The 62,026-nt window shown below is 32.8% G+C and overlaps 4 protein-coding genes and 1 non-coding gene across 6 annotated transcripts; 2 read left to right on the top strand and 3 right to left on the bottom strand.

Annotated features, from left to right (window-relative positions):
- Positions 1 to 1,267: 1,267 nt before the first annotated feature.
- LOC133291394 (chaperone protein dnaJ 11, chloroplastic-like) lies at positions 1,268 to 2,184 on the bottom strand. Its single transcript, XM_061489657.1, has one exon. It carries the CDS (start codon positions 2,112 to 2,114, stop codon positions 1,626 to 1,628), a length of 489 nt encoding a protein of 162 aa, XP_061345641.1. The 5' UTR covers positions 2,115 to 2,184; the 3' UTR covers positions 1,268 to 1,625.
- Positions 2,185 to 22,989: 20,805 nt separating this feature from the next.
- On the bottom strand, positions 22,990 to 23,117 carry LOC133291424 (U11 spliceosomal RNA). The gene has a single exon (XR_009748794.1). It is a non-coding gene; the product is annotated as a U11 spliceosomal RNA (small nuclear RNA).
- Positions 23,118 to 24,876: 1,759 nt separating this feature from the next.
- Positions 24,877 to 27,022, top strand: LOC133291395 (lysine histidine transporter-like 6). The gene is made up of 8 exons (XM_061489658.1): positions 24,877 to 24,906; positions 25,000 to 25,145; positions 25,240 to 25,623; positions 25,801 to 26,194; positions 26,281 to 26,386; positions 26,531 to 26,622; positions 26,734 to 26,802; positions 26,924 to 27,022. The coding sequence occupies exons 1-8, from the start codon at positions 24,877 to 24,879 to the stop codon at positions 27,020 to 27,022; spliced, it is 1,320 nt and encodes a 439-aa protein (XP_061345642.1).
- Positions 27,023 to 31,630: 4,608 nt separating this feature from the next.
- LOC133291358 (calcium-dependent protein kinase 28-like) lies at positions 31,631 to 36,975 on the bottom strand. Of its 2 annotated transcripts, XM_061489614.1 has the most exons (13): positions 36,642 to 36,975; positions 36,324 to 36,593; positions 35,367 to 35,497; positions 35,114 to 35,155; positions 34,806 to 34,917; positions 34,638 to 34,716; positions 34,345 to 34,514; positions 34,083 to 34,209; positions 33,146 to 33,261; positions 32,948 to 33,055; positions 32,756 to 32,818; positions 32,308 to 32,481; positions 31,631 to 32,199 (listed from the first exon to the last, which is right to left on the bottom strand). In XM_061489614.1, the coding sequence occupies exons 1-13, from the start codon at positions 36,756 to 36,758 to the stop codon at positions 32,041 to 32,043; spliced, it is 1,668 nt and encodes a 555-aa protein (XP_061345598.1). In that variant the 5' UTR covers positions 36,759 to 36,975; the 3' UTR covers positions 31,631 to 32,040. The 2 variants fall into 2 exon arrangements, with proteins under 2 accessions (XP_061345598.1, XP_061345597.1); XM_061489613.1 differs by having other exon boundaries at positions 36,324 to 36,974.
- Positions 36,976 to 59,175: 22,200 nt separating this feature from the next.
- On the top strand, positions 59,176 to 60,397 carry LOC133291364 (uncharacterized). The gene is made up of 3 exons (XM_061489620.1): positions 59,176 to 59,257; positions 59,349 to 59,683; positions 59,798 to 60,397. The coding sequence occupies exons 1-3, from the start codon at positions 59,176 to 59,178 to the stop codon at positions 60,395 to 60,397; spliced, it is 1,017 nt and encodes a 338-aa protein (XP_061345604.1).
- Positions 60,398 to 62,026: the final 1,629 nt, after the last annotated feature.

A 62,026-nucleotide genomic window follows, 5' to 3' on the forward strand; every position in this document is an offset into this window, starting at 1 on the left:
TTAATTTAATTATGATCTAATAACTAAAAAAACAATTATAAAAACTACATGAGAAAATGTAACCTCCTAAAAAAGTTATAATCAATGGAAATTCGAAGGTAGAACCGCACATTACCCTTTGTCTTCTAGAAAACTGAGTTTCTAGAATTTCGTTATGAAGCCTCAAGAACACGCCAAGTGTAGTTGACTCTTGATTTCATTAGAACCAAAGTTTCCAAATTTCGGGAATGCATCCAGCTAATTTATTTCTAAAGCAAGCCAATCAACGTTGTTTGCGCATTCGCTTAACTCGCCCCAAAACCGGTCAACATCAATCATCTCCGTCAGTCACCACTCACCACAAACAAAAGAATACTCTTGCATTTGATAGATGATTTTTTTATTTTTCTTTTTAAGAAATCACGACTTTTGAATAATGTTACCAAAAGGTTAATTCAAAATTTCTCATTTTATGTTTGGTTAATTATATTTTAAGAATATGGATTAATTTTATAAAATTAATATTTGATGAATTTTTGAAAAAAAATGTCGGATATGTCACAAAAGAATCAAAATGCAACATTATAAACTTACTGAGAGGTTATACTTACTATTTTTTTTTTTACTACTTCTTACTATCAAATCTTAACTGTTAATTTTCGTCAATTTAACGATTATAATTTATTAGAAATTAATAATTAATTAATAAGTGTGACCCAATAAATTATAATTATTAGATTGACAGAAATCAACAGTTAAGATTTAGTAGTAAAAAAAAAAAAAAGTAGTAAGCCATAATCTTCTCCATAAAACTAACCTGTGATTTTACAAAAATATTTATTTTTTATAAAGGTGAAGTTACAGTTATTACCTCTTTTTCTCACTATCTCTTACTATTAAATTTTAACCGTTGATTTCCGTCAATCTAACTATTATAATTTTTTGGGTCATACTAATTAATTAATTATTAATTTTAATAAATTATAACTGTTAGATTAACAAAAATCAACGATTAAGATTTGAAAGTAAGAGGTAGTAAAAAAAATAATAATTATAACCTTCCACTTCTACAAATTTTCTGAGAGGTGAAAATCTAAAATTACCACCCACCTCTAATATTTTTTCATAAAAAATTTATACACAATTTTACAAAAAATAAATAATTAAAATATTCAATGTGAGTTTTATAGGAATATAATTATGCTCTTGCTTTCGTTTGTTACTTGTATATTTTTTTTTTTATAGATAGAAAAATAAAATAAAAAGGACGCAAATGTACAAATGGTCAATTTTTCTTCTTCTTTTTGTTGGTCCATGAAATTTGATGGAATCATGGAAGAAAGGTTACATTATAAGGAAACAATACCACGCAAATGGCAGTCTTCTACTGTATTGTAGTGGAAAGCTCAGCAGAATCCTAATTTGTAATTAGTAATGAAGAACCATCAAGAATTCAAGATCAAGCTGTTTCTATATCTACGTACGTGTATATGTACATATACGTAGTATAATACAAACTCCGATAACTAACTAATTAGTAATTGATTAATTATAGGCAAGGCAAGAACGCTTCAATAACTGCGCCTTCTCTCGTTTCTAGACACTCTAATTAAGCCAAGGGGCTTCCACGCTGACGAGTCGACTCACTACCAGCACTGGTCCGTTTCCCAGTTCCGACTCGTATAGCCGGAAAACATCGATGCCGTCGACAACGGCCGTTGTCGCCGGAAGAGGCTGCGGTCGTAATTGGCGCGCTTGTCTGGATCCGACAGGGTAGAGTACGCGGCGTGGATCTTCATGAAATCGTCAGCTGATGTGTTCTTCCGGTCGATCGCCGCCACGTCCGGGTGGCAGAGCCTGGCTAGACGCCGATACGCCGCCTTGATCTCCTGGTTGGAGGCGCCGGCGGGGATGCCTAGAATATCGTAGAGCGAAGAGCACGAGGAGTTCAGATACGAAGGCCTCGGTTGCTCCGTCCAGGTAGAACGAGCATCGGCGGTTGCGGTGGCAGTGGCAGTGGCAGTGGCGAAGGCGACTATTGGCCGGGATCTCACTCGGCACGGCGGTGAAGCCACGGCGTTGCCGGTGAGGCTAGTGGCTGAGAGAGACGCAGGAAAGGAAACTGAGGAGAGCATGTTTGTTGATACGTTACAAAACGTTGTCGTTGTATGAAGTTGAGATTTTGGAATAGAATGTGAGGAATGAATAGAAACTAGGATTCTTATATAACTTGGGGAGAGAGACGGAGTTGGGTGTGGACCCCACCCTGAACATAAACCGTGGTTTCCATGTGTTTTTCAAATAAAACCACGTATAAATCTTATCCAATCCAATGGGGCGTTTCCGTGTGCTGACACAGGACGAGTTTGGCTTTGGCTTATCCCATTTCCTATTCTGCTGCAGTTTCCCTCCGGCATTGATCTCACTTCTCAGTTAAAACATCGCTGTCATATTTAGGTCCTTGGCAATAGTTTTTATCCGTATTTTAGTTTTCCTACAGATTTGGTTTTAACTACGGTAATTAAAAAGTTAATAATGCAATGGTTGTGTTATGGAGGTTGTAATTTTTTTTATTGTTATTCGCATTCCTACATTTTATTTTAGTTTTTGATAGTTCGGGGCTCAAATCCATATATTGATGTTAGGATTGCAAGAGACATTTGGATAAAATTGCACATGGTGGATGAGAGTTTGGTTTCCGCTTGCCTTGTCTCATTAACGGTTAACTATCGTTGTTCAGTGTACTTTAACTTAAATTAAGGAAGGGCATGTTACATAATTGGAATCTCACATTGAGTTGATGTCCATCCAGAGACTCCCGACGTATACAGCTTGATTATTCATATTACTTTTTGTTGAATGAACTCTTCATTTTTTATTAAAGTTGTTTTGCACGAACATTAGTATGGATCTATATTCTGGTTATCCCCTTGTTACCTTTATCCTTATTGTATATATGGGGCTAGCTTCTGAAGAGTTACCTTTATTATGGGAGTGGTGGGTACTATCATGGCATCGTGGTAGGCCCCTTTATAACTCCATTACTTGTAATACTGGCTGACTCAATCAACTGCTAACTCCACTACGTGTAATACTCACTGACATGCCCAACCACCTATCCGGGTAAAATATATCCGGGTTCCGTGTTCTATACTCTTACGAGCAAGTACGGCTCAGTGTATGAACCCGGAACAAAAGTAAATATTATTTTTGGTTCCTAACAAAAAATACGGTCCTCACTTCTCTTAAAAAAATTAGTCTCGAGGTCTCTAACAAATTCAAAGTTGACCCATTTAGTTGAAATCGTGGTCCTTCATAAATTCAAAAAAGACCCACATTAGTTCCTCAAAAGGACTAAAATGGTTCCACTTTGAATTTCATAGGGACCAACCAACTAATTTTTTTTTTGTAAAGAACTAAAGTGGAGACCGTATTTTTTGTTAGGGACCAAAAATGGTATTTATTCTTTTTATTATTATTTTTGTTCTTTGATGGATTCTGATGTATGCAGCCTGATTAGATGGAGGCAGGAACAATTTACTTATTCTTTTACATCAGTATTAAAATTTAAAATTTGACATCAAATCTTAATTATTAATTTTCGTCAATAAACAGTTATCATTTATTGAAAATCAAACTTATTAATTAATATTAATTTTCAATAAATGATAACCTTTGATTGACAGAAATAAACAGATATGATTTAATATCAATTTGATATCAATGTCAAAAGATCATACCTCATATATATATAAACGGATATGATTTAATACCAATTTGTACCAATGTCAAAGGATCCTATTCCATATATATATATATATATATATATAAATATAAAATATGAGAAAAGTATTTCTTCATTCACCGAAGATAAAATTATCTCCAGTGAGCTCAAAACGATGTCATTTTGGGTTATAATATTAAAAAATTATAATGACAAAGACTAATAAACCCTGCAATATATTATAATTACAAAAATATCTTGATTTCTGTCCCAAAACGATATCATTTTAAACTCACTGGAGATAACTTTACTTCCGATGACTGAAAAAATAATTTACCTATGTATTATTCAGCGCTCCCTTCTTTTTTTTGATTATTTGAGCTTTTTATAGGTACTACTCGATTTGGCAGCATCTCCCATAAAAACAACTCCATGTCGTTCAATTTGGTTGCAAATTTTACATCTAAAGACTAAAGATACAATAATTTTAAATTTATTAATAAACCTGTTAGCACCTATTTTTCTCCTATATTTTGTGGTTTGTAACCAAAAGAATCAAGCAAGGAAGAAAGGAAAGAGAAGTATTTTTTGAAAAATTTGTAGCATAAATTGAAAATGAGTAGGTCTTGCTCCAGCTGTGATATCTCCTTCATCCACCGTCCGATCAAGCCGAAATTTTTTTAGTAAGATCTTGACTCGTTGTTCATCACATTCAACGGTGGATTTGTTGATTGAAAGCCTGTACCATTTCCAGAAAATTCAAAACCGAAACAAGTCTCCTGGGCGATTTTTACTGCAGGCAGCTTTTTTGTGAGGATCTTTTCTCTCAAATGAACCATCTGATTGTCCTTAGATTTGGTCAGCGTGTTCCTCTCATATGATACTTCAATCTAACCGGATTGATTTTCGAACTGAGCCTCCTAGCATCAGATATAAATTTCTAAAGATGGTTTCTTAGTTTTGTTAGAACAGATGTAATTTCGGGCAGCCATATTACAAGTATCATTTTTCTCAAATGAATCGTCTGATCTTCCTCAAATTTGGTCAGCATGTTCCTCCCATATGATACTTCAATCTGACTGGACTAATTTCTGAGCTAAGCCCTATGGTGTGAGATATGATTGTCGCAAAATGGTTGTCCACAATAAAAAAAACCCAATATTCCTAAGAAGTCATGCATTACCTATTTCTCATTCCTTCTTCCTCCCTTCCCTCTATATAAAGAGCCTCTTCCTTTTCCTTCAATGGACACACTCTTGTAGAGAACCAAATAAAAAACACAAAATACAAGACCCTTGAGCTTGGTTTAAAACTAAGCTAGTGTCATAGTTAAAAAAAATTAGTTACTAATTTTCTCTATTTTTTTCCTTTTAGGGAAAGTTGGGGTGATTCTCCACAATTTGACTCCATACACCAATTTTTGTGTTTTATTTACCTTCTCCTTTAGTTAATAATTTTCTTTGTATGTTTTTATGTTCTTTATTTGTTAGGAATTTTCTTATAATTAATTGTCTATTTTCTTATGTTTTTTGTGTTTTATTATAAGTTTTCTTATATAGCTTAGAAATTATATTAGGGGTTAATTTAGGTGTGATGCTTTGTTAACTTTTTGGGTCATTTAGCTGTGAGAGCTTGATAATCCAAACTTATTTAAATTAAATATATTAATTTAAATTTGTTTTTAATATGTAACAATTTTTTTTATTAATTATTAATTTGTTTTACCTCTAGGGTTATTTATCTTTTTTTCTTTTAATTTTTTTTCTTTAAATTTAAAAAGAAATTAGCTAAGTTGCGACAACTTGTTAATCCTACAATTATCATTTTGGATTATTTTAGCTACGACAATTTGATGATTTGAAAACTCCTAAATGAATTATTTCAAAAATTAAAATCAAATAACACAAACATTTTTTACAGAACGACGTAGTTTTGAGTTTCCTACTGTAAGGAGGGATACGTCGGAGCGAGACCCATCTCTTCGTTAATCAATTTAATTTATTTCTTTAGGGTGAAATAAAATATTAAAATCTTATCAATAATTTGCACAATTAATATAAGGTAACTATTTTTTTTTAAAACAGACGGTGTATGGTGCTAACACTTTCCCTACTCGTAATCAACTCCTGAATCCGATTATGTTTGTAAAGACCAGTTTTATCAAACAAAAGGATTTTTCTAATGTTTTCGCAAATAAACCTCGGTGGCGACTCCATTGATTTTAAACTTTCAAGTTTATGCCGTCACGTCGCGATTCGATGGCGACAAAACCTAAGGTCCTCTCACTCATTGATCGGTCTTTTGGGGGCAAGATTTTGTAATAATTGATACTTTTATTGAGAGATGAGATCACGAAAATAACTATTTATAGGTTAGATTAATGTGTCATACCTAAAAAAAAAGTGTTATACTGAATAATGATAAATAAGTGAAAATGTCAAAAAAAAAAAAAAAAATTAGCTACTATCAAATCAATATCGATAGAGTAAAGTTGCCATGGAAGTCGGCGTTAGATGACAATGTACCAATCTCACATCTAAAAATACGATAACTTCAAATCTATTAATAAATCTAAGGGTCCTCTCGCCCACTGACCTGTCTTTTTGAGTATGGCTCTTCTTTGGAGTGTGGCATGTAACAAATTCCCTAGCGTTTGAATGTTAAGGTAACTCAAGTCTTGTTTTTGTTTTTTGTCTATGACGATTTTGAACGCATTGGGATTTTATGTCTCTGTTTTTCTCTTGGGTTTGATGACCATGGATTACATATAAATGTATCTATCTTTTGTCAAATGTATACTGTTCAAATTTAATTGAGATATATTCTGAAGATTTTGGATTCCAAAATATTTTTTGTTTTGTCAAATTTTAATGGAAAACCGGCCCAATAGTGTATAAAACTATTTGGCGTGTTGTGTGTTCTATATGACATCCCCCACACACACGCACACAAAAACTTGTGATAAATTTTATGGCAAGTAGAAGTCCTGTCAAATCAAGCGCATTCAGTGTCTCAGCTGAAGGCAAATAGTAATAGGGTTTAATAAGAGTTATGTTGTAGGAAAAGTGATTGTGTTATGTTATAGAGATTCGTTTTGCGTGCCAGAGTTTTTTTTTTTTTTTTTGGTTTCAAAAATTGTGGGTCCCACAAAATGTTGTGTGTGTAGGAAAGTTGTTGTGGTCATGTTAAATTATAGATACAAAACCCATAGTAATAATATACAATTGGACAGCTAGTTTTGTTGTACAATTGGAAGAAGCTGATGCTGAACATTATCATCTTCATGTATACGTCTGACTCACTATTCCTTCTAGAGAGGATACCTAAAATATCTTATAATACCACCAAAGCTACAACTTGCAAGTTGCGCCAAATGCATAGCCCCAGTGCACTGCTCTGGTGTTCAAATTGACATGGAAGCAATTCATATTATTTAATTATAATATGGTCGATATCGATACAATCAAATGTGGTTCATTCTATCAATATCTGACATAATTGCTTTGCTTATAAATTAAAGAATGAATAGTTTGGACTATGGAGTGTTAATTACTTGGATGGTGCTTACGTTTTTGATTCACTATTCAGTAAGAAAAAGACATTTGGATGAAAGAAAGTATCCTACAAGTCTCTTCGGTTCTTTTACAGGAGAATAAAAATGCGATGAAAATGTTCAACTTCAATGCCAAACTTTCCAAATACTTACGTAGTGTTTGGTTGGGGAGAAATTTTTTGAATACTAGGGAAATGTAATTGATAGGAAAATGGTTGGAAAGTGAGTTTGGTAGGAAAATGTAAAAAAAGCTGTTTGGTTCGGCAAAAGTTTACCGGGGAAATTGGGTTAAATTTTCTGAGTATATGTTTGGTTGAAGATAGAATTTTGATGGGAAAATTGTTTGAAATTACAAAACTATCCTTATTTAAAAAACCTGTTGTTTTATTACAAAATACGAACCACAATAAAATGGAGGAGGGGTATATTTGTCACCCTATTATCCACCTTTTTCAGATATCAGATTTCCTCACACAATTCCACCCGTTGAAAGGTAATCTCCAACAGTGCTAAAATCTGATTTTTACACTTCCTCTTGCATTGCAGGGCAAGTGGGATTGATGGCAAACTTTAACAAAAATCCCTAGCCAAACGTTGATAACTCACATTCCCACCATCACTTAGCCAGGAAAATTTTTCCCCCCAACCAAACACTACCTTATTGCGAAATTCTCTAAACAGTTTTCTATCCACATCTAGCTTGATCAATTTCGAATTAAAGAGTGATAAAAAAATTGCATTATATATGATGTAAATAAAAATATTAAATTTAACTTAATGACTTTAAAAATATACATGACAAGTACATATACAATATATTTATATAAGTATGTGTCTTATTATTACTATTTAATTAAGTGTAATATTCATAATAAAAATAATAGTAAATTGAATGAATCATCTGTTACAAAAAAAAAATAAAAAAATTGAATGAATCATCATCATTATTATTAAATTGTCGTGTTTAATTTTTTACTGTTTATAGCTAGGGTGCCTGGAAGTACTTAAAGGAGTGATACAAAGGGTTGGTTTTGATGAGTTTACTTTTCATTTTAAAAGCTATTTTTTTAATAAAAAGTATTTTTTATCGTAAATTTATTTGGATATCTGTTTTAAAAAAGCACAAGTTACAAAAAAAAACAAATTTTTTTTTTTTTTGAAAATTAAAAATTTTAACTTTTAGAAAAATAGAAGTCAAAAGATAAATATTTTTTTCAAAACTAAATATTTTTTAAAAATTTAAATAATTTTAATTTTTACAAAACATATTATTAAAATAAATAAGACATAAAACCTATTTTTTTAACGGCAATGATATTCTTACTACTCATTTTTTCTACTACCACTTCACTACTATTCTAATCACTATTGGATTAGAGGAAAAGTTGAATGAAGAGAGAAAAAAAAAAAAAACTTTTGAATCCAATAGTGATTAAAGTGATAGTAAGAATATCCTACCTCTTTTTTTAAAAGCTAAACAAACGGACTCAAAAAGCTGAACTAACTAAGTAGATCAGCACTGGACAACCAATCGAACCTCTCAAGAGCCACCGTACATAATTTTCTCTTCCCTTTGCGTTGGCCAATTAGACTTTTCTGTTAACCCAAAGGGCGACTTAAATTTCAAGTAAAATCTTTGTTCTTACTTCTTACTCGCAAGTTGCGTTCTTCTTGAAAGTTTACGTTAGTTGCATCAAAGTCAATGGGAAAATATGCAAGAAATGCGTACTGGTTAATTTTAAATCTTAAAATTTATATTCCAAATTTTAATCTCCCCTACATTTGACGTAGACGAAGAACATGCATCAAGCTCACATAAAGCATTCAACCAGCTGTTGAAAAAGAGATGTGCATGATCTTGGAATGCACCTGCCAATGCTTTCCAAAATTTTATCGAAAATATGGCTCTGCGTTGATGGCTTCTTATACGAGACGATGTTATATATATATAAAGGTTATATTTATAATTTTTTTTTGTTTACAACTATATCTTAATCATTGATTTTCGTTATTCGACAGTTATTGTTTTTTCAAATCAAATTAATTAATTATTAATTCATAATAAATGATAACTATTAATTGACAAAAATCAACGGTTAAGATATACAAATACTCTTACAAAGTCAGGAAATGATCAATCTCATTAAATATTTATGGTGAGATTAAATATTACCTAGTAAATAGGAAATTTAAAAATCAAATCTAAATCAGGCTATCGTGGACCAAGGATTCGACAAAGCATATCAATTTTTTTTAAAAGAATGATGATTTGGTAAATTTTAAACCAAACAATGGAAGTATGTTAATTAGCTAAATCCAAATAAAATTGTGTATGATGTACAAATTCTATCCTATCCTGTCATTTCCAACAAAGTTTTACCAAAAAGGAAAAAATTATGTGACTATTCCTTGAAAAATAAAAAAGTAGAATAAGGACGTATTGTTGAACTGTTGAAGCTTCCATAATGTGGAAGTTCGCAATTTGATACGGTCTAACCCTTCCATCTTATCCTGTTATTTCCAATGCCACTATATTTTTTAGGATTTGGACATCAATAGTAAAATAAGAGGTTATCTTGCCAGCACAAATCGACATCAGCATACACAGTAAAATTTTTACTGTTTCAGTTGAGCCATATGTTCATCCATAGTTATACATTTCAATTTTTTTAATATTTTATCCAAGTCTCCGTCCATAAGACTCGGGGACAAACGTTATTTTCAAAATTGTCATTTCGGAATGGTTCTTATCTTCTAGATGTGGTTATTAGCTTCAGAGCGGCATGTGGTGGAATATTTTCCGTCTTTGAACTAAACACTCAATCTACGCAAATGCATATTGCCAGTAACCATCACTCCACCGGCGACCAATGAAATATTGGAAAGATATATAGACGTGTAATACATAAGAATCAATATTTTATGCACACAAAGAAAGAAAAAAAACCAATATTTTAACACACTGACGTTAGAAGGAAAAAGATAAATTAATTTACTGCATGAACATTTTTTATGTGTTTGTGTGTGAGAGAGATATAATTAAACTGTATATTTTTAGTTTTCAAATTAAAATTTTATTATTTAAATTTAAAAATTCTAGGAAATTTATTTGTTTAATCTTTAATTCGTAAAAAACCAGAATTTAATTTATTTATTTTTCTATCTTTAAAAAGTTAAGAGCATAAATAAGTCGAACATGCTCGTATTATATGTAATCGACATTTGTAATCAACTTTTAAAAACAAAATAATTGTATAAACTACTGATAATATAAATTATTTCTGGATGATGATAAGATTTCATGTTTAACATTATTAATCACTTTAACTCTCCTATTGTATTGCTTAACTAATGGATAATTTATCAACCATTAGCATATATTAATTAAGTGCTTTTATAAGATCAATAATGCTTTTCAGGATAAATTCCACTGAATTTGTCTTATATCAAACTCTTATTTTACTATTGATGTCACAATCCCAGTGGCAAAGAGGAAAACCTCGCCGATAACCCGATTTTCTGGAATGCTCCATTTTTAGCTTGGAAGGTCATTTAATTAAGGAGTTTCTACTGGAGAGAGTTTTACACTTTTTTGCGTACCAAACGAACCGTCACCACCCAAACATGGCCTACTACTCACTGGAACTCAAGTTTCTGTGGGAGAGGTGACCAAATCATTGTGTTTGAGATTTACTGACATCAATAAACTACAGATTTGATGCCATGAGATGAGAAATTTATCTATTTCATGTTTTTTTAACATGATCATCAGTGGTGGAGGTTGGGACTAGGAGGGGCTATCGCTCCCTTCGATTTCACATAATCTTTATCTTAGATTATATTTAGACTTAGAATAAAGATAGTGTAGTATGACTTTGCATTGGTTCACTCTTATTATTCCTCATGTATGAAAGAAAATTTGGAGATTATCTTAAATCTGGCCATGCATACAACCATTATCGTATTGTCTTGTCTAAATTAGTGCGAATTTTGCTTTTCTCATGCCCTCACACAATTTTTTTTTTACTCCACCATTGATAATCAATTAATCATGTCATATGAAAAATCTCAATATTTATTAATAGATCAACAATCATAATTTTTATGATAAAGTTTGTAAAATAAAAAAGAAAAGATAATATTTTTTTTACTCATTATAAATGATTGAGATTTTTGACATAACGCGGTTATCCTTAAAAAAGAAATATGAAAGGATTAATTTCTGACATTGCTAAATGTTGGGAAATAAAAGATTTCTTTTACAACCTCAAGGGTTAGCACACTTGGTAAGCCGAGTGTGCTTCAATGATCGGGTCTTGGGTTCAATCCCTGGCAAAGTTCTTTGGGTCAGAGGCAAAAACCTTTGCCCTTAATGCCTTGATGGAGGATTAGTCTCATCTCCTCTCAGGTGACTCTAATGCACCCACTGCACCATTGAGGAGTTAGCTCTAATGGCCATACTCCGAGGGTTACAATAATTTTTTCGGCAGCTCTTGGCTAATGTGACTATGTGAAGGTAAATGTAACAATTGAGATACAAATTGTGACCCCAATCTCGTAGATATTTCAATTTCAGCTAATGATAATGTTATAGCTTCAATACAATTAATTCTGAGCAAATTAGTATTTGTAATTTATGAGGGTCGTTCTAGCTATATATGAAGGGATTACAAAATGTTATGCAACAGGAATGAATTTCATTTTCCCGCAGAGACAACATTCGTGGGTCTCATTGCTTTTAAAAAAAATAAAAGATAAAACATTTGAGACACGATGTTCGATCTCTTTATAACTGATCAATGATTTTCCTGTGATATAACAATTACAAATCCCATATATGAAAGTCTTTTTATTTTAGCCCATTCCATTTTCATTTGGTAGTTCAACCGTGGAATTTCTTTGTTTATGTATTTTCGAAATATGAGTGTGTGAGATTGTAATATGAGAGAGTTCACTCGCTATAAGCACTCTCTTGTCCTTCTTGATACGTATGCTACGCTAATTTCAAAAACCGTTTATTGTTGAGTTCCATATGAACTTCACCCAGGATACAAGTGGCATTAATGGGCTATTTTTCTGATGATGAATTTGTGAATGGAAGGATTTGAACTGTTCGAGTTAATAGTTAGAGGGCCTGCTTGCACAACTATATACATTCGAACTTGGCCTTGTAAGTTGGGCCCATGTTCAAATGCATTTTTGCTAAAAAATTTAAGAGTTTTATAAGAGTTATTTTGTAGGAAACATGATTGTGTTATGTTATAGAGATTCGTTTTGGGTACCAGAGTTTTTTCTCGTTTTGGTTTCAAATATTGCGAGTCCCACAAAATGTTGTGTGTGTAAGAAAGTTGTTGTGGTCATGTTAAATGATAGATGCAAAACCCAAATTTAAACATGAAAACGTACTTGGACAAGATAAAAAACGTGCTTTTGATCTTCTGGTTCAAGATATCAAATAAGGGATTAATATTTAGGTAAAATTATTTCCTATACATATATAAAATTATGTTAAGCCCATTTGAAGAGCAGAAAGAAAAATAAAGCATGACCTCACATACTTTTATGTATGTGTAGAAAATAAAATTATATCTAATAACGTGAAAAATATTAATAAGATCAAATAATTTCTTTAAAACAAAATCAAATCCTCTTTGACTGTTGTAAAAAAATTGACATGTAACTATGTAAGGCTTTGTTTCAAGTACTACTGATATTTTTTTTTTTTTTTAACTATTTGATCTAACAATATCACTTCGCTTATATTTTTAGCCTACAATTTCTCGTCACACTGCGTCATATACGATTCTGTTAAGACAACATTTGTTGATTCTCATGATACAAATTTTTTCATTTCTACTTCGCATCTTGGACATAATCCTTTTTTTCACCTCTTTTTAGGGGTCGTTTGTATTGCCTTTTCAAGAAAGTCTTTTTTATCACTTCCTTATTTTAAAAGTATTTTCTATAAAGTTACAGTTATTTAGATTTTTTAAAAAATATTTGATTTTTGACAAATATATTTGGCTTTTGACTTCTGCTTTTTTTAAAAGCTAAAATCTTTAGCTTTCGAAAAAAATAGATTTTTGACTTTTTTTATGACTTCTGCTTTTTTTAAAAGCAGACATCCAAACAGACTTTTTTCGAGAAGTGTTTTTTTTTTCTTAAAAAAAATAACTTTTGAAGAAAAAAAAGTCCATCCAAACGGACTCTTAGTATTGCTTTTAGGTTTCTGAGCGGTTTGACGTAAACTGCAGAATTTTGACAATGAATCTTGTAAATTAGCATTGTTGGTTTTAACTACTTAGTCTTGTCAACTGTGTTACTGGTCACCGATTTCTTAAGTTGCGTAATTAGCATCCACAATTGTAATACATGATGGAACAGAATTGTCAGGGTTTAACCGGTTAACATTTTGATGCTGTTATCACATGAAAAAATCGTAATCCAAAATTTTAACTGTTCTAAAAGTTTTAGGCAGAAATTGTGATGAAATGGGAGGATCGGCCATATGTCTTGATAACCCTACAACATGGTAAGAATCAATTTAATTCAAAATTTTAAAGTGTTGGACGATAATTTTTTTAATAGTTTATATTATTCTCTAATACACCTTTTCACTACTTATAGTTACTGAAGCTCTAATACCATATTAAAATGACAACATTTTTAATGGTTTATAAATATTAAGCATTCCTGTATGCCTCAATTTATTTGAATCACTTTCTATTGGGTCTGCTTTCCTTTGTTGATAAGGTACATTTCCCTATGTGCGATGGCAAGTGTCAAAGAACTCATCCAGTCTGATTCTGAGGTATGCTTTAGAGCACGGAGCTCAAATTGGTATTTAGACAATGGATGCTCAAAGCATATGTGTGGAGACTCATCCAAGTTTACAAGCTTCGTCGAGAAGAAACATGGATATGTCTCATATGGAGATAATAACAAAGGAATGCTTCTCAGCTATGGCAACATTAAGACTGCATCAACTATTCAAATTGAAAATGTGTTACTGGTTAAAGGTCTAAAGCACAATCTATTAAGCATTAGCCAACTATGCGACAACAACTATAAGGTATCTTTTAACTCTGAAAAATGCATAATTGAATCTTTAGATGATGTGAATGCTAAGTTGATCGGTAATAGAATTAATAAAATCTATATGCTTGGTCTAGATAATGCATCTTCATCTAATTCAAAGTGTTTACTAGTTAGAGATAGTGATGCAAGGCTTTGGCATAAAAGAGTAGGTCATTTAAGCATGGAGCAATTGAATAAGCTTGTATCCAAGAACCTAGTAGTTGAGCTGCCAAATCTGAAATTTGACAAAAATAAGCTTTGTGATGCATGTCAAAAGGGTAAGCAGGTTAAAAGCTCTTTTAAGAGTAAAAATATTGTCTCTACTTCAAAACCCCTGCAACTTTTGCACATGGATCTCTTTGATCCAACTAGGACTAGAAGTTTTGGTGGAAACTACTATGTTCTTATGATTGTAGATGACTACTCTAGGTACACATGGACTTTGTTTTTAACTCGTAAAAATGATGCATTTAAGTCATTTAAAAATATGGCCAAATTAGTTCAAAATGAAAAAGACTATAAAATTGTTGCCTTGAGAAATGATCATGGTGGAGAGTTTGAAAACTTTCATTCTGAAAAATTCTGTGATAAATATGGTATACAACATAATTTTTCTGCTCCAAGAGCCCCTCAATAAAAAGGGGTTGTGGAAAGGAAAAATAGAACCTTAGAGGAGATTGCCCGCACTTTATTGAGTGAAAGCAATATCTTTGAGCGTTTCTGGGCAGATGCAGTAAGTACAACCTGCTATGTTTGTAATTGTGCTCTCATTAGACCAATTTTGAAGAAAACACCATATGAGCTTTATAAAGGCAGAAAACCTAATATATCTTATTTTCATGTATTTGGATGCAAGTGCTTTGTTCTAAACAATGGGAAAGATAACTTAGGTAAATTTGATGAAAAATATGATGAAGGTGCCTTCTTAGGTTATTCCTTATCTAGCAAAGCATTTAGAATTTATAATAAGAGAATTAGAACTATATAAGAGTCCATTCTTGTTGTCTTTGATGAGTCAATAGATGTTACTAACCCTTTGCCGAGAAAGAATGTGTTTAATGATGAAAATGCAAAAAGTAAAGAGAAAGAACAACCCAGATGCAATGAACAGCAAGGAAATGACCTCCCCTCAACCATAAAAAGCACAAAACCTCAAGTCAGAAGAGATCACCCCATTGAGAATGTGATAGGTGATATTACACAGGGAGTAACTACAAGAAGTTACTTTAAGAATTTGTGTATTCATTCAGTTTTTGTGTCTTAAGTTGAGCCTAAGAACATTGAGGAGGCAATAATTGATGAGCATTGGGTAATGGCTATGCATGAAGAGCTAAGCCAATTTGAAAGGAACAATGTGTGGGAATTAGTTCCCAAACCAACAACCATCAAACTATTGGCACCAAATGGGTCTTTCGTAATAAACTTGATGAGAATGACATTATAGTCAGAAATAAGGCAAGGCTGGTTGCCAAAGGGTACAATCAAGAGGAAGGCATCGATTATGATGAGACCTTCGCTCATGTCGCACGCCTTGAAGCAATTAGGCTTTTGCTAGCATACGCATGCATACATAATTTCAAATTATTTCAAATGGATATGAAAAATTCTTTTCTAGATGGTTTCATACAATAAGAGGTTTATGTAGGTCAGCCCCCTGGTTTTGAAAACCATAGATATCCTAACCATGTTTATAAGCTTAAAAGGCTCTATATGTATAGGCCCCTAGAGCATGGCATGATAGACTTAGTAAATATCTTGTCAAATGATTTTAAAAGGGGTAAAGTTGACACTACATGTTCACAAAAACCAAGCATGATCATACTTTGTTAGTACAAATATATGTGGATGATATTATTTTTGGATCGACTAACATAAGTCTTTGTGAAGAATTTTCTAGTATTATGCAGAATGAGTTCGAGATGTCAACAATGGGAGAGTTGAATTCCTTCCTAGGGCTACAAATTAAACAAAAAGAAAATGGAAATTTTATTAGCCAAGTGAAGTACTGCAAATCACTCCTTAAAAGGTTTGGGATGGAAAAGGCAAAACCCATAAACACTCCAATGAGCTCAAGTATGTCCTTGCACAAAGATGAGAATGGTAAAGCTGTTGAGGTAACATAATATCGTGGTATGATAGGGTCTTTATTATATCTCACGGTTTCTAGGCCTGATATAATGTTTAGTGTTTGTTTGTGTGCTCGGTATCAATCAAATCCTAAGGAATCTCACTTGGCTGCTGTCAAAAGGATTCTAGGGGACGTTTAGTTGAATTTTTTTAGTTGGTTCCCCATCTATCTTGAAGTGGTATTCTATGATTGCTTTGTTTGGTATAAAGATTAAAAAAAAAATTAACTATGCTTCTCTTTTCCCCATCCTTCACAAGTATGTGCAAAATCAAAAGCAAATCATGGTAGAACTTTACCATTTAGGATGTGGTATTTCTAGAAAACTAGCTAAAATGCAAAAAGGTGAATGAAGAGTATTACCATATTGCCCTCTTATAAGTACACATGTCTACATCTCTAAAGTATCAAAGGTTATTTTTGGTATTTCAACACATTTACCCATCATTATTTCACCTTCAACTAAACAAAGACTCACAAAATTTAACTCAATTTCCTTGGTAAAATTTTGACCAACCAAACAATTTTTTTTTAACTTTTCTACGAAACTCACTTTCCAACCATTTCCCTAGTAATTACATTTTCCTAGTATTCAAAAAATTTCTCCTCAACCAAACACCCCCCTAAGGTATTTGGTAGGTACTTGTAATATGGGATTGTGGTATCCCAAAGGATTACCACCAAGTTTGATTAGCTACTCCGATTCTAACTTTGTAGTATGCAAGTTAGATAGGAAAAGCACAAGTGGGACTTGCCACTTGTTTGGGAACTCTCTAGTTTCCTGGTTTAGCAAGAAACAGGTGACTGTTGCACTCTCAACTGCTAAGGCAGAGTATGTGGCTGCTACCTCATGTGTTGCACAAATCCTTTGGATGAAGCAACAGTTGATATATTATGGGTTAAATTTAGAGAAAGTTCCAATCTTGTGTGATTACACAAGTGCTATAAATCTAACCAAAAATCCTATAATGCACTCAAGGACTAAACACATAGACATTAGGCACCATTTTATTTGTGATCATGTTAATAATGGTGATGTTAACATTGAATTTATTGAAACTACAAAGCAATTAGCTGACATCTTCATTAAATCTTTGCCTAGATATAATTTTGTCAAACTTAGAATGGAACTAGGCTTGTATGATCCCACTGCATGATATTCACATGTGCATGTTATAACTTGTCATGATATGCCACTATGTAATCTTTTGTTAGCTGTATGATATTAAAACTCTGATATGTTTGAAGTTGTTTTTGATGTATGACAAAGGGGGAGAAGAAAGATGCATAGATTTAGGGGGAGTAGATCATGTTATAATTTTTTTTTTTGCGTACTAACCCCCAATTTCAAGATAGTTAACATCATCAAAAAAGGGAAGAATGAAAATATTATATTTTGATGATGAACAATGTGTTGAAAAAGGCCTCGTTGTGTAGTTGTTTTTATTTGATGTATAGGTATCAAGAAAACATTTGGAGAAGCATGGACTGCACTTGATCAAGGACACTTAAAGAAAGTGAAGATATTTTTTTTTATAGCCTATAATCAAGCTTAATAAATTAATTCTATATCGTGAGCTTGCTTATAGGATTGCATCATGTGGATATAATTTGTGTATGAGTGAAATTAAATTCTGTTTAACTTGTTAATAGTTTTTTATATTAAGATGCACTTTCTTAGATAATGTAATTAGTTTTTTTGTAAAAATAAACAAATAAATAAATAGTAGTAATATAAAAATATGTTGTTGTCCTTTAAATATATGTTAGTGGGCCCAAAGTTAAGAAAAATAGAAAAAACCCATTTAACCTTTTGTTCCCTAAATCACTTTACTCAACTATTCTTATCAAGATACACTATTTTTCTTTTCAATTTTTTTTGGAGAACGTGAAAAACCTAGCAGAGAAAATATAGAGAAAAAGTGAAAGAGAGAGCGAGAAAGAAAAATTTTCAGCAATAGTAAAAGAAAGAGATTAAGAGCATAAACATGAAATCAAGAGGAAGAAGAGTGCAAGAAGAGAATCAAGAAAAGGAGGACCTAGATCGAAGAAAAAGATCTCTACTGAGATCACAAAGAAGGATGAAAAGTGAGGGCCGTCCTTGTTGGTCGTGAGAAGGAGTAACACTTCCTTGTGCTTTTCTGATTTCTTCGTCTGGCTTATTCAAGGTGTGATCTAACCATTTGCTGATTTCAAAGATATCTTCTTGTATGTATCTTGTGTATTTCAATTTTATTTCTTCTTTTATTTCATTGATTGAAATTTTGAATCTACCTTTTCTTGAAAAATCGTAATGAATATTTTCCTAAAATGTTGTGAGGTTGGTATTCATCTGATCCGTTCTTTGTGTTCTTTGAATAATAAAAAAAATAGCTCTATATTAGTGAATATTCCTCTCAGTGTTCTTTAAAAAAAGAAAAAAGAAAGAAACACTATGGATGCTCTATTTTGAGAACTGTTGTTTAAACGATGCGTGCAACCTATCACTTGTTATGTGCTATTTCGATAAACTTTTAAAATGCATTGCAATACCTGTTCTATTTGATAAGTGATAAAAGGAGAGTAATGCCCCTTTTGGGCCCCTAATAAAAATCACGGTCTCCACTTTCGTCCCTTACACACACAAAAAATCAATTTTTGGTCCCTCTGAAATGTAGTCCCTCCGAAATTCAATGAAAACCCAATTTAGTCCCTAAAAAGGCGACTAATATGGGTAACTTTTTTTGTTATAAAGGACGAAAAATGAATACCGTATTTTTTGTTAGGGACCCAAAAGATATTTTACTCCAAAAAATAAAATAAAATTATGGCTGGTTTGTCCTGAATTGCTTATTGAAATTTAAGTAGTAAATTTTATGAGTAGTCAAAATCTGCCATATTGCTGCATCACTTAGAAAGCAAGCGACATTAATATATTTTGATTTGATTAAGTCTGTCATAAGCTCTTTAGTAATCTGGTTCTGTTTTGCTAAGGCTTAAATAGCCTTGTTAAGCTGGTTGCTTTGGAATTTAAAATATTAAAACTAATTGAAAGCAAGAATTAAAAACAAGAATTTAAAGATTTGAATTAATTGACAAAAAAAACGTAACTAGGGTTTCGATTTTCCTCAAGCTCTCTATTATGTTCGAGTTCCTTCTTTAAATTAATCATCCTTAATATCAATTCAATCGATTCTTTCTAAGTTAATTAAGGCTCAATTCCTTGTTACCTTAATTCTTTATAGTCTTGCAAAAACCCTAGTTTCCCGGTTATTCCCAAAAAAAATAAACATTAAGTTCAAGAATCTCAAGATTGCGCAAAACCCTATGTCTATCCCTATAATCATAAGGATTACGATGAAATTGTCAGATAAATATCATGCACCAACATTCCTATTGCCATACATTTACCTAGGATCAATCTACAAGATTCAAGCTCATAGAAGGCATTAAGAAAACACAATTTCATTCATGATAAAAAATAAAATCAACATCAAGAATAATTCAAAACATAACAAATTAATTGAGTTCCATCTAACCCTAACTACTATGAAAACATAGCCGGACATGGCGAAATCAAGAAAGAAAGAAAGAAAATAGAAAAGCTTCCCCAAACTCCATTGTTGAATGGTGAACCTTCAATATCTCCAGTGCAGACTTGATTCTGATCCGTCTCTGCCTCTCACGAACATGAACTGGTGTTTCCTCCGCTTCCCCTTTGCCTCCAATTTCCAAGAATGATCAAAGAATATGAAAAACTTTGTAATTCTGCCCCAAATTGTGTTTTTAAGGGCAAAGAATTTGTGCCCTGGGTGGATACCTTGAATGGGCCTAAGTTGGTTCATTCGGGGCGCTTAAGCCTCCAAGATTACACATGCTGTTTTCATGTGGCACGCTTAAGCCTGAATTTGGGGGCTTAAGCGCCCACTTCGAATCAGAAGTTCTCCTTTATAGCGCGCTTAAGCCTGAATTTGAGGAATTAAGCGCCCTCAGGCAATGGCTTTTTGCAATTTTTTGGAGTATTTGGGGGCTTAAGCCTCAGATTGGAGGCTTAAGTCTCCTCTTCAAGAATTTGATTTTCTTTCTTTTTCTTCAAATAAGATCTTCATATCTTCAATTCTTGATCTCCATCTCTCCAAGTGGCATATTTGCATCCGTTTATCATCAATTACCTTCAAAATAAGCAAATATATATTATTTAATTCATAATTCGTAAGTTCATGTATTTATGTCAATAAACCCTAGTTTTCACTCATTTAACTTGATAATTAATGTAATTTTAGTCTATAAAACAAATTAAACTAAAGGTTTATCAGTTGGAATCAACTTGTATATTTTGTGAGAGTTTATTTTTCTGGTTTGAAAATAAGTTGTAATTGAATATTATAATTTTTTTTAAGTGGAAGAAGATCCAAGAGCATGTTGCCTTAGGACTGGATGTAGCACCTCATTGAATTTAGAGGTGTGAAACAGGATAAATACCTATGTCATCTTCTATTTCCTATACTCTTTGTTATATTACCTTCTTTGATACTTTTAAGCTGAAATCTAAATTTGTTGTTGCTGCCTAATTGATAACTCTGATATTTGTTTTAAAATTGGTCTGAGTTACCACTGCTGCCTATATCTTTTATGTTGGAAAATTTCTGAAATTCAAGTGTTTACATACTGCTACTATACTTGGTTAATTTGGAATAGCAATTCTTATTTTTTATTTTTAATCAAAGTAATAAAGCAGTGTAAGCAAACTAAGTTGGAACTTGGAAAAGTTGTTTCTTTGTGATTGTAAAATTGCAGAAAAATTAGATAACCCTATTCACCCCCTCTAGGGTTATTTTCAGCTTCTTACTTACATTCTTGGTAGTCACTTGGATAACACACTGTGGTTCAGAAAATTTTATATTTAAGGCATTGAGGAAACTATTTTTCATTATAATAATAAAAAAAAACTCTGCAGTAAAAAGAAGTAATTATACTTTCAAATTCAATCCAACAAAAAATATCTACGCATTTTCTCTAATAAACCATGAAGAATCTCACTATCAAATCTTAACGACTATATGCTGATCTTTAATTTGAGATTATGCCTTTCAATGTTATTTTATTCTTTTACATAAATTTATTCTGTGTTATAAAGACTATCTATTTAAAGAGTTAACCTTTTACTACTTAAAAATGTTTGACTACAAGGGAAAAAGAAGAATAATATTATAGAAAAATTGTTAAGTTATATTATAGAGATAGAAATTGTGGGACCCACATTTATTTTCAAAAAACAAAAAAAACAAAACAAGTGTGGTCCCACAAACTCTATCTCTATAACATAACTTAACAACTTTCCTTCAACATTATACTTCTATTTTCCAATAACTAATTATTAGTCACTAAAAATAAAAGTAAACTAATTAAAATAAAACTTATTAGTAGCAAAAAAATATCTCAATTCATGGAACAACAGAGTGTTGAAAAAGGAATCTATGTATGGATATTTTTCTTGACTTCAGTAAGTGGATGGGTGCAAGCCAAACATGCTTCGCCGTGACAGACAATGCCTTTCGCTCTCTTCCATTACATTATACTAGCTACTATGCATATGCAGATGAGTTGTTTACACGAATTGATCATCTTCAGGGTTTTGAACTTTCTTGTTTTTTTCCGCTTCAACTAGAAAATGTTCTTTCTGACGAGTTTGTGCATCATGGGCACCTCAAATAAAGCCCTGCACATAGCCCCCCAACTTTTAATTTAATACGAAAGTTGCCACTTTCAACAACTCAATTTTACAAACTCGACACAATATTCCTATAGAAAAATAATTGTTAAAGTCTATGTATTGGTTGTAAAAGTCAAGTTGATAAATTGATCAATAATTGAATTTATAAGGTGTTTGTGAATGCCTAGTTATACAAAAGATATCGATCTTTCTAGAAAATTCACTTGAGTGACTCATACCTAAAATTGGTTCAATTTTCCATTTACGAAATATTTAGCTTTTAATATTAGATGCATGCGTCACATTTCGTGAGGTCAGTTATGGAAGACAATGCATCATATTCGTGCTACAAAAATTTTGGGGCCACTAAAAGCTTTATGGTTCTATCAGGAATGGAAAGTGGGACGCCTTATGGTGTGTATATGCCATAAATATGAGCTTGAAGTCTCTGGATGGATGCCAATACATGGTTGGCTACTAGTAATTTTCAATTATTTTGCTTTTAGGTTTCTGAGCGGTATTCCGTAAACTGCAGAATTTTGACTCTATGATTCTTGTAAATAATTAGCATTGCTGGTTTTAATTACTTAGTCTTGTCAGCTGAGTTCTGGTCATCGACTCATCTGTTTGTTATTGGCGACTCATCGGTTTGTGTTATAAAAGTAAGCAATAGAACAGAATTGTCAGGGGTGTTCTAACATTTTAATGCGGTTATTTCTGCTCGCATTAGTATCTCATTTATTATTGTGTTTTCAAGCGCCTTTATTTGCATTTCGGTATATAATTTTTTCTTGTTTTAAAGTCATTCGTATGTTTTCAGGCAAAATTTGAACTGAAATTGGAGGGTCGGCCAAGCGAGCCAACCCTTTTTGATTCCCACAAATTATGTCGGCCATATGTCTTGATAGCCATACAGCACTCACCATACAAGGGTGAGCGTGGCATATTTAGCCAACCGACCCTTTTTAATTTTCCATCCTTCTTTCATGCCTATATATATTTGAATCTTTTCACTGGGTCTTCTTTCGGTTGTCGATGTGGGACATCTTCCTGCATGATAGAACTAACCTGGAAGACAAATGCTCTTAGAATAACACTATAATTTTTCCTCTTGGATGCATTCCAAGATTGCTCTTTTTGTTTTTGACAATCAGATATCATCATCAACAGTGGAAGGTAGAGAAACTGCATCCCTTTCGAAATTTATTAGCTAGTAATGTCTTATCTGAGACTCAAGAACAGGTTGTGGTTGTGGGAATGTTATCTTTTTTGGTTGAAGTTTATTAGAACAAACATGTTCCCTAAACAATGTGTTTGAACCACTGCATATATTTACTTAAATCATTTGGTTAATTAAATTTGAAGTCATATCAATTAATTGTTCATTTTATATCCCTCCATTGGGTGCAGTAAGTAATTAGTGTTTTTTTTTTAAATAAAAGAAAGCCAATGTCATTGTAATAGCTACTAAACCTCCTTTTTAATACGAATACCTAAACCATTTTAATTCACACTTCCTCTTCAGTGTATTAAAATGGCTTTTCATGGGGGCAACAGTTACTTCAAATGCCTACCGATTTCATCAGTCAGGCTAAGAATCATGAATGAGCCATGATCATGTGCACTTGTACACAGCATAAAGCTCACAAGGAATTTGGGGTGAGTACAATTTTATTTTTTATTTTTATTTTTTTTATAAAAAAAAGCTCAACCTAAACATATTATACCGTATATTTAAAGTTGGACCAAATACCAAATCTATAAAAATTGAAAGCAATGAATACCTACTAGAACATATAACTACCAAACTTTAGATAATAACAGATAGTGATATATATTAGATAATAATCATAAGATATTGCCGTTAATATTCCTTCTTAAAATATACATTTTAATTTATAATAGAGATAAATTCATAATACCCAACATATTAGTTTATTAAAATAATAGTTATTAAAATCATATTTGTGAGCCATCAATATAGTAACCGAAACACTTAAATGCAACCAAGGTATCTTTCAACAAATTTAATTCGCAACTCACCGATAATGAAATATAACCCACCATATTTTTTAAAAATAAATTAAATCAAATACTATCATTTTAATAACCTTCAAGTGCCTCTTTACAATCTTTCAAAAGTTTTACTTTTACTTTTACTTTGATCATATCATATGAATGTCAAATGTCGTTATTGTTTATACTTTATTAACTTCTAAATTTTAACTTAACCTCTTTATGGGACAAAATCAACCGCATTTTTCCTATGTTGCCCCCCTATTACCACCATAAAATGATTAAATGAAGTGATGCTCCTTCGTAAAAATGATTCTCTGGAGTTTCGTTTTGATAAAACAAGTCTACAAAGAAAAATATTACTCTACACTCTATAGGTTTCCTACATTGTAACTGGGCAGGATTTGAATATAATAATTCCATATGTTTACCTCATCTTGCCACTTATCTAGCGAGACTTGTTGTGTCTCCCAAACTTGTTCTTTGAATTCAGCCAACTTCTCTTGTTTTGATTTGATTCAAAGTCACAGGCTCCTATAAGCAGCAAAAACAAGTGCATAAGTGGCAAGAAAATCGCTAGGTGGTAGGATGCAGATGTTTATCATTTTTGCATCAAAATTTTTTACACATATATATAACTGATTTACTTCATTTCAACTCCAAAATCCTAGGGGGTCCTCTTTCTCTGCTCTGTAGTTGAGTTGGCTAAAATGGTCTCTGCTCCTTCTCTAACTTCCAAGGTAATTCCATTCCAGTGTATATCTGTAATCTCTTGGCATAGCCATGCTCTTCCTCTTGTACTAATTCTCTTACTGTTTTTGCATCCTCTACAGTTGCAGGAAGTTCAATCAGATGAAAAAAGGGTTGACAATGGACCCTCTCGTCATGCCAAATGGTGGTACTCAACTTTCCACACAGTGACTGCCATGGTAGGTGCAGGTGTTCTCAGCCTGCCCTATGCCATGGCATATCTTGGATGGTAAATTGGACGACAGTAGCTTCAACCCACCACAAAAGTTGGCAACTTGACAAATTTGCAGCTAAAATTTAATTATCTTTTATATTCATTGCAGGGGTCCAGGGATCTTGATGTTGTTGTTATCATGGTGTTTGACCTTAAACACAATGCGGCAAATGATCCAGCTACATGAGTGTGTTCCAGGAACTCGTTTTGATCGATATCTTGATCTTGGTCGACATGCTTTTGGACCAAAACTTGGACTGTGGATGGTACTCCCCCAGCAACTAATTGTCCAGGTTGGGTGTGACATTGTTTACATGGTTACTGGGGGGAAGTGTCTACAGAAGTTCATGGAGATAACATGCACCAATTGCACTCAACTCAAGCAGTCTTACTGGATTCTGATTTTTGGTTCCATCCAATTTTTTCTGTCTCAGCTTCCCAATTTCAATTCTGTTTCTGGTGTTTCTTTAGCAGCAGCTGTGATGTCATTAAGGTACTTAATGATCTCACATGCCTAGTCTATTCTAGAACACTAGTTTTGGAACTTGATTAGCTATCAGTCTTGAGTGCTTGTTGAGCTAGTTTGACATTTTATATCCGCACAAGTGAAAATAAAATTATTATTATTTCAAAAGCATTATACGTTACTTTTATGGGGTTTTGTCTGCAGCTATTCAACTATAGCCTGGGTGGCTTGCTTAACTAGAGGTCAGATTGACAATGTTAGCTATGCTTACAAGAAAACCAGCACAATTGACTTCGTGTTCCGGGTCTTCAATGCACTTGGTCTAATCTCATTTGCATTTGCTGGCCATGCAGTGGCCCTTGAAATTCAGGCTACAATTCCATCAACCCCTGAGAAACCCTCAATGGGGCCAATGTGGAAAGGTGCTATTGCTTCTTATTTCATCAATGCAATATGCTATTTCCCAGTTGCACTTATAGGATACTGGGCTTTTGGACAAGCTGTGGATGATAATGTTCTTATGGCACTTGAAAGGCCTGCATGGCTCATTGCCTCTGCTAACTTGATGGTATTCATCCATGTTGTTGGTAGTTACCAGGTATGAATGCAAAACCAAAAAATTGTTACCCCAAATTAAGCTAGTCATGTTTCTCACCTGATTGGTATGGAAAATATGAATTCTAGGTTTATGCTATGCCTGTTTTTGACTTGATTGAGAGGATGATGATTAAAAGATTGAACTTCCCTCCAGGACTAGCACTCAGACTTGTTGCTCGATCTGCTTATGTAGGTGAGATGTCAAAACTCAAAACTAATCCGTGCTATCTCTCCAAATTATTGTTATTTTTAGTAGTAAAGAGAAGAGTAAGGGGTACAAGAATTGTTCTTTCCATGAAAAATGTTGATGTTACCATAGTTTGTTAAAATGTTTCAGCTTTTACATTATTCATTGGGGTGACTTTCCCTTTCTTTGGCGATCTTCTTGGGTTCTTTGGTGGATTTGGTTTTGCTCCCACTTCATATTTTGTAAGACTATCTTGCCCTCTCAATTTCCCCATGCTCATATTAAATTCCCAAATTTATAAGAATTAATTCAAAAACCAGAAGATCAATAATTTGGGTCATCAATTATTTCAGCTTCCTAGTATTATGTGGCTGATAATCAAGAAGCCAAAGAGATTCAGCACCAGCTGGTTCATCAATTGGGTAATGACCAGCAATTTTTCCTTTAAAATAATCATATGAAACGGTCTAAAATAGAATACAAAATCCAGAGGATCACTGAGTTGTTTACTGTATGCGTTGACTCTAATTTGAGTTTTTTCAGGCTTCAATATATATAGGAGTGTGCATTATGTTGGCATCCACGGTTGGTGGCTTGAGGAATATTGTTGCGGACGCATCCAGTTATAGTTTCTATACCTAAACTATATGATGTTATTGCAATAATATGGCAAATATAATTAATCCAGTGAATCAAGCTGGACTAGATGATGATCAAATTAATTACGTCTTTTTTAGTTTGAGCTGCTGTAGCATTTTTCCATATTTTTCTATCTATGTTTCTATGTGGCTAGAAAGAGTCAGATACCTTAACAGTGATGCTACCAATACGATTGCATTCCATCCATGTTTAATTACTTTAAGGTAGTGTTTGGTTCGGGAGAAATTTTTTTAAAGTGGGTATATGTAATTACAAGGAAAGACATTGGAAAGTTAGTTTGGTAGGAAAATTTAAAAAAAGTTGTTTGGTAGTACATAATATTACTAGGAAAATTGGGTTAAATATCCTGATGTGTGTTTGGTTGAAAATAAATCTTTGATGGGAAAAATAATGACAATTACGAAATTAACCTTTTAGTAAATATAATGCATTTTCCAACATGTATTCTAGATTCTTTTTGTCGGACATGTGCAGTGAGGTCCTCTTTACAATTTTATTATCTCCGAGCGGCCAGCTTCATCGCACGAAGCTGAAATAGAAAGAGAGACCATTAGCGTTAAGGCAATGGTTGAGGCCGAAGGTCGAGCCCACGAAACAAAATTAACTGAGAATCATAAAAGGAGAATGCTTATAGAACGGATGCAAGGTGAAACAGATAAATGGCTCGCGGCAATTAACACAACTTTTAGTCATATTGAAGGTATGCAGTTGATTGACATCCATTGACCTTAGAATATACTTTCGGCTTATATGTTAGGATCATACTGGGGGTATTGACTGGCTTGTTTCTACTATGGTACTGACTCATGCATGGATAAACTTTTATGCAGCTTCATTGTGTCAATAAAAAACAGGGATAAAGTTGTCATGCCCTTGATCACCTTTTTCAGTTATCCAGTTTTTCATAACAATTCCACCTGTTTAAATGACTTTCTCAACAGTGCAAAAACTGGTTTTTTGCTTGTCTTCCTAATTTGCTAGGCAAAGCTCTTTGATAGGAAAATCTACCTAAAAGCTTCAACCAAACATAGTTTCATCAGATTCCTACATGCACTTATCTAGCAAAATTTTCACTTCTCCCCAACCAAACACTACCTAAGGGATTCATGAATATTATGTCACAGGACTGAGCTTCTATCATTTCACCCTCACATTACAAGTGGGTCCCACCAATTTTTATAAAAAAACAAAAAATAAAAAAGTGGTACACAAGTATCGATGTGTCTGCAGGAAACAACCGTGGATTTCCAATAACATGACCAAACGATTTCCCTTACTTTAATTACTTGCCTCCTACTATATTTTTTATTTGTAAAGAATCTTGGGATACACTATCCCAAAAACTAGTTCAAAGGATAAACAACGTAGCCATGTTGAGACCAGCCAGTGCCTTGGCATTGGCATGGTTTTCAGAAATGATTCACTGCCCATTGTAATCTTTGTAGGGATAAACACAAGAAATTTCCTGGGCACTGGCTTGGTTTCAAAAAATGATTGTGAAAAAAGTTTTCAAGTCTTGTTCTTCTTTTGCTAAAGATTCGAACTTTACATAGAGTCATAAAAAAGGATATAATAAGTTTTGAGAAAATTTGAGTAGTTAGCTAAGAGAAAGAGTGGTGGGGTTTCTTGGGGTAGATGGTAGGAGAAGATGAAGAAGGAGAAGATGGACAATTTCATGGGACACGTGGCATTCATATGAGTATATTGTTGTTTGTTGGTTTCCTTAATTTTCATGTTTGTTTCTGGGCTAGGCCCCCATTTTTCATCAAAAAAATTAAAATTTAAAAAACTTTAGATTTTCTATGAGCTTATCTACCACTTTGTCGGTAATAAGAATTTTTTAATATTGTAAATTGTAGTTTGTAAAAGAATTATTAAGAAATCAAGATAATGATACCAAATTATGTCTAATAATTTCTTTTTTTACTTATTTTAAGAATTGAATTTTTTTCACTTTTCCTTTTTTTATATTATAATATTCTTTCTTCTTTCTAGTATTTAATTGATTACTTGGCCGAACAAGAAAAATAATAAAAATTTGGTTATTAAAAAAAACAAATTTGGCACTACCTGATTATTTCGCGTGGCTCCGCCACTGCAAAGGGTGAGAGTGTCTAAGGCCTTATAAACTCCACATTAGTTGCTTATATAATCAATGTGGGACTATATATCTCAACACGCCTCCTCACAGAGTCTATTGGGCTTGAAGAGTGGACAATGCAACAGGCTCAGCCTACGTGTGCTAAGAAACCATGTAAAGAACATTGGGATACACCACCCCAAGAGCTAGCTCAAAAGGTGGGAGTGTCCAAGCCCTTATAAACTCCACATTAGATGCTCATACAATCAACGTGAGACTATATATCTCAACACTATTAAACTCTGATACAAACATACAAGTGTATCTAAAATATGAGAGATTTGTGATGAATTCACTTTATCTTGTTATCATAAAGGAACAGAAAAACTACACAACACACACTCTGCGTTGAGAATCAGAATCTCCCTCAAGTGACACCCAGTAGGCAACTAAAGTGTCTTGAGTAAAGCTCATGGTTGCCAATGCATCAAAACATTGGTTACCATCCCCAAAAATATTCTGAATTTTAACTTGCTACTAAGTCAGCATGCTCTTAATCTCTTAACTTTCTGAATTATGCAGTACTTTGTCCTGCACCTGTTAGTAAAGTAACCAGAAATTTATAGTCAAATTCTAGCTGAATACACCTATATCCCCATTTCCAAGCCAGTTTAAGACTTTCAAATGCACCCCTAACCTCAGCCACCTAGGCATTTGTGTTTCCCAGTTTTCTAGTGTAACTGGCTGAGAATATCCACGATTTAACCACCAGATCCAGCAGAAAAGGAATCATTTGTGGCTTTGCAGGCTCCATCTGAATAAATTTTTATTCAACCCTCTAAAGATTATTACTATCAGACTTTATTATACTATCATCAAATATTTTCCTTACTATTATCATCACATTTTGGTATTTGTATAATGACCAAACAACTGAGAGTAAAGCCTTTTCATCTATTTAATACTATCAGACTTTGTTATATTATCAAATTCATCAAACAGGCTTTAAAGTTTTGTTTAACTAAGTACCGCTAAATAGCATGAAAGAATTTTCGAATTGTATGAAATAAATTACTGAAACTATAATAAACACTTCGATTAAAAATGTCCAAATAATAACCACCTGATAGATATATTGATACATATAGTATAGAAACCATGTAAAACACTGCTTCAAATAAAATCTGGAGCGTAATGTCAGATTCCACTGCACTCTTGTCCACTGCTGAATCTGAAACTGAAATCGAAACCCTCGTTAGTCATCACCTCTTCTTCTCTTCCCATATTCATTACTCGCGAGCAGAGTGAAACTGGGTCGGGCCGGCTTACAGAGGCCTACGGCTCGACCTACATCAGGCTAGATCTGACCTAGTATATTTCGTAAAATAGGTCGGGCTTTGGCCTTGAAAAAGCTTGTTTAATAAAGGCCGTAGGTCCACTTTCACAAGGCCTGGTCTATAAGCCTACCAGCCGGCCTATATTGTACTATTTATTTTAAATAAAATAAAATAGAATAAGTATGTCTTGAAGAAAAAATATAAGATATAAATTTAATCAATTGCAATTATTTATAACTTAATTATATTCGATTATATTTTAATAGAAATCTGACTTTATTTGTTATGTAGGAAGAACCAACATCTCTGCATTTTAGATTGTGTATATGAATATATTAAAAGGTTTTTGGGAGATATTATACTTACTACAAGCATCATGATGTATTTGTCAGATTCATGTAATTATTTTAATTTACATGGTATAGATTTGTTTTTTGGTTCTAATAAAATATATGTTATTTAGTTTGAGCATTTTGTTTTTGAAAATGACTTAAAGGCAGATTGTATGGTTTTGTTGTAATTCATGATTCTGTTTGGATGTTGAAATTATGATTTTTGGTTTAACAACAGAATTTGAGTATTTTGTAAAGTTGATTCATGGTTCTGCTTGGAAGTTAAAAATTAACAGGCTAACGGACTAGACCAGGCCATTTATTTTTTCATAAACGGGCCAAGTCACGCTAACAATTAGACTTGTACTAGACTTGAGTCAGGCCAAATTGAAATTTTTTGACGTAAGCTTGAACTTTTCGGGACAAAGTTTAGCCCTGCTCAGCCCACTTTCACCCCTACTCGCGAGACACACTCGTCTTGCAATTCATTTTGACCGGTATAAGATAACTTCGCTTCATCACATTATATGATTGTCATTTTAATATACGTAGGTGTTAAGAAAACCATCATATATGTATGTCATATTCATTAACCAAACAATATGATTCAATGATGTCGTTTGACTCCTCTTTGAACAACAACTAGTAAAAACAGCTGGCCACAATTGCTTTTTTCAGGAGCAAAAAAAGAAAAGGATAAATTATTCTACCTATGTCTACCCCTTTCTAATATTATTATATCATAATCTCAAGAAAAAAGAGAAATAATAAAAATTAATTGATATTCTGATCTAACGGTATTGGAGAGTAATAAATATAAAAAAAAAGTAATAATGAAAATCTAAATATATTTCATTTGACAATTATTTGTGGGACTTTTTTTTTTCGAGTAGAACATTTTTATTTATAATTACACATTGCATGTAAGACACGAGCAAGCCCAGAAAACCCTGACACTTGAATGATGTACACTGATGAAACACTGATACTTGAAGCCAATCATGCAGGGTCTACACACTCAATTAAACACCTCTTGACATAGTCCCCTAGACTAAGCTTAAGATAGTGTCCTGTGCGGGATGCCATAGTCAATATAACTGGAGTTTTAGTATTCCATAGAATGGCCAGAGAGAGCAAAATCTGCATAATAGATATCTTAGGGGCTTCAGCACAATCTGCACAGGAGACCATCTTAAAGGAAATCCACCAATCTCATATCCTGAATTATCTCAGCTCTTAAATACGTCTAATCTAGATCTTCCGCTGATGGCGAGCTGGGCTTGTTACATGTCGAGAACCAATGCTTGCAGTTCTTAGAAGTCTACGAAATTCTGGTAAGCTGATTTTTCCATCTTTGTCAATATCGGCTTCCTCAAGCAATGGATCAATGGAGCCTCTCAAACCCGTATGCTAAAAAACCAAAAGGTGATATCAGTTGCAGCAAATATGTATCGGATATTACAAATATTTTTATCATAAAAAGTGTTCAGGGAGCTTGAGTAAAGACATGTGACCAACCATTCTAAGTTCATCTGGAGTAATAAAGCCATCCTTATCTAAGTCAAATTTCTCAAAAGCAGTCTGTGACCGATGCTGCCACTTGTCAGAGTCATGTTCCTCTAATTGATGCACATGTAACGTAGCTGCTACAAACTCAGTGAAATCCACTAACCCGTCGGTGTTACTGTCTATCTGCAAGCACTCAAGACAGTGGTTTATAGCATTTTTACATGGCAAAGAATGTGCAGATTGTAGTGCCAAAGGCAGAGTAGGATAAGAACAGCAATAATGGATAATAGTGATTAGGGGAAGCAACATCTATTGTCACTATATATATATATATATATATATATATATATCATCAAACACCAAAGAAACTCCATATCGTTCAAATTTCAAAAGTGGAATAAGGGCTGATAAGTAGCCACCAAAACTGTGGTGCCTGCAAAGGATCATAGATACTCACCGCTTGTAATATCTCTAGTACACGTGATTCTTTCAACTTCCAAGGGAGATCTTTAGCAAGAGCCTGCACAAAATCTACCCTTTAGACCAAAGCAGGGAAAACTATCCTCAAGGGGTTAATTACTCACTATTCATATAGTAGGTGATATGTGTAGATTTAATATAGACAGGAAGCAGTTAACTAATGGGCTACCTGTCTCATCTCTTCAAGACTAATAGAACCATTTTTGTCCACATCTATTGCATCGAACTGATCTTTTAGAGTAGATAACTCTTCTTCATTAAGCGTGCTAGCCAATGCCTGCAAGATAATCAAGTGACCAAAAAATCGATGTCAAGCAAGTTCCATGACTACTAACATGCAAAAGCTTGAATTATTTTGTATTCTTACCCTCAGTGCAAATTGTTTCAATCGACTATACTTCACAAACTGTCGCATGTTGTTCAAGACAGATATATCAATAGGAATCTCCAATGCCTCTCCTCCTTCTTTAACCCATGGATGTGCTGGAAATATCAGAGTTAATTAATACAACTCAACAGCTTCGTTTTTTTTGAAAAGTAAAGGAATTATTTATACAGTTAGTATACGGGTGTGTTTCAGTCTCTCAGTTCATTGTTAAATTGAGAAAACTCTGCAGGAAACACCATTTAGCATGTTCACTGTGTCCGAACTGAAACAAAAATTCTATGAAAAACTGCTGCATTAATTCAGCAAAACCAGAGTGGCTGAACAATTAGCATAGAAGGTGTTAAGCGGCTCTAGCTATTTAATAATATGTAAGGATGATTTTTATCTCCTTATAGATAACCAGTTTATTGACTGTAAATTTACTTTTTGACTGTTTCATATTGCAGCAACAGTTAACTCCCCCTTTTATTCTTTTTAAGATAATTTACCTATGGTCTTTTTGGTTTATGAGCAATCAATTATGCAATTATGTTGTTTTTCGTTTTGTCCTTTAGTCTCTCTTTTTTCCCAATTTTTTCCTCCTTTCTTTCTTTTTCACTTTAACAATTCAACATATAGATTATTTAAGCTAATATTCAATGAAAAAAAAAATTATAATCACTTGTCAATAAAATACAAATCAGTCTCTTGCAGAGTTTTGTTTTTTTTTTTGGGGGGGGGAGGAGTTCATGCAAAATTTTAAAAAGTGGTTGCAGGGTAGGAAGTCTAAAATGAGGGCATGGCTTTTTGCAATATGCATAGCTTTTCAAATTCTATAAATTTGAGGCAGCGATCAAAATGTAATTATTTCAAGGACAGAAGACATGAAAACGTAATAAACAGCCTTCTCATAATAAGAAATCAGTTGGATACATACATAGAGCCTGAGCAGCAGTTAATCTTGCCCGAGGATCTTTAACCAACAATTTCTTCACAAAATCTTTTGCAGCATTACTTATGGTTGGCCACGGTTTCCGACGGAAATCGGGCTTGTTCCGTAAGACCTGCATGAGATAAGATCATAAATTAATCGTAACAGCAAGAGATTTATTCATGTTATGTTCTTAAAGAAAAAAAAAATACATAACAAATCCCACATAAATTACAGGAACTCAGAATGTGATAGAAATGAAATATACCTCCTTGAAGATACCATCCTCGGTCTTATCCCAAAATGGGCGTCTCCCACAAAGCAATATGTATGTAATCACACCAATACTCCATACATCTGATTCAGGGCCTGACTTCCGTTTTAATACTTCTGGTGCAACATAATAAGCACTGCCAACAATATCTTGAAACCTCTTTCCTGAAGATTCGTTTCCAGAAAGATAGAACTAGAAATCTCAATTAAAGATTGCAAGAACATGTCTAATACAAAGGGGGATAAAAAGGAAAAAAATAAATGATTAACATAAATATTTTTCCTCACCAGGTTTTATGAAATCAGACAAACCAAAGTCGGTAGCCTTTAAAGATGAATCTTCTCTGGCTGATTTGAAAAGGAAATTCTGCATGCAAAGAGAAAAAATAAAAGAATTTAGTGTCAAGTAACATAGCTCCATATTTTGCTTAGATATGCCAGTGGACTTGACCACACCTCTGGCTTCATGTCCCGATGTACCAAACCATGTAAATGACACTCAGCCGCAACCTTAAGCATCTGTCTTACAACCACTGCAGCATCTTTTTCAGTATAACGACTGTCCTTCCTGATTTAAACAAAGGTAGACAAAGTGAGTTCTGGTACAAGAAAAAACACACTGCTAAAAACATAATCTGGCAGACAATAAAATTTTGTAGTCATCAGTGATCCTGGTTCTGAAATTTGAGCAGATGTAGACATTCTGAAGAGCCACCTAGCCAAGGAAAAAAAATCAATCACATCCAAGATCAAACAATACTTACTTAGCCAATATCCGATCTAGCAGTTCTCCACCCTCACATAACCTAAGAAAGTAAATTGTCAAGAAGTTTACTTTAATAATAACATACATGTATATAAAAAGGAACAATAGATAGTAAACACAACACAAATGATTTGATAAATCAGCTCCAAAAAGATATATCCAGAGCATATTGTAGTGAAGTGCCAGTCAAAATCATATTAGCACGGTGAAACAGCATAAAAAAGAGAAAAAAAAAAACAAAAGTAACTCACTCCATAACTATGTACACATATGAATCATCCTCAAAGGCATTATAGAACTGAACCACATTTTCATGGCCTGTAAGTTCTTTCAAAATCTTGACCTCTCGCTTAACATCCTCAACAGCTATGGGGAGAACCATCTGCCACCAAATTCAAGGATTGATTCAGGTACACGATTAATATCTTACGAAATCAAAGCAGAGTAAAAACAAGAAGAAATTACTAAAAATGGGCTTGAATATAACTTAGGAGCTTGAAACTCATACTTCACATTAATTTAAATCCAAATGCAGGCATATATAACACTAACCGGATTCGTTATGACCTTGCCACACTTTTACTTGAACTCAAACCATTTTCTCTAGCATTAATTATCACTTTCATAACAATCCCCAGCTGATGCCGCAACGGAATAGTGGGAAAAAGTGAATTTAAAAGATATAATTGCCAACAACTTTTAAGCTTAATTTCTATAATATGCAACTAAATAGATTAAAATACAAGTTGCAGAACAAGTCATAACTACGCAAAGCTTGTTATGTCTGTTAAAAACCGGCCATACAAATGATTTGAACTTCAACACCAGAAATTTCAGCAAGTCGAGGTCAACATCTAACATAATAATAGATGCAGTGGGGAATCAGAAGGCATTCCAAAATCGCCCTCGAGAATAAACGAAACAAAATAAAATTAAATAAATAAAATAAAAAATAAAAGTCATTATTATCCCATAGTCCAAACAAAATTAGCAACCTCCAGCACCAAAACCAATACTACCTCGAGAACCGAACCCCCACAAAACAAAACCACAATTGGAGAGAAAATGAGGAAAAGAACAAAAATTCATTATTCCATTACATACATAACCATAAGGATTACAAAATATAAATGTGGAATCCATGGAACAAAACACATAGAATAAAGCCAAAGACCCAGCTGGGAAAATGGAAAGAGAATGATGAATACCTTGTTTTTCTCGAGTCTCTTAACGGCAACACGATCCCCATTAGCTTTATTTATTCCAACATAGGTGTAACCGAATTGGCCATGTCCCAACAATTTCCCGAGGGAGAATCTCTGGTCAAAGTCTTTCTCGTAACCGAAATCTGTGCGCTTTCCGCACGGTAGATGGGCACCTTGGCGCCGCGTGTTCGTTTTCTCTTTGGGTCTTTGGTTCTGCGAATTCTTCTGGGTCTCCTCCGGCACTCTCCGCCGTTGCCCGTTCGACGCTTGTTGCTTATGCACCGTCACCACCGTCTCCGTCGTCGTCCTCGTCGCCGTTGCCGACGTCCTTGATTGCGGCTTTGAAGATTTGCGATTGCGATTGCCGCCGGAGCCGGCGGCGTTGGTGGAGTTGCTGTTAGAACCGCTGACCTTCGTAGCGGAGAAACAGATACCCATGATCGGAGATGAAGAGAAATGGTGAAGAGTGTTGTGGAGAGATCAAAGGCAGAAGAAGACTTTGATTACGCGGGAGCAGTTATCATTCATTAGAACATAGAGAAGGAAGAGAGAGAGAGAGATGAAGGAAAGGAAGAAGCAAGGACGAAGAAGAAGGGAAGAAGGAGGGGGTGGTCAAAAGAGACTTTTGAACGAATGACAGAAAGAGAGAGAGAGAAAGAGAAAAAAACAGAAACACAAACAATATGTTACAACTTACAATGTTACAATGGCATTGCCCTGTCCGAAACTACTTCCGATAATTTCATTGGAACTTTTCATTATTTTTATTTTATTTTTGAAAAAAATATCTATCCTTTTAAAAAATATAAGTTTATATCCTTTTAGATCTTAATCGTTGATTTCCGTCCTTCAACGGTTATAATCTATTGGGCTAAATTTATTATTAATTAATTAATAATTTTAATCCAATAAATTATAACCGTTGATGGACAGAAATCAACGGTTAAAATTTAAAAGGATATAAATTTATATCCTATCCTTTAAAAGGATAGATGTTATTCCCTTTATTTTTTCATTCTTCAAGCTAGTTGTCACGTTTGTTTAGTTTTTGCACTTCAAAATAAATTAATGAGGTATAAATGATAATCGTTGATTGGCAGAAATCAACGGTTAAGATGTGATAGTAATATTGGTAGTGACATTATTTGGTTGTCACAATATCTTATCCCATTATTAAAATGTTGAAGTATCAAAGATAAAATTTTAATGATAAAAATTATTAAAATTCCAAAATTAAATTGTATAATTTTTAGTTAATCATCAACTGATATAGAAAATCAAAATAATGTTAAAAAAAGTAATTCTTTCAACATTTTTTTCGGTGTATTGCATTGAGATTTTAAAAGATTTTAATGGATTATTTTTAAATTAAAAATTCATTGGTATTCGATTAGGATTTTAAAAGATTATTTTAAATAAAATTCATTGGTATTCAATCAAAATTTTAAACAAAATAAAAACAATATTGTGGTATTAAAATATGACGATTTTAATAGATTTTCTATTGAAAATATTACTCTCATTTTACATGAGATAATTATCTCATGTTATCTCACTTTGAAAATCTCATACTCTTTTTCTTTTTTCTTTTGGGTTCCACATGGCTTCTTTATGTAACATGAGAGAACTACTCTCATGTAAAATAAGAGTAGCATTCCCCATTTTCTATTGGTGTAATTTTGTGAGACTTTTTAGTGAGAATATAAATAAGACGTCTCTCTCACAATCTCACCCTAACACCTAGAATTTCTTGATATTTCTCTATTGTGTTATCTTCTTCTTTCTTTGACGGGTTGACCCACTAGAAATCGGGTTCCGACATGGGAGCTTCGTCAAAGCTCAAAAACAACAGATTTTTTAGCGATTTTTGTCTCAAAATAACCCAGAAACAACGAACCATCAAGATTCTAATATAATCCATCTTAAATTTTGCAGATTTTTAAGCAGTTTTTTAGAGCTTTTGTGAGTTTAAAAAATAATTTTTCAAGCTATGAGTTACGCTTTTTCTTGGCACAAAAGATATGATTTTTGTATTAAAAACAACATAAAACAGTGCAAAAATAACAGGGGAACAAAAAACTCTCAAACTAATTTTCGTGTTACAAGATCGATTTAAAGAAAGATTAAACTTTCATAATATGAACCATCTATTTCATAACAATACATTCACGAACGAAATTTTTTCACTATAAGAAATAATTTCAAACAATTTTTGTGTCAATAGATAACTAAAAACTTGTTTTTCAAAAGACCTAAAGCAATTTACGGTTTTAATGTATCGATTAAAAATAATTTGAGAAATTTTCTAAACTTTCATGTAATAAAACCCAGAAATTCGTATTCTAAATTTTCTTATAATACTCAATGGAAACATGTATATAATATATGGTTAAAAACTCTCATCTCGTAGAATAAAAATCTCAAGGTTTCCAAGATCAATTGCAAAAAATTTCAAACAATATTTTATCATGAACTTTAGGTTCTATATGCAAATTTAAAATTATTTTAATAAATAAAAAATTGGATCTTATAATTATATATGCATAATTTTGATATCAAACGAAGAAGATAATTTTTAACCTATTAATCAAATCTAAGAACAAAAATGAAAAAATACTAATGGGTAGAAAATTAATTTAACTTTATGATTTTCAACCAAGATACACTAATGTTGACAAAGTCTTTGGCTTTTTAACCTTTTTACCCTTCGTTAATTAATTAATAATTATTTTGCCTCTTATTCAAAACTATCTACCAATCTGTCCATCTTTAATCGATTAACTTGATGATTTAATCGATTAAATGGTCAAAACTGGCAAAAATGGTTGACTTGAAGATTTAATCGATTAAATCTTCAAGTTAAATGATTAAATCTCCCTCTTAATTGATTTAATCGATTAAATATACCAAATGAGCACGAAAGCATTGATTGATTGCATTTTGTATTTAATAGGAGCTGATTGCGTTTTACAATCTGTAACCAACTCGTAAAATGTCAACTCCTAATAAAACGCAATCAGCTTCTATTAAATACAAAACACATTCAACTCCTATTAAATACAAAATGCAATCAACTCTTATTAAATACAAAACGCAATCAGCTCCTATTAAATACAAAACGCAATCAATCAATGCTTTCACGTTCATTTGATATATTTACCCATTTCATGGAAATGTTGCCATAAATAGGCTCAGAATTATAAATTACAAATAAATTTGAATTGGTAACAATCCGTAACCAACTCGTAAGATGGCAACTCCTAATAAAACTCAATAAGCTCCTACTAAATACAAAACACATTCAACTCCTATTAAATGTAAAACGCAATCAGCCCCTATTAAATACAAAACGCAATCAGCCCCTATTAAATACAAAACGCAATCAATCAATGCTTTCACGCTCATTTGGTATATTTACTCATTTCATTGAAATGTTTCCCATAAATAAGCTCAGAATTACAAATTACAAATAAATTTGAATTTGTGACAATCTATAACCAACTCGTAAAATGACAACTCCTAATAAAACGCAATCAACACCTATTAAATACAAAACACTTTCAACTCCTATTAAATACAAAACGCACTCAGCTCTTATTAAATACAAAACACAATCAATCAATGCTTTCACGCTCATTTGGTATATTTAATCGATTAAATATAAGTTTTAATTTATTAAATCAATTAAGAGGGAAATTTAATCGATTAAGAGGGATATTTAATCGATTAAATCTTCATGTCAATTATTTTTGTCAGTTTTGACCATTTAATTGATTAAATCTTCAAGTTAATCGATTAAATAGGAACAGATTGATAGATAATTTCAAATAAGGGATGAAATAATTATTAATTAATTAATAAAAGATAAAAGAGTCAAAAAAACCCGAAGTCTTCCCTCCTAATATATTTTAAATATTATATAATCAGACAATAATGAAATCAACTAGAACTACAATGTCAATAGCGTGGGGGTGCCCTAAAGTCCATACTCGAGAGTCGAGTTGGTACTTTCTGACATTTCTCCTTTTTTTTTCTACAGCTATTCATTATGACAATGAGAGACACACATTTGGTATCATTTAACAATTTAATAGAATTTCCACATCAATATATATCCGTTAAAAAAAATGTATAAGTGAGTTGATGAATTTAGCAATTTAGTTTCAAATTATTAGTTTATTAAAAAAATTGTGCACCTTAATAACTTTGAATTAAATCATCGTTGTCAGGGAAAAAACAGAGAGTAAAAAATTAAAGTACTATAATATTTTCCTAGCACTAGTTATTAGAAATTAGAATTTTCTTCTTGAAATAAATATCCAACAATTAAAAAATCTTCAGTTTTATGTATTATTTGGATATTTTTGGGGATTATATCGATATTTTTGAATACAGATAGAATATAAAAATATGAATTAAAAAATATTTAAAGATAATTTAATTAATGAAAGATTATTCCGTGGATAATAAAAAAGTAAACTAAAATATTTAAAAAAGCATGCGAAACTTTTTAATTTTAAGAAACAAAAAAAAAAATTGGTTAAATTGATAGAACACTATTTTATTAATGGTTTGCAAATATCTCATTATATCTAATGTTGATTGAAGGAATTTTTTGTGGTAGATGATTGAAGGAACTTGATATTGATTAAAATAATTAAGAAAAGTAAGAAAATTATTTTATTTTTTTTGAATTACCCAACCCTAATTACCTCTTTGAGGCGAGTTGGCTCCCTCCGGTATCCCCACAAGCTTCGACTCTTTGAGCCGGCTATGGGACTAATCCGGAGTGCGGGAGTCAGTGATGGCTAAAGGTTCAGCCCCCTCCCCAAGAATGCATTCAGCGGGAATCGAACACATGTCTAACCCCACTAACTCAGCGCCAAGGAACCAACTGAGCTGCACCCATTGGGTAGAAAATTATTTAAATGAATAACTAACGAAAGAGAAAAAAAATATCAATTTGATTTGATATAAAAATTTAGAAAATAAAAAAGACACATCACTTAGTAAAAAGAAAATTACATCCAAATTAAGAAGTGAGGACTTGAATAAGGGTGGACGAATTGACATGAAGTGATTACTTCTATTTTGTGATATTTTAATAATGAATTGTTATCTTTTTAACATTTCATTTTATATAGCAATATAATAGTAACTATTTCGTACGTTATACGTATATTTTTGAATATAGATGAAATATACAAATATAAATTAAAAAATGATTAAGAGTATATAATCTAATAGTTATAAGACTATTGTACTAGTAATAAAAAAATACATAAAAATGTTAAAAATGACATGTATTTGAAACTTTTAGTTTTAAAATTTCAAAAATTGGTTTAATTGATAAAATTTTATTTCACTGGTGATTTGCTAAATATCCAATGATGCCTAATGTTGATCGAAGAAATTTGAGCATCGATTAAATTAATTAAAGAAAGTAAAATTCTCCTTTGAATGAATAATTCATTAAAAAAATATTAATTTGATTTGATATGAAAGGTCACAAAACATGTTCACAAAATGAGAAAAACACATGACTATGTGTGAAGAATACATACATAAATTATGTCATTCTCAATAAAGAGAGCTTATTTTTGTTTAAAAATGGATAAGGCATCACGCTAACCAAATTGAAAGATAATACTTGCACATCAATTTTTTTTATGATAATTTAGTTATTAATTAATAATAAATTATACAAACTGGTTATTAAAGTAGTAGTTTGTTAAAAATAAGCCTAAACATAGTTAACTAATTTGATGAGTAATATATACGTCATTGTTAACCAACATTGAATCATTATTAATCAATCTAAAAATAATATAAAGATTTCGATGTGCAAATAACATTTTTAAACTAAATTTACGTAAGATTTTGATGTGTATATAAATTTATGTGTAGAAGAGTAATTGATCGAAAAGTATCATAGTTAATATTATTATAGACGATTTCTAATTCAAAGAATTCAGAAACATTAGAAAATATTGCATGAGTATTTAAGAAATTTTCGTTCAATCTTTCAAAAACTCGCCAACGTTTTAGCGAAAACCATTATGTTATTCAAGAAAGTCGATTTACCTTGACATTGAATAAATTGAGAAATAGATCCTCTCATGTTAAAAAAAAAAAGACATAATCATGTAAAAAGATCACAATTATAAAAAAATAAATCAACGGTTATGATTTTGTAACTACCTATTTCAATATTTTTTACAACAAAGAGATATTTCTTTTTCCTATATATATATATATATATATATATATATATATATATATATATATATATGTGGGCGTTGTATTTCTTATGCTGCTGGAGATCAGCACATTTTTCCATAGATAGAAACAAATTGGATCCCATCAGTATTTTGAAGAAAAAAAAATGAGTTGGGCACGTTTTTCGAACTGTGAGTGACATGATATGAGTATCTTTATGCAACTAATTTTGCCTATATATATATATATATATATATATATAGGAAAATATATGATTATAATATTAAAGTGGATGTGTCTTACACATGATTATCTCTATAGCATAAGAGAGCTTCTCTTCTGTTACATGAGATTAATAAAGACCTATATATATAGGGTTTGTCGGATCTAATGTAACTTGATATAAGGTTTTGTTCGGTTAGAAATTTATAACTATGTACTAAGAGTAGTACATAATTATAATATTAAAATTATTATTTTTCTCTTCATAAATTTAACTATCTGCTACAGGTAATATATGATTATAATATTAAAGCTATGTACCAAAAAAAATAATATTAAAGCTATTTTTTTTCTCTCCTCAATAACTTTTCACAGACTTGTCGACTGACGTTGGAGAGAGAAAAAGTTTTAATATTATAACTATGTACTACCTATAGTACATAGTTAAATTTATGAAGAGATAAAAAAAACTTTAATGTTATAATTATGCACTACCCTTAGTACATAGTTATAATTTTTTGACTAGACAAAACCTTGTGTCAAGTCACATGACAAATTATTTTGCCATATATATATATATATATATATATATGGTAAATCTACTTTTTATGTTGCTACAAAAAAATCTTTTTCTTCCACTGATTATAATTATATATTTCGGACGTGGAGAATGAGAAAAAAAATTTCATATTATAATTATGCACTCCCTAGAGTATATAATTATAATCAGAGATAGAAAAATATTTTTTTTACAACAACATAAGAAAAAAAGGGAGTTTATATATATATATTTATATTTAAATATATATATATATATATAGTATAATCATTTCTACAACTACTTTACGTACAACAATTAATCTTGATTATTGATTTTCCACATTTAATGTTTTCATCCACCTTTGTATGGTTATGACTAGGGGTGAAACTGGGCCAGACTGGCCCACAGGGGCCTAGTGCCTGGCCCATTAGTGGCCTGGTCTGGCTCGGCCTTTATACTTGGCAGATTGGGCTTAGGCTGGTGTAAAAGTTTGATTACATAATTAGGCCAGAGTGTTAATGTAATAGCCTGGCCTATGAGCCTCCAGGCTGGCCCAATTGCTCACCCTCGGTTTTTTATCACAGCCCACAAGAAGATTGAAGACTAAAGTGAAGAGGGACTCTTACTCCAATTGCTCGTCCTTACACGGTGTCTACTTTGCTCCACCAAACCTTTTTAGGTTTCGTTTTTCTAATCTTAGATTGGTGAGAATTGCAGCTGCAGACTCCAATTGGGAACACCATTTCCAGAATCTGAGTTTCATTTCAACCTCCTAATTTAATCTTAGTTGATTCATCACTCTCGCAATCTCCAGTCTCGCATTCTCCTTCTCTCCCTGATGTGCAGCTCCAGGTGCGTTCTCCCTGCCCTCTCTCATCGCATTTACTTTGCACGTTTCACTCATATTTTTGGTGATATTTTTATATTTTGATTTTTGATATATGATTCATAGTTCCCAATCCCATGTCCCATGCATATGCCCTTTACTGATTTTTGCCTCATGAATACATAGTATGGATTGACTTGTTAGATCTGATGAAATATATGTTATTTAGTTTGAGGATTTTGCTTTTTACAGTGACTTAAATGCAGATTGTGATGAGTTATTGTTGTGATTCATGATTCTGTTTGGACGTTAAAATTGTGATTTTTGTTTTAACAATAGAATTTGAGTATTTTGTGGAGTTGATTCATGATCTGCTTGGAAGTTAAAAATTAACAGGCCAACGGGCCTGGCCGGGCCATTTGTTTTTTTATAAATGGGCCAAAACATGCTAATAGTTAGACTCATACTATGCTATCGGGCCGGGCCAAATTGAAATTTTTTGGCATAGGCTTGGGCTGTACGGGGCAAAGCTCGGCCCAGTCCAGCCCACTTTCACCCCTAGTTATGACTTGCCAAATTTATATATATATATATATATATATATATATATATATATATATGTATATGGTATAATCCTTTCTACATCTACTTTATGTACAATAATTAATCTTGATTATTGATTTTCCACATTAATATTTTCACCCACCTTTGTATGGTTAAGACTCGCCATAACCATACAAAGGTGGGTGAAAACATTAAATGTGAAAAATCAATAATCAAGATTAATTGTTGTACGTAAAGTAGCTGTAGAAATGATTATACCATATATATATATATATATATATATATATATATATATATATATATATAAAGACATAGGTGATAGGACATAAGAGAAGAGAGAAAAAAAAATATAAGTTCAACACACTTTTATGTGTGTTTAGGACATAAAATTATCTCCTACAATATGAGTAACATTGATCCCTATATATATTTATAGGGTTCGTTTTTTCTGCAGTTACTGCTGATAAGTTATATGCAGTAAGCCCAATATGGCATCGTTTTGGGGAGGAAATCATGGTATTTTTGTAATTTTAATTTATTTCAGGATTGTTATAGTCTTTATAATTATAATTTTCTAATCTTTCAATCCCAAAACGACGTCGTTTTGGAAATAAATGCAGATAACTTATTTGCATTAACTGCAGAAATATTTTTCTGATATATATATATATATATACGGGTGTTATTAATCTCGTGTTAAAGGAAATAAGTTGTCTCATGTCATAGAGACAAACATGTGAACTCCACCACATAAAAAAATAAAATAAAATAAAAGGTTGCATGTTATCAAAGGGTTTGCAGAAGGAAAAACTAATCTCATGTAACATGAAAGTAGTTTTTCTATATATATATATAGGAAAAAATATTTTTCCGACAACTTGAGATAAGTTTATCTCCGGTCACCCCAAAACTACGTCGTTTTGTTTATTTATTTACTTATATTAATTGATTCACATTTGATTGGTTATGATTATCTTTTTCTCTCTCTTTCTCTGTCACAATTGATCCATCTTTGTACGGTTATGATTTAGTAACCGGAGATAAAATTATCTCAAGCAACTTGAGAAACGATAAGCGTTATATGTATATATTCAAAGGTAAATCAATTAATATAAGGAAATTAATAAATAAAACGACATAATTTTGAGGTGGGCGAAGATAAACTTATCTCAAGCTGCTTGAGGAATATTTTATATATATATATATATATATATATATATATATATATATATATATATGGGAAATGATCCATTTACAAACTTTTTGTACAAATTTTTACAAATTATACTATCTTCTCCCGGGAGAAGATAATGTAAACGGATCCTAATATATATATGGGACAAGTTATATTTACAAACTTGTTTGTTTATAAACTCTTACAAACTACAATATCTTCTCCCGGAAGAACACTAGTTACACTATCTTCTCCCGGGAAAAGATAGTGTCAACATCAACAACACCTTTATCCCAAATTAATTGGGGTCGGTGGTAGAACCCACATGAAAGATACAAAACGGTTGAAAAAAAGTAAAAAAAATAAAAAATAAAAAATAAATAAATAAATAAAAATACACAAATAAAATAATAAAATAAAATAAAATGAAATAAAAATATATGTATATGTAAATAAATAAAAGTAAAAAAGAAAGGGACAAGAAGAAGTGGGGGAATTGAAGGGGAAAAGGACTAAAAAAGGACCATCTGGAACATAGGAATAACAGCGAGTCTAACCCTCCACCATACTTATAGCTTTTCTCCATTCCTTTCTAAGACATATTGTCCGCCAATCTATATCCCACTCCATTAAATCTTGTTTTACTACTTTCCCCCAAGTAAGCTTCGGCCTACCTCTGCCTCTTTTTGTGTTTAGCTCTTGGTAACAAACTTCTGTTCTTACAGGAGCATCCATGGGTCTTCTCATCACGTGCCCAAACCACCTCAATCTATGTTCTCTCATCTTCTCGGCTACCGGTACTACTCCGACCTTTCGTCGAATATCTTCATTTCTTATCTTATCCATCCTTGTGTACCCACACATCCACCTTAACATCCCGAGAAAAGATAGTGTAATTTGTAAAAATTTGTAACGGATCCTTCCCCATATATATATATATATATATAATATATATATATATATATATATATATATATATATATATATATGTCTCGTGTAATATGAGAGAATCTCTCTCATGCTATAGATACAATCATATATGTAACTCACCCACTTATAAAAAAAAGCAACATAAAAATTGATGTAAGTGTATGAGAGAAAAATACTCTCCAATAACATGAAAGTATATTTTCTCATGTATAACTGCACTATGTCTTATGAGTAAGATATAGTGTAGTCTGTAAACAAAAAATTTGTAAATATAAACTTTCCCTATCTATATCGATTTTTGTGCAGTCGCTTTATGTACAACTGTCAAATATTTGCTATATATACGTGAAAACATTAAATCTTGGGAACCATAATCATATATCTGTCACTGCTATATGTAAAGTGGCTATAAAAATAATTTTATCATATCTATATATATTTATTTATTTAATTAAAAAACATTCAATTAAAAAAAGTAATCTAGAAATGTAAAATTGTGAAGGGAACTTAACATGATTTATTCTCCTTTATATAACTAAAAAAATGTCGACACGTCTTAAACAGCGGAATTAATTCAAAATAACATGGCTTTCATATTCCACATAAACTGTTTCAGCTGTCATCGGTTCATTAATTTTTTTTTTTTGATAGCCAGTTCATTAATTTATTCGTACTAGCGTATGCAACCTGCACTTGTCTTGATTATGTTACCAATAGGAGAATATTTGGAACAATGACTATTTTGCCACTGTTCAACATAAAATTTACCAGAATGCCACGTGCACAGTAAAAATTACCAAACTGTCACGCAGGCTAATTCGCTACACAGTGTAGCGAATTAGGCCTGCTGATGTGTCACCTCCCCACTGGTCCAACAAAACTCACGTCTGCGCATAACGTCCAGACGATGCCGGTACCTACGAATGTGTGTACACACAGTCTGCCGCACATCATAACTGTTAAACCTGCAACAAATAGTCCACATGTATTACCATACAATAACCGCAAAAATATTAACAGCCTGCAATTTGAATAATTTACATAAACAACAGTGCAATTACCTGAGTCCATAAGCAGCATGCTCATCAGTGACTTCGGGTACTCCAGGAGAGATAGGCGGGAATCTGGTCCACGCCCATAATTGCAATAAAGAGTGCACAACCACCCATTTCAGAACGTCTCCTGTCAGTCACTTTGCACAATTCCTTATATAAGACGATGAGAACTGCAGAGCCCCAACTATAGGTTCCACACCGCTGGAAATTATCCAAATATGTTAAATATCTCGCAGGAACGAAGCTGGAAGCAGTGTCCACAAACAGTGTCCCCCCCAAGTATGCGCAAAATTAGTGCACGAGTATATCTCATACGGTCAACCTCAGTGTTTGCGTGGCCTGCATAATCCCGAAACTTCTGCCATAGGAAGTGGAGACCCAACAAACCTCCAGAAAAATCCCTACCAGCCTGTGGATTAACGCCTAAGTAGTCATTGAATAACTGCGTAAATGGATGTCGTCTGTGGCGCCCGGACACAACATCACCATCAGTGGGCAATCCTAGTAGATGATGCACATCCTCCAGGGTAATGGTGACCTCGCCCATCCTCATATGAAATGTCTGTGTCTCTAGACGTCATCGTTCGACAAGCGCAGACACAAGCGCATGGTCTATCTGAAATCATAAAAAATATGTGGTCAATCAGCAATAAAAATATTATTATCACAATGCCATATTCCAAAGTCAGGATATAGTGATACAATAAAAAATTACTAACCTCATGGTTGCGCAGGCGCGCAATATGGTAGAAGCCAGCCTGCCTCAGCCATGGCTCAATCTCTTCAGGAATGGCACGGTGATCATGTGTCGCAGCATGTCGCACATTAATCACACGATCCGGGACATTCGGATCCTCACAGGTGTTCCACACATGTGTGGATATATGTTTCTCCTGTAAAGTTAGGAGAGTCTTGTCTGAAGGCTCAGGGTCAATCACGCTGCGTGGAGACCCAGGACGAGGTGCCTCATCATGCTCCATATCTAAATAAATTAATACAAAACAATTAAATTAATATTCATCAACAAAGAATTCATAAATATTTAGCTAAATAAATTAAATTAATAAAAGCACAATTCAATAGGTTTTTCTCCATTTAAGTTTCTGCTTTAACTAAATTAAAAATTCTTGCTAACCTATCGTGTCTAAGATCAACAGTAACTAACAATGAAATAAGTATTAAAGCATAAATAATAAATTAAGTTAATTAAACCTACGATTTTATGCGTTAATAGATTCACATAATTTCCAACCTAAGGTTTCAAAAATTTAAGAATTAAACAATATTTCTAAATTATTAACGTTTATAAATTAATTAAAAAATTTAATTATGTAGACCTAACCATTCATTTATGCGTAAAATAAATTAACACATTTATTAACCTAATGGCTCAAATACCAACATTAAATAATATTAACACATTTTACTAGCCTAAGGTTTTAAAACCCTAAATCTAAATTTATAAATTATTAACGTTTATAAATTAATTACAAATTTTAATTATGTAGACCTAATCATTCATTCATGCGTAAAATAAATTCACACATTTATTAACCTAACGTTTCAAATACCAACATTAAATAATATTCACAAAATATTACAGCATAAATAAAAAATTATTTATATTAGCCTAAGCATTATAGCGTGGAATTAATTAACACATTTTACTAGCCTAAGGTATCAAAAACCAAAATTAAATAACATTACACATGTATTAAAGCTTAAATAATAAATTAAATAAATTATACCTAATCATTTATGCATGATTTAAAATTATCACATTTACTAACCTAAGGTTGGAAATATCAACATTAAATAATATACCACATTCACTAACCTAAAGTTTCAAGTATCAACACTAAATACTATAACATATTTACTAACCTAAAGTTTCAAGCCTAAACACTAAATAATATAACATATTTACTAATCTATTGTTTCAAGTATAAATATAAAATAATATAACACATTTATAAAAACATAATTAATGAAACAAACATATTATAAAAGCAATAAAAAAAATACTAACCTTGTAGAGAGAAAGCACTTAGAGAGAGAGGGAGTGAGGGAGAGAATGAGAGGAAATGGTGGGGGAGGGGTGGGGACCGTGGGGTTTATATAGGAAAAAACTTGCACATAATTCGCTACCCAGGGTAGCGAATTTGTGCAAAGCTGCCACGTGTCTGACATGCGCAGTGCAGCAGGTGACCGTTGCCACGTATTTCGCTACACAGTGTAGCGAAATATGGGTGGCTTGACACGTGTCCAAAAGGTGACTGACCAGGCTGACCTTTTGACCACGTATTTCGCTACTCTGTGTAGCGAAATACGTTGACCAGTGGGGAGGTGACATATCAGCAGGCCTAATTTGCTACACTGTGTAGCGAATTAGCCTGCGTGGCAGTTTGGGAATTTTTATTGTGCGCATGGCATTCTGGTAAATTTTATGATGAACAGTGGCAAAATGGTCACTGTTTCAGAATATTTGTGGTGCTATAAATACACTAAATTTTTGGTATATCTTTCATTTAAAATATGTCATGTGTTTTATTTTTATTAAATTATTAATAATTTTTTTTTAAAATCAGATAAAGAATGATTTGATAAAAACTAAAATACATATTTTTTTTTGGTAAACAACTAAAATACATATTAAGAGTTAAAGATGCATCGAAAAATTAAAATATATATCTTTCATGGATTATGTTTATCTCATTTTACATGAGATAAATAATTTTTTTACACACACAAAAGGAGTGGGTCCCACCACTCTTTTTTTTCTCTCCTCTTACGTATGGGTCCCACTCATAATTTTATTTCTATAACATGAAATAATCATTCTCCTACAACATAAGAAAAATATTCCCCATCTTTCATGCCTCCGTTAGTCCGTTGTGCTAAAAAAAAATTCTACCAATAGAAGAAACATAGGTCCTGATTGATTTCAGTTTTGTAAAACAATTTTTTAATTTTAAAAACAAAAAAACATGATTGATACGCTGTTTTGTGTGAAAAAAATTTAAAAACAGTTTTTAAATTTTAATTTTTAAAACAGAAATTACAGAACACCTTTGAGGTGTTTTTGTTCTAGCTTTTTACTTTTTGTTCTGAAAACACCTAAAACACGGAGAAGAATTGTTTTCATTAATGGCAAAGCTGTAATTAATCTCTATTCTTACTTTTGGTATCTGAACTCTGCAACTATGACCACATTGCTTTCTTTCTCCTCCTTCAATGGTATTTGTGCTATCTTCCTCTTTCTCTTTCTGACACAAATCTTTGCGCGAGAAAGGAAAAAAAGCTAGCATCTAAAACGAAGAACCTTAATAGTGTTGTCAATGGACCAGAAAATTTAAACGAAATTTCTCTCTCTCTCTCTTGGTGAGTAAATAATGCTACTGAGAAGGAAGAAGATGGAGCAGCGCTGCACCTTCTTCTCCTGTTGATTTCAAGGCCTCCTCCCAGTCCCAGCATCACTGTGTTTTCGGCATCTCTCTGTTTTGATGGACTTTTGTTGTTCCTTTTATGTCGGAGGACATCAGAGTCCAGCATTTTTCCCCCTTTTTTTCTTTCGTTTACATGCAAGAGTGCCAGACTCCATTACTTGTGTCATTTATTATTTTCTCCTTCTATTTGATTCATCATTACATATGTTCTTTATTTTTTTTCCTTTCCTTTCCATCTATCAATTTCTAATATGGGTTTTGTGTTCATGATTCCATATGCATTGACGCAAATCTGATAGACATTCTTGTTGAAGTGGAGACTCCTGATTGCCACTATTATCATGTAAGAATGTGGTTGATTTTATATTCATAGATTTCCATTTTAACAGGTTAATTTATTTAAATTGATGGAAGACTATGAAAATCAACTTTTGGGCATATATTTATAGTTTGTTTTGTTCCACTTCTGTAGCTTGCCCTCTTTACCGGGACAGTGGCCAAAGTGTCACTGTTGAAAAAAAAACACCAAAATGTCACGCCAACAGTAAATTTTGTCAAAATGCCACGTGGCATATTTCGCTACACTATGTAGCGAAATACGTGTGCAAATATTTTGCTACACGGTGTAGCGAAATATGCCACGTCAGAACCAAAAATGCCACGTGTCAAACAGGGAGAATTTCGCTACACAGTGTAGCGAAATTCTCCCTGTCTGACACGTGGCATTTTTGGTTCTGTGCATTCTGACGCGGCATATTTCGCTACACTGTGTAGCGAATTATTTGCACACATATTTCGCTACACAGTGTAGCGAAATATGCCACGTGGCATTTTGGCAAAATTTATTGTTGACGTGGCATTTTGGTGTTTTTTTTCCCCAACAGTGGCACTTTGACAACTGTTCCCTCTTTACAAACAGAGAAGTTAAAGCATACGAGGAGTTGACGTGGGTAAACGGGTTGAACCAATCCAAGATATTTTGCTTTTTATATATTTTATCTATGGGTTTTATAATTCTCATGTTGAACGAGAATTGAAATCTTATGTTGTAGAGATAAAAAGCATGTGAGACCCATGTGTTAGAAAAATTATATGTAGGACCCATGTCAGCACGGAAATCGAAGGGTGTATAGGAAAATTGTAATTCTCATGTTAAATGAGAATTATAAAACCCTTTATCTACAAACGTTAATTCTAATTAGTTTCTTTCAACTTTCAAGTGGTGACAAGTAAAGCATTTTTTGTTTGTGCAAATAGGATTTTCTAGTGTTGACTCCTTACTGTTCTGCGATAAAAAGTCTATGAAGGTGTTTTGTACACGTATCTTCATTCTCAAGTATATTGGACACATTGGTACAAATGGCCCAATTAAAAAGTCTATGATTTTTTTTATCTTCAAAATACATATAAGTTTTTAGATATAATAATAGAAATTATTTAAAAAAATAGCAATCAAACGAGTTTTTTATTTTTTTATTCTAAAAACATGTTCTTAGAACAAATTTTTTACCAAGCAGATTTTTTTATTCTTTGACTTTTAAAATTGTTTCCAAAACAAATTTATCAAGCGAATTTTTTCTTTTTTTATTCTGAAAATCAATTCTTAAAAATTATTCTACAAAACAGTTTTAAAAATAAAAAATCAAAACACAATCAAACACGCCCATATATTCTTGAAGAAAATGAGAAAAGTGTGCATTGGTCGAAGATATTCATGCCCCATCAATTGTAAAATAAGACTTAGTCTTTACTACGGTTTCCAATATTTTTTTAGGATGTTTTTAATTTCGAACATGGGTGGACCCAACCCAATATTCAAAGATTCCACTGCGCCTTGTGGTACTGAAATATGTACAATTACAGTACTACTGCAATCCTAAATAAAACGAGGTGCACATTTCAGGCAATGAAAACGCACTTTATTGCCAGTGTACTTCCACCCCACACACTACTAATTAAAGTGACTGATTCCTAACATTTGGAGAATGAAGCATCACATATTCACATGCACGATGCACCCATCACCGGCCAGTTAATTAGATGGATAATCTCACAATTATTAGCACCACAGTTTTTGTAAGTACAGAAAATTTTATATTTGGTAAAGTTGAAATGTAATTGGCCTTAAATACGGATTTGGTTCTTTTAATATATCTATTCAAAGTTTAATTTTGGTTTCTCATTTTATTCTCATCAATTTTTATCTTAAATATTACATTACCGTTCCATGTAATTGGAAGGCAACCAGGATTCTAGCTGGCTTAGTAGCTTTTTAAACGCAGTCTAGTTTTGCGTCTAAAATCTCTTGATATCCTCCATGTCTCTTGTTTGGGTTGAATTCTTATTATATACTGTGTATTATATACTAGTCAATTAAAAACATAAAACGTATATGATATTATAAAAATAAATTTAAAATATTTTATAACAGCCGTTGAGGAAGGTCGAATTATGTGATTTTTGGGTCACATCAAAGATGTTGTCCGCGCGGTGAGGAGAAGTTACAACTTACAACTTACAACTGACTGGCAATTGGTGGAAGATGCTTAACGAAATTGAAAGCATGATCATTTTTTTACCATCGAATGCTTTGAATCATATTACACCAACTAACCTTTCGATGTTATGTTACCCTCTGTTGCAGTAACTGCGTAAACAGCAACAGCGTGAGGTGGAACCTTGGAGTCATTGGTAATACAAATAAAACAATACTTGAGCATTAATTAGCATTGCGAGCACCAAATATAGAATTCATTCCATTCAGTTTCCAATACTCAGTGTAGGTCATTAAAATGGAAAATTATTTAATCAAATCGTACAATATGACCCTTTGAGATACTGTATTAACATCTACGGTAAATGTCATTAAAAATTACAAGTTAATACTTGATCCAAATTCTTCAATGAAGCTGCTTCTATGGGAAAATTATTTTTGTTTTTGTCTATGCGTTATTTCAATGCAATCCAAGTGAGTGTTGTGTGCAGCCAACAACTTAATAGATAATACATCTCTCTATCATTGTTGAGCCAGTAAATATATAAATAAATCAGTAAAAAGAAAATCCTTCTGGTTATGCATATATTGTTTGATCATGAAGAATAACTTGTTAGTCTAATAACCAAAACATAAGAGAGAATTAGAGACTATATTTCTCATAAGTGAAAAACAAAAAGTTCATAAATGGATTATGCAAATTCCCCCCTACCAAAAGGAAGAGGAAGAGGTGTAGTACAATATTATCGAGACAAGAGACAAGTAGTTGGCTCTATGTGTGAAGTTATATCTCATAAACAGTGTAAAAAATTCCCAAAGGGATTTTCCCTACACATAATGGCCAAAAACCCTCTCCTTCACTTAAAACGTTATGTCACATGAAAGCCTTTAGAAATAACAGTCCCTTCGATTGACAAATTTCAAGTTAACATTCACTATGCTAATTCTATTTTCCTTATTTAAGGTAGTTGAATATATACATATATGCATACCAAACAATATTCCACTTAAAGAAACATAATAAGCAACAGTAATCATATTGAATAAGAAGTCTGTTAAGGATCAATATTCATGCCCACCCACACTTCTCCATCAAAGAAAAAATAAAACTTGTACCAAAAGCACTCTAAATTTTTATTTTTTTGTGATAACTTAAAGCCTGATGTTTCTAGTTAAATAGGCTTTTGAAAAAGCCGAGACCTAATGTATTAGTATGCAAGAAAAATATTCCCTTTATTTGGAAGTTCACTTTTTTCCTCCCTTTAAATATTCGTAGTCTTGTAACATCTTGTGAGAAGTATAATCAGACTTTTTTTTTTTGGAAATATTCATAATCAGACTTCTTAATCTATCAATAATATCAAAAATCTTATAAGGAGTTACTGGCATCCTATCATACGAAAATTATGCATTTATTTGTTTATCTCTTAATAGATGTCGAATAAGCGAAGTCCTATTAAAATTTGTAAAATCTATTAAATGAAAAATAAACACAAATTTTTGTGTTGTGAAAATTTAACACGAGAAATCCATTTCTGAAAAAATAATATTTGAAACTATAGTGGGTGCGCATCACAACCTTCCCGGAATCAAATTTTTTTTTAATTTCTGTTCTCGGGAACAGAAATGGATAGAAAACTCGTTTGGTAAAACCGAATTATTTTTTTGTTCTCGAGATAAACCGGATTAAATTTTGTGCTGGAAAACAGAAAAAAGAATCAGAAAATTTCTGCTCTTTTACTCCTAGGTACAAAATGAGAAACACTTTTCTCTCTTAATCACTCTCCATCTCTACCATCATCACCATCACCATCACCACCACCATCCCAACACGACCACCGCCACCATCATCGTCGCCGTCGTCGTACCACTAGTGCTGTCGTGACCACCCCTCACTACCACGATGTCACAGCCACCATCACCACCACCTCCACCCATCACTACCACCATGCCACCATCACCACCACAACTACCACCGCTGCAACCACCACCACCACCACTATCACTGTCACCGTCACCACCATCATCACCACCACCACCATCATTGCAACCACTGCCGCCATCGGCACCACTACCACCACCACAACGGCATCGCTACTATCACCGCCACCATCACCACCAACACAACCACCACCACCACCACCACCACCACCATCACCATCACCACCACCACTACCACCACCACAACGGCACCGCTACCATCACCACCACTGTCACCAACCACCACTATCATTGTTGCAGCCACCACCAACACCGCCGCTACTACCAACCACCACCACAATCGTCACAGCCACTACCGTCACCATCGCCACCATTACACCACCACCACCACCATTGTGACCTACCACCACCGCCACCTCTACAACCACTGCCACCACCACCACCACCACCTCCATAATGCCATCACAACCACCACCACCAAGCCACCGCTACCATTGTCGCCGCCACCAACCACCATCCCACCACCATTGTCGCAGCTACTGTCGTCACCTCCACCACCACCATCCTCACCACTATCTCCGATGTCACCACCGCTGTCGCCACCATTACCACCGCCACTGTCGTCACAACCACTACCATTATCATCACCACGTCACTGCCGCCACCCCCCGCCACCGCCACAACCACACCATATGGAAAGGAAAGTGATGATCCGAAATTTTTTTATATTTAATATGAATTATTTTTTATTATATTATTTGTCATGTTATCAACGCAATTCTCATTCTCGGAATAAAAATAGAACATGTTATCAAACACATTTTTTTTCTCAGAAACTGTTCCAAGGAACAGAAATAGAAAAGTATTATTTCTTTTCAGAAACAGTGCTAAGGAATAGAATGGTTGTCATGCACTATGTAGCACCGATACTGACATGGGACACAAAACACGATACTCCGACACATTAATTCTAAAAAATATTATATTTCGACATGTTAGGACACGTTTTGATATTGAATAATATTTTTAATTTATGTTGCGTGTATTATATATAATATTCAATAATTTAACAAAAAAAATAAAGCTAAACCTATAATATCCATTAATTTTGCAAAGAAACATAAGATATCACAAATATTTATATTAAATTCAATAAAATGGTAATAGTAATCCAACGAATCAAATAGTTAGAACTAAAAACGCAATGTAACGCAACCTTTGAAACTTTTTTTGAGTTTCTACAACGGGCGTTGAAGTGTTGGGGAGTGTCGGAGTATCGGAGAGTGTCGGGTAGTGTCGAACACAACACGTCGAGGTTTTTGAAGTGTCGGTGCTTCATAGGTCATGCACACCCTAAAATTACATACTATTTTATTATAAAAAATTACATGTTATTTGTTAATGTTTTTTTTTTAACTTTCCTAAGATTTTAATTTCTATCAAATTATTCGTCAAAAGTCATTACTGAAAATCATTTTCAATTAGTTTTTTTAATCTACTTGAAATTTTATCTGCCAAATTTTTTTTATATTCAATCCATTGTTTTAGACACGTAGCTACAAATTAAAAAGAAAAAAAAAATAAACTAATAAACCAATATACGAATGAAACTAGGAGTGTTCATTAATCGATCCAAACCGATTCAAACCGTGGTAACCGAACTGAAAAATCGATAACCGAATAAATCGAAAACCAAAAAATCGAAAACCGAAAAAAAAATCACAAATTTTAATTGAATTGGATCAGTTTTCGGATTGGTTGATGAAAATCGATCCAATCCAAACTGATCCAATATATTAATTTCTTTCTACCTACTTGGGCTTTTCTCCAATCATAGGCCAAAAATTTCTAAACCTAAGACCTATCAACCCATCAACTAAACCCAAGAAAAAACTTAGTCACATCTCATCGACAAAATTTCATCTGTGTAGAGCTTCATATCTCATTACCCAAAAATAAATAAATTACATTATCGTTTATTGATGCTTTTGTATTTCAAAAAAAAAAAATACAAAGCCAATATATACAAAGGGTTCGTTTTTTCTGCAGATAAGTTATCTGCAGTAAGCCCATTATGACGTCGTTTTGGAGTGAAAATCATGGTGTTTTTGTAATTTTAATTTATTTCAGGGTTATAATAGTCTTTATATTTATAATTTTTTAAAATTTCAATACCAAAACGACATCATTTATGGAATAAATGCATATAACTTATCTGCATTAACTGCAGAAACATTTTTCCCATATACAAATGATGGTATTTGCACAATAATTATGAAACAAATTTTAAGATTTTCAAAAAATCGAAAACCGATCCAGTCCAGACCGAAAAAAATTAGATTGGATTGGATCGGATCGGATCGGATTTGAAAAAAATTCAAACCGGAGAGATTAGATCGGATGATTTTTGCTTCTAAAACTGATCAAATCCAGACCGCGAACACCCCTAGATGCAATTATATATCAACATTAGAATTGTGAATAACTAAGTCCAATTCCCTGTATCAAAAGAAAGGAACCGATACACTTACCACTAGAAAAGTTTACTACTCTTACAACTAATTTAATCACCGTTGATTTCCGTCAATCTTATGGTTATAATTTATTGAGAATTAATAATATTTGTTGGGTCATACTTATTAATTAATTATTAATTCTCAATAAATTATAACTATTAGATTGACGGAAATCAAGAGTGATTAAATTGATTGTAAGAATGATAAATTTTTCTGGTGGTAAGTGTATCGATTTTTTGATAGTAAGTATATTCATCCCTCGCAAGAAAAGGTAAAAAAGTTTGGCAGGTTGCCTGACTTTCAAACGTAACGGTAAATAAAATTTATTTTTTTCGTTTGATTTCTAAACGCTTGAGGTTCCATGGGTAGAATTATTTGTGACAAATGTTATATCCTCTTAATAAAAAAATTTAGTTATTTTAAATAATAATATTAAATAATAAAGTAATTATTTGATTTTGTACTTAATTAAGAATTACTATATAAACAGATTCATTTGATTTTGTTAAAAAAATTTTCCAGAACTATGGTGACTTTAATGTATTAATAAATAGGCACACGGACGTTTACCAAAATAAAAAATAAAAAAAAATAGGCACACGGACAATGTTACTTAAAAAAATAATTTACTCACCCACGTTGTATACACTGTAATTGGCAGATTTCCAATGGGCTGTATGGTCCGATAAAGGGTCAAGCAGCCCAAATAAAATAACCCATAATTCAAGCTAGAAACTAACGGCTACTTCCTTTTCAGTCCGCCAACGGTCATATTCACCCAACTCCTTTATAAACCCTAAAGTTTTGACCTAATCCCGTATATTCTTGAATCTTTCTCTCTCTCTCTCTCTCTCTCTCTGAGTACAAATCAATAATTCATCTAAAGCATTCAACTTTTAGTGTTGGGGTGATCTTGAATCGGTTTCAATGGAGACCCCATCATCCTCCACAAGAAGAGTCACAAGATCACTGAACTTGAATGCTTCCAATAACGGCACCATCAACAGCAGTAGTAATCACATTCCAGTTAGATTCCCATTTTCTTCCTCAAAAAATGTAGCAAACAAATTTCACTCATCTTTTTCCCTTTTCTTTTTCAGGAAAGATTGAAGATTCCGAAAAGAATAATTCAAAATCAAAGGGGCAACAGCAAGATCGATCTGCACTAATTGACATAACAAATGATTCCCCAATAATAGGGGTTGCCAATGGAGGCAATATAGAGACCCCATTGGCGAAGCAGAGAGGAAGCAGAGTGAAGAACACGCCAGGGTCTGGTGAGGCCTTGCTGAGGGATCAGGTGAAGACCCTCTTGCAGTTGCAGAAGGTGGAAGAAGAGATTTTTGCCCCAACGCCAGCAATTATTCCCCAAATTCAGAATCTTTCTAGTGGTGGCACCACTGGTTTGGCTTCAGTGATCCCTTTAAATTCTCAGGTTGGTAGAGTCCTGGTTAAATTGATCAGATTTTGATTAGACTAAATAAAATCTCAAATTCATGATCCTATGATTAATCATATGTGGTAATAAATTGATTTGTTTTGATGGCAGGTATTGAATCACATGTTTGATGGAAAGAACCAAGAGAATTCTGAATCGGAAGAGAGCCTGATAACCAGGTCTCTCCTTCTGGATTTTTCAGAAAAATCTCGAGCTTCCGATGCATCAGAAGAATGCTCCTCTGAGCTGAGTTATCAGGAAGTAGTACAAGGAAGCGAAGTTAGTAGCTGCTACATAGAGAAGCTCTCGGCCAATACAGAAGATGATGATGCTTCTGTCTGGTCAATGCAGGTCAATGCTAGCACCCATGATGAATATGATGATGAGGAGGATGAGGAAATAGCTGAAGATGAACAAGATTATTATGAGGATGTTGAAGAAGAACATGATGATGGAGGGTTGGTGCTTGATGAACTGTGTAAAGGCTTGAACAACATTAGCATGAGTCAAAGGATAGCTCCCAAGTTTGCAGGAAAGCACAAGAGATTTGTTTACAATAGTGATGATGAGCTTGTCAATGAAGAAGAAGAAAACTATGCTGAGAGTGTTTCTGCTTCTTCGCCTAATATCTTGCGCTTGAAGGGGTTGCCAACCCCAAAAGGGAAACACATACGTTTTTCTGAAGAGAAGGAAGAAAAATCTGATTTGTGAGACACATGAAGATGTACTTGATTGGTGTTCTGTTCCTTTTTGACACCACTTATTTTGGCTGCTTGTTTCTTCTGATCTGGATGGGAGGAGTTCCCTGGATTCTTTAGGCTTTATTTGTGAATGGAAAGCTAACAGTGACTACAATTCATGGTGGGGTCTATTGCTCATTTTCTCCAATAAAACTGTTTTTGATTTTTATGTTGTGTTAAATTAGCTCAATTTAAAATTTATTCAGAGAATTTCAAAAATTAATTCAAGAATGAATATATATTTCAATTGAAAGATGGTTTTCTGAAAGAAAGAAAAATCTAAAAGAAAACCAAAAAATGCAGAAAGTAAAAAATGGAAAATTTGACATAGACTGAAAATTAAGATCAAGAAGCAATGCATTAAAATGGAATTTTAGACAAGGTTTTATTTGATTCAACAGGCAACAGGAAGTAAATCTCATTTTCCTTCTTCTATAAAATCACAAACGCATAACACAGCAGGGGATTTTTTGGGGCTGATGGTCTAAGAAAAAAAAGAAAGACAGAAAATAATACAAAAAAATAGAGAAAGAGAGAGAGGTAGAGAAATTCCAAGCTTCTCTGCATCCAAACACTGTAAAACTCAAAAGTCCAACAAAACCCAATACAAAAAGAGAGAGTGTTGACACAGACCAAAGTACCACCTTCTCGCCACCATACTGTGAACCTCAACCGCCGGTTCTGATCTCGGCTCACCACTGCACACACCCGAGAGCATCACTGTCAGGCCACCACATGCAGACACCATCAAACTGAGCTAGCTTGTTTGCGAGGCTGCCTGCCACTGCGAAAGGCGTGTAAAATTTGTTGGCCACCGTTCCAAACCACTACTGCACACGCCGGAACACATCCATGAGTGTGCTGCCTCCACCGTGTTACAGGCTCATCTACATTAGCTATGTTCCTGTTGTGCTTCAATTCCTATGCTTTTTATTTTTTGTTTTACATCTACGATGGTAGTTGATAGGCTTAGACTTTTAGGTTTTTTTTTTTAATACAAAGACAACAAAAAATCAAGGTCATGAATGTCTATGTAAAAGTAAAAGAATAGGTACGATACTTGACGTCTTATGTCAATTAGTTTGATTTTTGTTTATATCGTTTTATGTATTTTCGTTATTCATTTGTGAAATTTGATTGAATATTTATTAAGAATTTTTTAAAATTATAAAAAAATCCAAAAATGAAAATAATTTGTATTCTGTCTGTTACGGTTTGCTTATTTACCCTTATAATATTTTTTTACTAGTGTGGTCAAATATTTACCAAAATATAAACAAAGTATAAATGACAAGTAATTTTGTTTTAATTCACGCAATGATTTATAACGTTGATGTATAGTGATCCATCCTCAAGGGATAATTTACCTGTAATAGTTTGTTAATCTTCTAATCTTTTGAATCATTTTAGGCGTGACGGCTTGGTGATTCAAAATTTATTGTAAAATTTATAATAAAAAATAATAAGTGATTCAAAATTTATTGTAAAATTTATAATAAAAAATAATAACGTCAAATTTATTTTTAAAAAAATTAACTAAGTTGAGACAGTTTGTTCATCCCGCATTCTTTTGAATCATTTTAGCCGTGACGGCTTGGTA

The sequence above is a fragment of the Gastrolobium bilobum genome, unplaced genomic scaffold (genome assembly GCF_033153095.1).
Source record: "Gastrolobium bilobum isolate Gb01-03AN ecotype WA unplaced genomic scaffold, APGP_CSIRO_Gbil_v1 utg12132, whole genome shotgun sequence".
NCBI classification, from domain to species: Eukaryota; Viridiplantae; Streptophyta; class Magnoliopsida; order Fabales; family Fabaceae; genus Gastrolobium; species Gastrolobium bilobum.

Excerpts from the sequence above, each read along its gene's own strand:
- LOC133291394 (XM_061489657.1), bottom strand. The coding sequence starts at position 2,114 with ATGCTCTCCTCAGTTTCCTTTCCTGCGTCTCTCTCAGCCACTAGCCTC.
- LOC133291358 (XM_061489613.1), bottom strand. The coding sequence starts at position 36,758 with ATGGGTATCTGTTTCTCCGCTACGAAGGTCAGCGGTTCTAACAGCAAC. Across the intron at positions 35,156-35,366 it reads TATGTGTACATAGTTATGGA|GTTATGTGAGGGTGGAGAAC; the intron begins GTGAGTTACTTT and ends TTACTTTCTTAG. Across the intron at positions 32,819-32,947 it reads GTCTTGAAGAGATGAGACAG|GCTCTTGCTAAAGATCTCCC; the intron begins GTAGCCCATTAG and ends GATTTTGTGCAG.
- LOC133291364 (XM_061489620.1), top strand. The coding sequence starts at position 59,176 with ATGGAGACCCCATCATCCTCCACAAGAAGAGTCACAAGATCACTGAAC. Across the intron at positions 59,258-59,348 it reads TAACGGCACCATCAACAGCA|GAAAGATTGAAGATTCCGAA; the intron begins GTAGTAATCACA and ends TTTCTTTTTCAG. Across the intron at positions 59,684-59,797 it reads TGATCCCTTTAAATTCTCAG|GTATTGAATCACATGTTTGA; the intron begins GTTGGTAGAGTC and ends TTTTGATGGCAG.
- LOC133291395 (XM_061489658.1), top strand. The coding sequence starts at position 24,877 with ATGGTCTCTGCTCCTTCTCTAACTTCCAAG. Across the intron at positions 26,623-26,733 it reads TTGCTCCCACTTCATATTTT|CTTCCTAGTATTATGTGGCT; the intron begins GTAAGACTATCT and ends CAATTATTTCAG. Across the intron at positions 26,803-26,923 it reads CCAGCTGGTTCATCAATTGG|GCTTCAATATATATAGGAGT; the intron begins GTAATGACCAGC and ends GAGTTTTTTCAG.